Here is a 72,089-nt window from a genome sequence, read left to right as displayed (position 1 = left end):
TTTATTTTTATTTTACAGAGTTTTATATAGCGCCACTCTGCTCCCCCTACTCTGGCAAGCACGAGCAGTACTTGTTGCAGTTGGTGGCAGTGTGGGCCCTGTGTGCTGTGTACCGACTGAAGGTGTAGATTGCCCACTTCCTGTGTCTACCAACAGTGCTGACTCACCACCACTGTCTGAAGATGAGGACGATGGTGTCTCCACATGTGAGTCCTCAGGGGCAGTTCTGTCCCCCTCTCCGGGGCTGCTCTCTTCAGTCTCAGTCTCAGTCTGCGTGTGTGTGATCTCGGATCCGGATGCATTGCCACCACTGAGCTCCGTCATTTGTGGGTCAGTGCCCTCGGCCAAAGCTGAAAGAGAGAGAAAAGAAGTATACCTAAGTGCCACACTCACGTACAGAAAATTACAAAATCAAAACTTCTGCTGCTGACCAACATGTAGCACCCATCCTGCACACAAACCACCCCTACTAGACATCCTCATGTCAAAGAACCGGGGGTGCCTGTGAAACATGTACATCAAACAAACAGGGCAGCGGTGGGTGACCGGCTAGGGGCATCCATGCCAGGGTAACATCAATACACAGGGCGGTCAACCACCGCCCGCACCCAGCGGTGGGTGACCGCATGCACCCGGCGGTGGGTGACCGCCGCACCCGGCGGGCTGCGGTGGGTGCTGCTATGTGACTGAAAGGGGGATACCAACTGCCATTTCCACTTGCACATTCAAATGTATGTGTTAGCCTGCCCCGCCCCCGCGGAATGCGTGCTCCGCCATTGCGATGCCAGTGAGTGATAATTTTCAAAAGATGCACCGTCACGGTAGTGCGCACATGCGGTTGGCGGGGTGTGACTGTGATGGTCCTTGACCATGCAGCAAATGTTATGCACAATTGCAGTATCAAGGATCATCTTCTGTGTTGGGGGAAGGCATACCCGGATGGCATGTGTACACACACTGCATGTCTCCGCACACATGTAATGTTTATAGTTTTACATGTGTGTCAGGACATGTCCGGAATGCGTCAAGAATCATTCTGTCATGTCAATGGCCCGTGTACACGTGTCTCATTTATGTCCATTAGTTGCATGTGTGGTAATACTATTGACCTTGCCAGTGGTTAACAAAGGCCATTATTGTGAGCCCAAGTTGCGTCAGATATGCATGGCTATGTGTTGACGTCTTGGTTTTGAGGTCACACGTTTCTATTTGTACACATCTACACAGTACATCAAGGCTGTGTACCCACATTCTGAAGCTGTCGTGAGTGTGTGGTTTGTGTGTGCAAGTAGCAATGATGGGGGTATACATGCATTCTGTGTATGCGTATGTGTGTCACCTGTTGTATGCCCATGCCTGTCATGTGAGGATGCACAGCATTGTATGTGGAGTCATGGGTGCATGAAGACAAGGAGGGTGTGTTCCATGTTCGTGTTGTGTGTGCACACGTCCATGTGTCTCTGTGGGGACGCTAGTCCACACATGGGCCCTCAGTCATGTGATGTTGGCTGTTCTTTCGACATGTGTGCACGTACCACTGGACATGTTTGCACACAGGATGTTGTTGTGGGTGAAAATTGGGTGTGTAGTTAGCTGTAGTGCCTTATATTTCGGTCACGTCACACATACAATCAGTGTCTGCAACATGTATTATTTGTATTGTGGTGGTCAAGATGTGATAGTGTGGCACAGCTGTGCGGTGTTGGTCAATTGATTTCTGCTCCCATGTACTCCCACACAGAAGGGCTCTAAATGTGCATCGACCATACACTGTGCTGGAGGACATGGTTGACGAGGAGGTGATCTGCAAATTCCGGCTTGACCGACCGACATTGCAGGACGTAGTAGCCCAATTGGCACCTCATCAGGCCATATCCTGGAGCAATTACACCCACAGCAAAGGTGATGGCGGCACTTCACTTCTTCGCGACAGGCACTTTCCAGAACACAGTTGGTCATGCCGGGGGGATGTTCCAATCCATGTTCAGCATGGTACTGCGGGATGTGCTGCAAGCCATGATGCGTTACAAGGATGATTATATTCATTTCCCACGTTAGGCAGAGCTGGCTGCAGTGAAAGGTGACTTCTATGCCCTGGGCCCGATTCCACACGTAGTGGGTTCCATTGATGGCACAAATATTGGTCTGATTCCACTCCCACATCCTGCGGAGCAGCATTGTCCCCCAACTGATGGCTAATCTGCGTCAAGAAAGTGCGTGGCTTGTAGGTGAGTGTGCTGTGATGACTACTGTGTTGTATGTGTGCCATGCTGTTCCAACCAATCCTGGTAATGATGTATGTGACTGTCATCCCCCCACCTAGGCGACTCTGCGTACCCAAACCGCCCGTGGCTGCTAAGCCCCCTACGGAATCCTACTACCCCAGGTAAAATGCGCTATAATGAGGTCCATGGGAAGACACATCGGGTGGTGGAACATACATTTGGACTGCTCAAGTCTAGGTTTCGCTGCCTGGATAAAACCGGAGGGGCCCTGCCATACTCACCCAGCAAAGTATGCAAAATAGTGATTGCCTGCTGCATGCTCCACAACCTGGCCTTACGCAATAATATTGAACTGATCATGGACCCTGTAGACCAACAGGTTGTTCCGCCTCCCATCCCACCCATGTCCAGTGATGAGGATAGTGGGGAGGAAGAAGGTGTGGACCAGAGGCGTCAGCTCATTGCTCGCTACTTTCCTTGAATGTGAGTAACTACCTCTTGTGCTGCTGTTCAATGCGTGATGTATGTTTGCTGGTGATGTGTGGATGTGGTGTGTGAATGCTGCCTGTTCTGGTATGTTCTGTTCGCAAATGGGTGTAGGAGATGGTGTACATGCAATGCTCCATGATGTGAGTCCTGTGATCCGCTTAATTAGTGATGAGTGTGGTTTGATGGATGTTGCAGTACTGTGTGGTGTGATGGGTGTGATTCAGTTTCCTGACCTTTGCTTGTTGTTCTCTCATTATCCCTAGGTCACTCCCACAGAGCCATGATTCTCAAGAAAATTGATCCCTGCACCTGGTAATGACAATGACTAAGACAAACCTGTGTTTAAAACATGAAGGTCACACAGCATTGAGTGTTTCCGTGGTGTTTATTTACAGGGTGAGCATTACTGTTAGTGGATATTTACAAATAGGTGTTGGGGGAAGTGAGAGTTGAAGGTCATGTTAGATGAAAACACCGTGGGGACACCACATTGTGTGATGTACACCTAGTCCAACAGACGTGTGCCAATGCTTGGCATTGTGGGACAAGATAGTTCACAGAGTGAATGCCAGGCTCAAGGAAGGGTGAAGTCAGTGGCGGCCCCTCTTCGAGCGGGTGGATGGTGCATTGCCACTGCTCTCAGCTGGATCCAGCCTCAAACGGCCCCTCCGTCTTGGAGCCGGAGCGGAGCCAGCTGTGGGGGCAGGTTGTTCAGGGACGACCTCCCTGTCAGTGGCCTCAGGTGATGGTGGCGGAGGTGTTGGTGCCCTGTCCCGCTGGGCACTTGGGGGAGGGGGAGGTGGTATGGCGTGGGATAACCACCCCCTCCAAAGAGCTGTTTGCTGCCCCATGAGGTCAACAATTTGGCCCATGCGGGTGTACATGGACCGCAACAGCTGGCAGTTCTGTAGCGAGTCTTGGTGTGCCCGATCCGCCTGTACCTGCAACCGCTCATGGGAGGCTTGGACTCTGGCAATGGCATCCAGGGTCTTGGTCCCAGGATGGGCTGGGTCTTGTTCCCGACCTCGCCTTGCACCTGCACTCCTGTTTGTGAGCTGTGGCCTCACCTGTGTCCTCCCCCGTCCACTCTCCCTGCTAGCCTGAGATGTCGATGGCCCATCATCGGACGATGGGTCAGGCAGGGTGACACAGGCAGGAGTGGTGGTGGTGGTAGCTGCACAGCTCACAATGGCAGGTGTTGGTGTTGTGACACTGGCCAAGGTGGTGGAGGCAGGGATGTCTTGGGAGCGTGCTTGGGCCAGCATTGTCCTCTGCACCCGAGATGTCCATGGAATCTTCACCGGAGAGTCCTGGCTGTGAGGGGGGTGACTGGTGCTGGCGGTTGCTGGTTTCGCCTGTCAAGTTGTGATCACCTGAGGGACAAGAATTTAAAAATCAATGCTGTGGACATGACAGGTTTGTTGTTGTTACATTACAAATTACTAGGGAATCAGGACATGGTTGTTGGTGTCATCATGTTGGTGTGGTAGACAGTACTAACGGCTAGGGCGCTCGACCTCGGACCTGGGGATCTAGGTTCGAGTCTCGATAATGACGCCAAAACCTCCTGTGATTCTGGGCAAATCACTTAATCTCCCCGTGCCTAAAATGAAAGTGTGTCCTCATGTAACGTAACTGGAAAATATGTAAAAGCGCTCTGATACCTGATTCGGTTCGGGTCTAGTTCGCGCTATATAAAACTCTGCAACAAAAAAAAAAGTACTGGGCATTATGGTGGTGTGGAGGTGGGGAGACAATACTTGGATATGTGTGGTCCGGTCCTGCTATTGGATGGTGCCCCCGTGAAGATGGCTACCTACCTGTAGGTTTGAAGGAGGAGATGTACTGGTCAGCAAATGGTGGGCGGACTCCATCTTGCTCTGGGATGGGACATGGGGGCCTGTTGGGAGTTGTAGTGCTGGACTCTCACCCACCCACCCTCACCCTCCCTGTGGACATGGGGGCCTGTTGGGAGTTGTAGTGCTGGACACACACCCCCCACCACCACCATCCCTGTGGACATGGGGGCCTGTTGGGAGTTGTAGTGCTGGACCCACCCCCCCACCATCACCATCCCTGTGAACATGGGGGCCTGTTGGGAGTTGTAGTGCTGGACCCACCCCCACCCTCCCTGTAGACATGGGGGCCTGTTGGGAGTTGTAGTGCTGGACCCACCCCCACCCTCCGTGTAGACATGGGGGCCTCTTGGGAGTTGTAGTGCTGGTCCCGCCCCCACCACCATCCCTGTGGACATGGGGGCCTGTTGGGATTTGTAGTGCTGGACCCACCCCCCACCACCATCCCTGTGGACATGGGGGCATGTTGGGAGTTGTAGTGCTGGACTCTCACCCACCCACCCCCACCCTCCCTGTAGACATGGGGGCCTGTTGGGAGTTGTAGTGCTGGACTCTCACCCACCCACCCCCACCCTCCCTGTAGACATGGGGGCCTGTTGGGAGTTGTAGTGCTGGACTCTCACCCACCCACCCCCACCCTCCCTGTAGACATGGGGGCCTGTTGGGAGTTGTAGTGCAGGACTCACCCCCCCCCCACCCACCACCACCATCCCTGTGGACATGGAGCCTGTTGGGAGTTGTGGTGTTGGCTGCTTTGACAACATGCAAGCCTGGGAACGTAGGAGGCAACATTTGTGGTTGGTCATGGTGGGTGCATTTGAGCCCACGAATTCACATTTGGGTGACTGTGTGGTCCACATGCATGGATTGGAGCCTGGGAGATGTGTCTTGGCAGTTGTGCAAGGCAGACCATGGCAGTGTGATAGTGGTCATTGGTTTGTACTTACCAGCCTCAAGTCCCTCTTCTATTCCTTCCAGGATCTCAGGGTGCAGTATGCCCAGCACCTTCTCCTCCCATTCGGCAAATGGTATAGTGCCGCCGCCAGTTTGTTGTGCCGCAGGTGGTTCTTGGCCCTGATGCCTTTCATCCTTGCCTTGAGGTCATGCCACCGCCTCTGGATCTCGTGTTTGGTGCGTGGCACGGTCCCTGAAGCATTCACTCTGGTCACTATCCTGTCCCACATGTTGGTTTTGGTTGCCAAGGTGATCTGCTGGACAAGGGTACCAAACAGATGTGGTTTGACACGGATGATTTCATCCACCATGACCTTCAACTCACTCTCTGTGAACTTGGGGTTTTTCTTGGGTGCCATGGTGTGTGATGTGCAAGGTGTTGGTGGGGTGGGGTGGGGTGTGCAGGTGTGTGGTATGTAGGGATGGGGTTGTGGGGGTTTGTGTGGTGGGTGTGTTGGTGTGCAGGTTGTATGTGTGTTTGTGTGTGTCTTCTGTTTGCGCTATTCTGCCTCTTTCTTCCAGCTGTGCTGTGATGCAAAGGATTGTGGTAATGGGAGGGATTCATTTTATACTCTGTGTGGTTGTTTTGTCCCAATGGTTGTTGCCAGTCAGGTGTTCTGTGGGTGTGGTGACTTGGGTGCTCTTGTTTCTGCTGGGGGGGTTGTCATTGGGGCGTGTAGTTGTTGGGGGTGGGTTTTTCAGGTGGGTGTGTGTCCTGTTTTGTGTGTTTTCTATTTACTTCCGTCCGCCATTTTTGAATCCGTTTGACGACAGGGGTGATGTTCGTTTGGTCCTTCCGCAGTCATGCTCCGTTTGTCGATGCTTTTTTTCTGCAGCGGTCGAGCAAGGTGGTGAGTTCTGTTGGGATGGCGGGGTTATCCTCATCGTGCGGCTGGACCCTCCGCAGGTCTGGCGGTGGTTGGGCCTTTTTCCGCGGTGAATGCGTCCGCGGCGGAGGGTGTTTCTGTGGTACCGTTCGCTTGCGGCGGTCTTTCATGTGTTCCGTCCGCCGCGGGCGGTGTTTAATGTGATCCGTCCGCCGCGGTCGGTGTTTGATGACAGAAATATCCTAATCGCTACCGCGGATTATCCGCGGTGCGGTCGGGAGTATTTTTGCCGTGACCATGGCGGACGGAACACGTTTCGGTCTGCCATCCTGATAGGCCTCCTAGTTATAAAGAAAGGAGAAAGACACTTGGCTTTCAGTTCTTCTGTAAGCATTTAACCATTTTCCCAACACGTTGATTCCCAAGGAAGTTCAAGGTTGGTATGATGGGATGTTTTTAGTAGGCTGTTTTTAGGTTTGGGCGTGCTGGTAGGTGAGTTTCCTTAGGTCATTCCTCTGCTGGTCCCTTGATTTCAGAAATCGTTTTTCTCATCTCTCCTCCTTAGTTTATTGCGTATACAGCTTTCATACCAGGGAAGAATTTCCTCGCGCAACTACTGGCAACATGTAACTAAAAATAGATCCTCAAGGGCCTATCGCAAACTTGTTTTGTTTTCTGGTGGCGTTTCACCAGTTCTACCTTAGGGTGCTTCTCATTGTCTTTCAGTGATGATGGAGGCTCGGACAATTGTCTACTCTTTTATGTTACTGTTGCTTTCTTAGGTGGGCAAATACCCTTGTTGGTTTTTTCATCCTTCAATCACTTTTTTCTCTCTCTGATAAATTCAAATTGGCTTCTACCTGCATGTTCCCTCTATTGTGAGCCTCAATGGGTTATTTCCTTGTATCCCATTCTGGGGATGTTCTTGGGGAGCACTTCCCAATGGATTTTTCCTGACAAACTTAGAAATTATGGTCTCCAGGTGTTTATGTTTCCCTGTTTAAAATATTCCAAGCAGAGCAGGGGAAGCAGAGTATTTCTGCTGTGGCAACTCATTGAATCCTGGCCTCCTAGTGCAGCTGGCTATTGACTTTGGAAACAAAATCACATTCAGTAGTTCCAATAATATTTTTTGTTTCTGGATTCCTCTGAGTTTTTTTTCTGGCATTCCTCTCATCAGGAATCTCTGCTTTGTTATATCCTCATGATATAAGCATTGAGCTAAAGAAGGTGGACAAGGAGGTATTGCCCAGATTACTTACCGGCAATCTCCATTACTCTGAGACCAAACCTTCCTTGTCACAATCCTAGACACCTGCCCTCACTGCGTGATTGGTTTGATCACTTGGGCGGCTGAGTTGTGTGTTATTACAGGACATATGATAGGTGCAATTCCTCTTTGTGACTCCAAGAGAGGAGGTGGAGCCTAAATTAGGGAGTGGCTATAAGAATTTGTTTTTCATTTTATTTTAAGAAAAAGGTAGGTAAATCTTGCTTTCTAATGAGGCAAACTTTTAGAAGCAAGGGCTGTGAGGAGAAAGACTGGGGCTCGGGGTATATACCAACACCTTTCAGGTTGTTACTTTTCACTTGTATAGGCGGATATGTGAGTATGTCACTAGCAGAAATGAAATAATTCTAAAAAGTAATATTTAACAACCCAAGCTCTTCATATTCCTAATAAAGGAAGCACCGATCCATACACAATACATTTTATATATGTTACTACCAGCAATTTCGGAACATATTGCATAGCTATGCACATTTCCATTACTTCATTACATTGTCTCATAGACAAAAAGTTATTAAAGTATAGCACCAGCCACCAGTCTGTGCGATAAATTCATAGTGTGAACACCATTATGTGCTAAACAAGTATCACTAAAATGCCACAGAATAAATGTGAATTGAAATGAATCACAACACTCACCATTGTGACAGATTACCATGATGTGGGTTTCAGTTATAAATATATACATCTGTTTGTTTTTGTATTAAATGCATTGAAACCTATATGTTCGAGGCTATTTTTGTATTAAATGTATTGAAACCTATATGTTCGAGGCACTAATGAAAGCGGTGTCGGTTGTCAAAGTATTCAAAGTATAAACTAGAAACAACAGGGAAAGTGTTTTTCATGCCGGTGAGTTCTTTTAAGCAAGTCACATTTTCTAATGAACACATTCACATGATTAAAATAAACATGGCGCCCTGCTGTGCTGCTGAGGCTATTTTACAGAGGTTTATTTTTTTTATTTAAAGTTTTACATTTCCTTTTTACCATATTATAAATGTGTACTGTAAATATGTACTGACAACTAAAAACTATTTTTATAAAGCAAATAGTAAAAGAAGTTAAGTATCGAAAATCTGAAGACACAGAACAAGGCATGCAATTCTGAGTACAAAAGCATTTGCATCATGGATTTATGAACAATTAAAATTGCCACTGAACAAAAGGGAAGTGCAAGGTGCCAAGGAATGCTATTGTAAAACTTCTCATTTGCATGATAAAGTCCTGCCATATGGCATGGCTAGGAATATCAACAAAGATGTTACCACCTCATCATAAACCGTTTGCCTTCGTAGTTATGTAGAAACATATCAAACATTATTGGCTGTTGGGTTTGTTTGGTGACACATTTCTTTTAAGTCAGGGTGATTTATTGCATGACATTGATGGTAAGGAAGTTGCTACAATGTCTGATTGGGGCATAGTTTTTCAAATGCATATTTGAAGTGAATGTTTTCGAAAAAGTACATTTCATCTAAAATAGTTCTATAATTGAAAATCGTTGGTGAAATCTCGGTCGTTCTTCCCATCAAATGTAGAATTATAGAGAAATATATATAAGTACATCATCACACAGACATTGTCAAAAGGTCTCAATAAAAGTAAATTTATATTTAATTTTTAGGCCAAGATTTACAAAGGTGTTTGGCGGGTTTGCGTTACTTTTTTAATGCAATCTCAATACAAAACCTTTTTGGGGATTTACAAACCAACGCAAAATAGTCTCTGTGTTGGCTTGTAAGAAAAAGTTATACAAGCCAGCGCAAAGCGCTGTTTTGTTTTACTTAGCATCAAGGGGGCGTAACATGGGTGGTGGATAGGAGTTCCCCTGCAACCACCCATGCTTTTTGATGAAAAATCCTATCTACTAACATTACTAAATAGGGTTTTGCATAAAAAATGTATGCCATTTAAAAGCAGGCGTGTAAAGAAGAAATGTTTTAATTTCTCCTTTCTTTTGCGACTTTGTATGTGTGCTGCACTGTACAGCACACATACAAAGTAGGGAAAGTTTCAAATGTTGCCTAGGCATAGTATTTTGCCCTGGAACTGAACCCTTCCGGTACAAAACCTATATTAGACTCATGCACACACCCTTGCACTATAACCCAAAGGTGTGTGCGTGGCGTCCTGCAGTAAAGTTCTGCGCCAGCGCTAGGTAGAGTGGAGGAAAGAGAGATATTTCTGTAGATATGGTGCGACCCTGTTCTCTCCTTCCCATGCAACGCACAGCAGCATTTTTGGATGTTGCACTGCATTGTGTGACAACTTAGAAAATCTAGCCCAAAGTGAGCTCTGCAAGGGCTAATTTAGGACACAGTCTGCTATAGTTTGAGTTTGACTGATGTCTTAAACAGTTGAATGGCTGCAGCAACACCGCTGTACCAGCTTATGGCTGTTTTGTCACAGGCTATTAAAGGGGGTATGTGCTGCTTTTGGTTACAAATGTAGCATTTACTGTCATATCTAGGTAAACAACAGAACATAACACGTAACATTGACAAAGTAATATACTAAGACAATTATAACGTAAGAGAGCACAACAATATAAACCAGTCAAAACAGAACGCAACACAACAATAATGCAATACAACTTTGCAATAATGCAGCACAAAAACACAGAAGCACAGGAAAAACAAAACAGATAACATCACCACCACACAAAATGCCATACAATTATTCAGAAATATTCCTGCCACATATTACCTCCTCTAGAAACCTGCTTTCATTTTACAGAGGCAAAAGGTGTTTATCCCCTTCGGCGCTCATGACAAGGTCCGCTCGTCATGGGCGTAACCTGCGCTACGCGGATGACGAGCTGACCTTGTCACGTAACACGGTATTTTTGAAATCGCAACGCGCAGCGGGAAAACCGCTAGCGTGCATGCGGTTAAACCGAGCACTGCCTTCAGTTACCTCAAAGGACATGAAATCGCGCCCGTCAAAAATGTTTTGTGACCCAGCAACGGGCTTATTTCCCCCTATTCTATTGCTCCTGACTTTGTAAACAATCTTTATTCATATCTTCTCTCAGTACTTGCACTCATTCTCAATGCACAGTGGATTGTTGCTCTTAGATACTCACAGGAATGCATGTATCATGTGATTTTTTTGAGTCCATTCATTACTCCAAGATGAATTATGAAACATTATTCTCACTGTGAGTAATATTGGGTTTCTGTTGTAAAAGTAGATATTGTTGTTTTAGGTCCAAAGCATGTTTGCTTCGCTATTATTTTAAGTATTCTTTATATTTCTAAAATTTACGTTTGCCATATTATTATAGGGGGAACGCCCTGCAACCATTTTGTCATTTATGTTTATTAGATGTATTATTACTATATATTTGTGTTTACTATTTATTTATGCAAGAATACTGCTGTGCCCACTCCTCTTAACCTTGCCAATTGGTTTCTGTACCAATACCCTCCCCTTTAGTTTTACTATTTTCTCAACCATCCTAATCCTCTACACTTAATTGGTTCCTTCCGGTTTTGTTATATCCATTTCCCCCCAATATATTTGTATTTTTTCTCCTGATCTTTTCTCCGATTTAAACAGATGTTATTTCATGTGGACAAACATACAAATATCTGCCTTTGCCAGATTTTTTGTGAAACAATCGTTATTTATTTGGTATATTTCTTTTTAGTATACCTCTTGTATAGCACTCATGCTGATTTCTAATAGCTTCAAAGCACTCATAGCGCGTCGGTGATAGTGGCAGTTTGTTCAGTGCGTGTCCCTGTGCCAAATATTCAGGACATACGAAAATCATGGGCAGCAGGCACCTTGGCGTAGATTAATTTATAAATATTAACAGACCCGTATTGTATGCGAGCTGGAGAGGATAAGCTTTCTTAAGGTTGAACCAAGGGTATGGAGGGAACTGTGGATGACCCATCTGTTTTCAGTCTTGACAGGTTTGCAAATTCAGGAGACCAAATATGTTTAATGATCTTACTTTAGCTGCTTTATATAGCTCAAACCAAACTCCAAAGATAACATCTTTTTTTACCACGGTGTTGAACACATGAACCAACGATAGTTACTTTGATAAAAGTTCCATTTATCACTTGTGATGACCGAGTCAATTTATAAGGTGGAGAAGGATGGCAACAATCTGAAAAATTAGTGCAAGCCAGAAATAAATGTTTCGGCAATAATGACTTTACCATGGCAAGGCCATAGCATTTCAAAAACGGAGAAGAACTCAGTGCATGGAAGGTTGTGTTTAACCAGCTCACACACGTTTTTGATAAAATGTTAGCAGTTAAACACAGTGCTTAATTTGTAAAATATTGAGTGCAGGTGTTCACATTTTTTAGGAGGCCACACCCACCTCCCCGGCTCCACCTACTTCCTCCACTGGCCCCACCCACCTCCTTTAATGGCTCCACCCACATCCGCAAGCATCAACACGTCAGAGCCAACTCCTCACTTCTTGAGTTCTTCAAGAAGCTGAAGACCTGGATCTTCATAAAAGTACCTCTGGGACCTCACACCTACACACCTGCCCAAGCACCTGAATACCCTCTTAGACGATTAGTGCACTATCTACCTCAAAAGTGAACTCAAGTTAGAGAATGTGTGTATGTCTCAAAATGCAGCTTTTGGAAAGGTCATTGGAGGACCTGAGGGAAGTTTGCAAACTAAAGAAAATGTGCTTGTACTGTGCTGTTTAAGAGAAAGGAAGTGTTGAAGGAAGGAATACATTAAAGAAGGCAGAAACAAATGAAGGCAGGAAGAGGAGTAATGGAGTGAGGAAATTGTTATGGATTAAAAAAGGAAAAACTAAGAAAAGAATGTGTAAGGAAGAAATGAAGGGATAGAGGTAGAAAGGAAGTGAACGATGTGTGATGGATGAATTAAAAGGAGAAAGGAGGAAGAAAATCAGAAGGAAGGGTTGAGGTTATGAAATGAAGAAATTAAAGAAGGGATTAAAGAAGGAGCAGGAAAAAAGAAAGTAAGGAACGAATGAAGGAAGAAGGAAATAATGCACTAAGGAAGGAAGAATGGGGAAAGAATGAGGATGTAAGAAAGCAAGAATGTAAAGAAGAATGGAGGCCTGGCTAGAGGTGCTGAGGAAGAGAAAAAGGAAAGGAAAAAGATGATACGAAGGAAAGAAAGGAAGTCAGGGGAATGGATACGGGTATGAAAGGTACTGGGTCAAAGAAGGACAGAGGGAATAATGACAGTTTAATATTGCAAAGACTTTGATAAATAAAATATTAAAATACAATTCTGTGTCCTTACCTCACTATGTATGTTGTAAAGCACATATTCACCAGAGAGGGTCTTGACACCACATTAAAAATATTGTTAACCAACTCAATGGCACTAATTTTAGGGACCTCAGAAAGATGAAAGACTGGGTGGCCACTCCGAGATTAAGATTTATGACCCTGAGCTCAAAGTAGAGTTACAAAGGCCTATCTTGAGCACACATGGTAAGCACTCTAACACCTGTCTTTTAAATGTATTGCTCTCCAACCCTCCTTTATCCTGCATTGCTCTTTGACCCCATATCCAACGTGTGCTGGTCTCCCATCCTTTAGAACCCTTCAGTGGTCTCGCCCCTCCACTGTCTTAGGCCAGGCACTGTCCGCTATTTGCCTTCATATCCAGTGCTGCCCCACCCCTCTGGACAATGCATTATTCTCTCCCCTCCACCACCCTAGCTAGACCTGGCAGTGTTCTCTATCCCCTTTAGAGTCTGTGCTGATCTTTGCAGCATGCTAGTGTCTGCCCTCTGAGCTCTCTTGGCACCCTGGGGCTTTCTGCCTCTCCCTACTCCCCGCTGCCTTCTTTGCTTCTCTCTGCCGCCCTCTGCTCCTGTTTACTTCTCTCTGCCCCTCTGCGCTGCTCTCTGCTTCTCTCTGTCACTCTCTGCTCCGCTCTGCCCCTCATTTCTCTCTGCCCTCTGTGTCACCCTCTCTGCTCTTTTCTACCACTCACTACCCTCTCTGCTCCTCTCCTGTGCTGCATGTTTGAGCCTGAGCTGCTTCACCTTTCATCTCCTTTGGACCCTGCGCAAGTCCGTCCTCCCCACACCCTGAACGGCTCCCAAGTCGACCCCACTCCAGACCCCAGTTCACACACTGAATGTGGCAGTGAATTACCCTTTGTATAGTGAGGAGATATTTAATAGGCTTTACTAACTGATAATTCAGCCATTCAATGGGCAGCATCAGTGGTGCTGCATTTTATGAAGAACAAAGGCATCTATTACTAACACCCATGTGCTGCTATCTGTATAAGCTGGCAATATAAAAAAGCCTACACTATTGGCAATACAATGTGAATTAATAGTACTTCTGAGGCTAGCCAGTTTCTAGCACTACAATCCTTGTTAGATATTAGATCACAGATACAGTGACACAGCTGACCAGGGCAGGAAAACATAATTTAATAAAGTTGGATCAAGAGCAAGCATTAGTTCCCAGGTTTGTTAACTCGTACCTTACTGTCGTCGGCCATTGGCCGACGGCAGCACTACCTCCCCAGTGCTGCCGTCGACCAATGGCCGCACTTCCGCAAAATTGCGGTCGCCGTTAAGGTGTTAATTGCAAACACACTGGCACTACTTTTTCTTTTACATAGCAATCAGTACCACAGTTGAGTGGCAGTGTAAATTATAGTTTTTTAAAATTATTATTCAACTGCCAAAATCACATTTATCGATCCTAGAAGCATGAAAGGCTGTGCTTCCACAACAAGATTCAAACGTGCGATCTTTCGGCTGTCCTCCTCAAGCAGTACAATGTGGTGCATAAATAAATCTGTAGATAACCAGCTCATCTGGTTAAAGTGCTCATTGCAGCAACTGGTTTGTATGAAGCAGGTCTTTGCTCTTCTGGTAAGATAGCTAGGGTGGCTAATGCCCTTCCTAATGCCCTTGCTGCATATTAGCAGTGAGTAAGAAAATGCCACGCACCATCATCCAAGTATCATAGTTTAACAAGTTCATGTTCTTGCTGCTGTGACTCATGCATAGCTTTTATGACACAAGACATACAGTTTAAACTTTGAGGTGCTACGTCAAGCTTTCATTGATTTCAATGTGAGTACTAGTGAGCTGGAAACCAAATACCACCATAAGTGGAAACAATAGTGTGGCCTGAACATCTACTTCTCCAGATGCAGAAATGTGTTCTACTGACCCTGACTAGTAATTAACGTAAACAAAGACAGAAAACTATTTTAGAATTATTAGAGATCTTTTTATATGAAGTTTTTCGTAAGAATGTAAATGTAGTTAAGCTTATATAGCGCACAGCTACCCACAGTGGGTTTCCCGGCGCTTGCTTAGGGAACCCTTCCTGGTATTCCCCTGTGAGATAGCAGGGTATCCACAAGGTGAAAGTCAGGCATCCCACCGCGAGGGGCCGTTGTGGAGATTAAGCAAGCTATTGCCCAGAGTCGCAGAGTGTGAACCCGTGAGTCGAGGAGGCACCGGGGCGAGAATTATCGAGTCTGTGGAATTTTTAGCCCAAGACCCGCCGAGGCAGGAATTGAACCCTGGTCCAGGACCAATCTCAGCTTCCGGGTCTGCTGCCTCTAACCCCTGAGCCACACTTCTCCACAAGAATCCTGTCCAGGCCCTTGCAGAATGTTAAAACATGAAGAGATCAGTACTTTTCTCTGATAAGGTTGGCAACGCAGAGTCGAGAAACATGAAATTAAAAAAATGAGGCCAGCAGGACGGAGTTGTCGCTACTTTGATTTACCTGATTTAAAAGCAGAAAGGCGGAACACAGGCTCTTGCAGCACTTCTGAGTGCACTGCCGATGGAAAGAGCACCTGAAGGTCAGGGCATATGCCTTACAAGCACAGCACAGCTCATCAGTTTGGAGTGGAGACTGGTACACAGAGCTGTACGTGAAACTAAGTTGTAGCTTGAGTTCATCCACACACTAGGGAGGCCAAGCCACATCCAATTCTGGAAAGAAAAGCCCGGGTCTCCTGCCTCACAAAATAGATGCATTTCAGTTCCTGAAAAAACAGGATCCAGCAAGAATGCAAATTGTATCATTTTACCATGCACAATACAGGCTGAGAGGGGCTCGGAGACATGCCGCCCCCTTCCCCGCACTGTGGGGCCTTATGTTGCAATGCTCTCTTCTCTCCCTCGCCAGTAAGCTCAGCCCAAATATGCTCAGTGCGGTGACCCGGGCAGCAGAACTTCTCTTTCCCTCTCAATCTCACTGAAAGTAACCACTCATGTTCCGCTTCCCTTCCAAGCCAGAGACAATACTGAGGAATGAAAGAGATTGAAAATGGACCATGAAACATACAGTGTACTTAAGCAGCCATCAAGCATTGGCAGTCACAACGTGTCCTTAGATTCAATAGACCCTGCCCTGTGACATAAGTGCCGGTGCTAAGCACAGGAAAGCACCGGCACAAATTAAGCACCGGTTAAACAGCTGATGGGCATTAAAGAAAGTTGTGTTGTCTGGATGTTGGTTCATTGTGTGCCTGATAACACCAAGTGTTCTGGTGCCTCACTGAACTGAGAAGACGAACAGAGACAGAGGTGTGCCATTGTCTCTGTTTGTGTTCCCGATATACAGAACACCAGGACATCCACAAGGCACTAGAGTTTGATGTTCATAACAAAATCAATGAGGTGATGGCTTGCTCATTCTCTCATTGGGCCACAATCCTGGCCACTACAGCCCAAACAAAAAATATATTTGGGGTGCTGGCTGGCCCATCCTGGCACTGGGACTTCATTTTCGAAATCTTTACAGCCATTAAGTGGCCATCTTTCAATGTCTGACCCAGATTTTGCCCGATCTTGCTTCTATTGCATAGGACTCCTCTTAATAGGGACAAAACCACAAAATCTATTGAGCAAGGCCTTTTGCAGGTTTTTCCGTTTATCTGTATATCTGGTCAATATTAGATGTAACAAAATGTAAGTCGAGTGTCAGGTTTTCATTTTTGTAGCTTAACAGAGGGTTGCTGGTTGCCCAACTAAGAGCACAAGACCTTTTAATTATAATAGAATGCTAATGTGGACTGCTTCGCCCAAGAAAGGACATTTGAAAACTGTTTAGGCCTATCAAGACATGTATAGACTAATGCTCCTCAGGGAGGTCTTGACTTGCATGTTGGTGTCTCATCAAAGAGGCAAAATATAGCATTGTACATTCCTACATCGTGTATTTACACATGACATATCTTGCTAGTGGCAACAAGGAAAAGGTTCTGGAACTTCGAAACCATTGCACAATGGTCCTACCTAAATTGTCACTGCTCTGTATGTGGTTATGGAAATAACAAATCTCTCTTTTATAAACACAAGGGCATATTCTCAAGGAGTTATCGCCATGTTAACAGCACTTTATCGCAGCCAAAGTCACGATAAATTCATTACCCCATTCACAAGCTGGTGCCCATAGCACCAATTTACCTACAATAGCAACCACAAAAAACATCGCCACAGATGACCTCCTCAACTATCGCTAATGATATGCAGAGTAGGCATTCCCATGAAAAAAGCTGCGACAACACCACTCCCCAACATTCTCAACGACCAGCCAGATCATTGATACGATCACAAATCATGCGATAAGGCGCATTAGCAGCAGGAAACTAACACCTACTCTGACCTGGTGTAAAGTCGGACCACAGCCGGCACCACAAGAAGGGAGCCCAGCACAGAGCCACACCTGAAGGGCAACAGATGCCATGGAGCCACTGAGCATGCAGGCTGGACACCCAAGAGGGCCACAACACCAACCACCACCACCCACAGGACCCCCCACCCCCCTCTCCAAACAAAGACATGCCGCATCAACTACACAGAATCATGGTCCAAATAATCTGCCTGATGTTGCACAATCACATCTCGTGACCTGCATGTGTCATCACAATAATGAGCATCACACATTCACCTTCGAATCAACAAATGAAAATGTATTCAAATAAACACAACAGAAATGAAGACACATGGCGGCTCCCATCGGGACAATCCGTAGGTCACAGCCTGCAAGACAAAAATCATGATCAGAAGGTGTGTCTTACGCACATCAAGGGACAGAGAGAGAGAGAAACAGAGGGAGCGAGAAACAGACGGACAGAGAGGGGGAGAGAGAGATAGACGGACAGAGAGGGGGAGAGAGAGATAGACGGACAGAGAGAGGGAGCGAGAGATAGACAGACAGAGAGGGGGAGAGAGAGACAGAGAAAAGATGAGATGGACAGGGAGAGAGAGTACCGACACTGCGCACCCAGGCCACACTGCCCACCTGCTGCCACCGGTATGTCTCCAACTACGTGCCGGTATGTAGTGCAGTTCACCAGGTCCCACATCTGAGACAGACCCGTCACTTGAAACAGGGACCAGATACATGAATGGCAGAGTACATACAATTGAACACGACATCTTCGTCTGCCCACCCCTGTGCACCCAGGCAGCTGCACCCCATCCTCTCCCACCGCCCAGCGGTGTATGCACACCCCCTGCGCAACCAGGCCTCACTCCTCATCTTCCGCCATCGGCATGTAGATAAGATGGCCCACCACGTGCCGCTGCAAGCCACAGGTCCGGGCCTGCGGACATGGCACCCTCCACATCATGCAGTCTCGCTCCGCAGGCCACCAGGTCTCACTTTTGGTACTGGGTCTTGATTTTGCCACGGCAGAGGACATACTGGTGCACCGGGCATCATTGCAGGCTGCACACCCGCTCAGCACTTTAGGTGCCACTAACTCTGTGGCCCGTGAGGCCATGCCAAGTGGCGGATAGGCCCCCGCTGTCCACTGGCTCAGGCCTACACTGCGGTCCAGCAGGGCACACAAAACCTGGGCATTCTGGACCGCCAGGACGGGTCATCATCGCAGGCTGCACAGTCGCTCATCACTTAAGATGCCCCTACCTCAGTGCACCGAAAGTCACCTTCCCGTGACGGTGTGCCTGTGCTGGGCACAGTGTATCTGGTGCCACCAAGTCTGTGCCCCGCAAGTCCTGGACCCTTTATGATTGGGTATCGTGGTGCGGATCCTATCATGTCACCTCTGGGCCGGAGGAATGTGATGCCGCAGGCCCCTGGGCCCCCATGCCTACATGCACACCACACAGATACACCCCGAGAGAGGTTAGTAATGGCGTTGAGACGTGCGCCTGGCCCATTTTATTGGCAGGGTCACATGTCCTGTGACGGGGGTGCTAGATGGGTGTGGTGTGAGGGAGTGGCTGTGGCATGCTGACAACTAGACCTGTGATCTGCAGATCAATACAGGGTAGACCTAGGACATGTAGCATTGTCGTCACCCCCTATGTGTGTAAGCATAGTAGGCTGGCCTGGCATATGCCAGTCCAGTGTAAGGGTTTGAACAATGACCCCGTGGCTCAAGGCGTTATTCCGTACGGGCTGGACAAGGAAGTAACAATTGCGTGTGTTGCTGTTGTTGCGTCGGTGCCACCCGGACAACATTCGTCAATGTGTCACCCTGTGACCCAAGTCCAACGATATGAGCCACTTGAAATTCACTGACCCTACACTTATCCATACTACCACACTTGAAAGACCAGAGACACAACGCACCTTTGTGATTTGGAATGTTTAATGTACATTCAGTGGAGTGTTGCATCAGGAGCAGTAGAGGGCCACGCAAACCCCACTTTACAATGTTGGCCCCTGAAGGGCCTGCCAGAGTCCTTCAGGGAATGACAAGTCCAAAGAAAGAGGAAGAGTTCAGTCCGCAGTCTGAGTGCTGTGTCATTGGCGATCAAACAGAATATGGCAGTCCATGTTGAGGTCCAGGGTGAGTGCCACAGAGTGCATCAGAGGACAGTGGAAGGTGGTGATGCAGAGGGCAGAACCAAGCTGAAACTGGCCATATGGCGGAGATGAATGCTACTGAGTCCTTTTTAACATGAGTGCGGTTTCATCCACATCTTCGGCCTCACGTGTGCGTGGTACTGGCCTTTCACCAGCACTGAGTGGCAGTGACACCTCAGGTGCCGGAGGTGGAATGTCTGCCGCACTGTGTGGCCCTGACACTTCAGGGGGCGGAGATGTGGATATAGTGGTAGTAGCAGCATTCATCAGCACCAGGCTTTGTGGCATCAATGCCATGAGGATGGTTTTAAGGTCACTGAGGAACTCAGCTACCACTCGCTGCTGTGCAGCTGTGGCAGCTGCTCTTTCCACATTGGCCCGCTCCATGGTCTCCATTAACCTGCGCATGTTTCCCAATTCCCATGTGACATCGCTAGAGCCACTCTGACTGGACAGTTGTTCTATTCTCTGAGAATTCTGTGCTTATATAGTGCTGAGAGGTTGCAAACTTGGGTACATTGGTCTCTTGGTGGGAGTTGGGGGCTGGGGCATGGTTTGTCCGCAGATGTGCTCACCTCAATTGTGCATGTGTGCCATTGTGTGCCATTGTGCCAATCTCCCCCAGTCCCTGGTTGTTACTCACCCTGCTGCTGTTGTGTCCGGTCATGTTGAGCAGTGTCCGGTACCCCGACTCCTGTCACCCTCTCCCTATTGATGACTGTGGACTCCATTTTCTCCATATCGTCCAGCTCCTCCTGTGGCGCAGGACTCCCACCTCCAGTCTGCCTTCGGGTTGTTGGCGAGTTTCAGCTTTGTTTTGCGCTTGACATCATTCCAGAACCTCTTGACCTCCTCCATTGTCCTCTTCAGCACTCCCACTGCATTCACCTTGTCCACGATGGACTGCCATAGTCCATTTTTTGTTGCCAATGACACAGTGGGGGTAATAAACAGTTGTTGATGGTGTTCGACCACCTCCGTTATCAGGATTCTGTTTTCCTGCGGACTGAAGCGCGTTTTCCTTCTCTTCTTCTTCTTGACCCTTCCCTGACCCCGAGGTCCCAGGCAGGTCCTCCGGGGGTCTTGTGGGGTTCTGGTTCTCCTTCTTACGTGCTCCAGCAACATCCATTGTGCTTGGCTGTTGTTTGGCATTTGTTTGTCAATTGTTTTTCTACTTTTATGGTAATTTTTCACGCCCGACACGTGTGAATTGCAGACCTGTAGCTGGTTTTCGCAGATTTTTGTATCGCCATTGGCCTAATCGCAGCTTTTTTTGCGTTCGCGTTTCGCATTTTTGCGGTGTTGTGTTGATTTTAATGCAGTCATTTGACGAGTTATCTGGAGCATATTGCATGGTGCTGCCGTATTGGGAATGCTTAGTTAACACAGCGTAATTTTCCCGCGATAGACTGCGATGTTGGAATTTGCGTTAAGTTATTTTTACAATGGTCATCACACGTTCTTGAGAATATGCCCCACAGTATCTTATAATATAGCTAAAATGTTTTTTAGGTGTGTAGATTATAGCTTGAAAGTCTGTACATACTTTTACTTCCAGGTGTGAAAAATCACTGATACAAACTGTGCAGTAGCTTGTGAAGTTTCTTAAAATAAAATATGTTGCATATGAATTTTTTGTCAGTCTGATTGATTGTGCACAATCTACTAACATCACAGGTGTTGGCATATTACCACATTTGTCTATAGGAATCAAAATTCACTCCTCTTTTATTATCTACTCCTTCGAGGTTTCAAGTGCGAGAACCACAAGTGGTCAAGTGCTCTTTGTGCCTTTAGGTGCTTTATTTACCTTAAATCTTTGGAACTGTGTATCTCCGGTTCTACTGATTGGATTTTTGTCATTTTGTTGTCAAATAATGTATTACATTTACACAATTTTGTTTCTAATTTGGTGTGGGATTTTTCTTGTGTTATGTTTTTACTTTGTTACTGTTACTGAGTGCTGCATAAATAATTTAAGTTGAGCTGGACTGCTTTTGTTCCAAGCTGACAGAAGGGTTAAGCACAGGTTAATTTAGTGACTTATGTGGTTCACAAAAAATGTAGCAGCGGACACTACGATGCCGCACCTAAAATCCAGTTCCAGACTGGTCTTTGTAGCTTTGTGCTGCCAACCCCAACGTCAGCTGCTGTTTGACGTTGCTGTGCTCTCCAGATCAAAAAGATACGTTGCTCGATTTTTTTATGGGGGCGCACCAAAAAGAAGTCCAATGAGATAATTACTTATGTATATAGAAAAGTTCTTTATTTATTTTTATCCATTCTTTTAAAATACAGGTCACCAGGCACTTTACAGAAAAGATCAGCCAACGCGTTTCACTCCCTTCCAGGGAGTTTCTTCAGGGCTGAAAACAAAGTAAATAAAAGAAAGCTACCATGAGTTTCATATGTCATAGTTCTTATCCCTAAAGTACGTTTTTTTCATATCTATTTCACATTTCATCTAAGTTAAAAAAGAAGACATATGACACATAGTAACTAACATTTCAAGAAGAGGCGCATTGTCCAGTTTTTGGAAAGACTCCTAGAACAGAGATACAAAAAGCAAAATACAAAATACAAAAAACATACAAAAAACACCAATTGAGACCTCCATAAAGGGTTTCACAGTCATAGTATATTAACTTTTCTTTGGCGGTGTTTTTACATGTACTAATCATACATTTCTCAAATAGGTTACACAGTGTCTTTGTAAGTTTCAAAGATCCATTGATCTTTCATGGTAGATACAGTTCAGACAGGCACATTAAAATTCCTGACTATCTCTGTTTCTAATTGGGCGGCCACGGAAGGGGGAAAACAAACAAGTTACGCGGCAACCCACGGAGAGGGAAAGTCAAGAAGGGAAAGGAAAAATAAGGGGCCCAACAAAATGGGTTTCAGTTGGCATGTGATATTATCACTATTAGCACCTTGTTGTCTTTCTTGTCCCCAGGCACTTTACAGTTTCATAACATAATATCTATGAATTTTTTACATGACAGGATTTTCCACCATAATACTGTCTCATTGTTTACAGATATCATAGTTATTGTCTATGAGAGGGCATTATCAATGCCAGAGTAATATGAGATTTGGAAAGAAAAAGGTAAAGATAGGAGTTAGGAAGACGAATAAAGAGAGAGTAGGAACAGAGTAGATGGGAGAAATCATTTGCAAGAGTTTAGGAGAGATACCATTATCATCATCAAGAGGTCTTTATTCGATTTGCATCATAAAAGACAAATACATAAGAAAACAATTCATACACTTTTACATATAAGATAATAAATACGTTACATTTTAAAACCATGTTAAGAAAAGTATTACATTTTAGACAATGATATACAAAAAGACCCCTTACTACATAAAAACAATGCTACGTTGGAACTAAAAGTCATAAAAACATATACAATGGGAACTTCATTTACCAAGTTTGTGAATACGGATTGACCAAGCCCAGCTCACGAATTTTGCTACACCAATGGCGATAGGGGGGGAAGTATCAGTTTTAAGAATCCTAGTCGCTGCAACAGCAGATCTAGTACCTAATAAGCGGCAGACTGGTAAAAGCCAAACTTTTCTGGGTAACAAATACATAGGGCAGCAGAAGAAAAAGTGTTCAATATTCTCTACTGCTGTTACACAAAAAGGACACTTATCGCTACCACCAGTTGACCAGGAGTGCGTAAACCCCCGCACGGGTAACAAGCCTACTCGTAATTGGTGATACAGTTTACGTTCATTTGGCTTAGTAATTAAGTCCCAGTAGGCTTCATATTTAGGGACATCCTTTACAACCAAAAATTCCAGTGACATGGTAGGACCAACAACCATAGTGGATCTCCTCTCAGCGATCCAATGCCAATAAATATCTTTAAGTGCCTTTTTTGATGGAAAGGTAGCACGTGCTGGATCAACCCATAACGCCTCCAGGCGCAGATTTTTTCAAAAGCAGCCTGAGATGAGAGAACCAGGGAACCCTATGGGACCCTTCAAGCCCCCTCACCTCAACGATGGCCTCAGCAAACAGGGTTAATTCAGGTGTAGTCCACAGACGACGCCAGAACGCCAGTGGTCTATAACGTACCACGTCCTCGATAGATTTAACACCTAAGTCAAGCTGCAGGGGTAAGCAAGGAGTTGATTGTGGGAGACCAGTTGCCATTCTGAGGAACCTATTCTGTGCCACCCTCAGAGTGGATAAATCACTATACCCCCACAGTTCTGCACTGTAGATAGTTGCAGGGATTATCTTGGAGCCATAAATTTTTACCAACGGTGCCAGGGGTTTGGTGAGAGATTTTGCGTGCTCCTTCAATAAGGCTCCCGCAAGTTGAGCATGTTTCAGGGTCATAAGATCCAATTGGGGTTTCCAGCTCAAGTTCTCACTCAATGTGACACCCAGGTATGTGAAAACCTCCGTTTGATCCAAAATGGCTCCGCTCATCGCCACCTTGGCCTTCACAGCCTTGGGGCCTCGCAGAACCATAAATTTGGTCTTGTTGACATTCACCTCTAACTCATGCTCGCTGCAGAAACACTCAAAACGGGCCAGTGCGGACTGAAGGCCCTGCCTCGTTTTAGAAATAATAAGAGTGTTGTCCGCGAACATGAGGAGGGGAATTTTCCTTCCAGCAAGGGAGGGGGCGTCCGTTGGATAGTTAGAAAAATACTTAGTCACCCCATTAATAAACAGGGAAAAAAGGGTGGGGGCCAACACACACCCTTGTCTAACCCCCTTGGCAACTTTGAAACTGTCAGTGACCTCCCCTGGACCACCCCATCTTACTTTGGCATAGGTGTTTAAGTGCAGATTGATCAGCAGCCCCACCAGCTCTTTGGGCATGCCCAAATCCAGCAAGACTTCCCAGAGCTTTGTCCTGGGCACTAGGTCGAAGGCAGACCTAAGGTCCACAAATGCCGCAAACAGCAAACCTCCCCCAAGATAGACCACCTTCCAATATAATAGCATAAATCTAAAAACTTGCTCTAAGGTCCCCATATGTTGCCGAAAACCCGCCTGGAGAGGACTTAAAACATCATAATCAGAGATCCAACTCTGGATCCTACCCAAAAGAAGGCGAGCCACAATCTTTTGTACAGCATCAATGAGGCTAAGAGGTCGATAATTAGCCGTTACTGAGCGATCACCCTTCTTATGAATAGGGAGGATCTCCACCCCCAGCCATGAGTCAGGGTCTTTCGCACCCTTTGCCAAAGCATTGGCTAAAAGAACAATGTATGGGACCCAGAGGTCCTGTTCCTGCTTAAACATATCAGCTGGTATGCAGTCAGGTCCTGGTGCTTTACCCCCCGGGATAACCCTTAACACTGCCCTCACTTCAGTTGGCGTAAACACCAAAGCTTCGTTGGGAGTAATAGGCAACAGAGTTGCAGAACTAGTGACATTCGCTTTGAATTGATTCCCATAGTATTCGACCCATTCCCTTGGCTCAACACAATTTGAGGGGGATCTATCCTGTGGACGATTGCCCCATTTAAGCTGCCGCCAGAATTTAATCATGTTATTACTCTGGCAAGCCTCTAACAGTTCCTTCCAACGGATCTCGTCCCAGTTCTTCTTGGCAGTGGCCTGCGCAGCTTTGTAGGTGGCCCTGCAACTGCGGATTAAGCTCTGATCTCTTGACTTTAAAGCCGCATGCAGCGCCTTTTGCGACTCCCTGCATGCACTGTCATACCAGGTTAGGGGCTTCAGCTTATTTCTTCTAGGGCCAGTAAATTTAATAAAAAGAGTATTAAGATTTAGAAAAAGATCCCTATGTAATGTAGTGATATTGTCCAGCAGGGCCGACTCTTGGCTGAACCCGCTGATTTGAATCATTGTATCCCTCAGCATGGTTCTAATCCTTGACAGAGCCTCCTCATCGAGGGCTATTTTAGGCCAGCTAACCCTTCTTTCATTATTGGATAGTAAGACCTGCGGCAGGGACGCCTCTGCCACCAAGGGCTCTGCAAAAGTACCTTCTTTGATCGAAAGAACCAGGGGATTGTGATCACTCTCGGCTCTATTTACTACCACCATATCCAGCAGACTGAGCCACATTTCCACATTCACCAGGATATAGTCAATGCGGGAGCCAGATCTGCCATTATCGTAGGTCATTACCCCCATCCTATCGGACTTCAATCGCCCATTGACTGCATGCATTCCCTGATTCAAACATAGACCCTTCAAAAATATGGCTGATTGGGACCATTTCTTAATAGGTTGTAATTCCAAACCCGGAATGCCCCATAAAGAATCCTCATCTTCGGTGAGCATACCATCGTCCAACCCCATGGGTTCAAAACAGGTATTGAAGTCCCCCAATACCACCCTATTTGTATTCACCGACAATGAACTTAAGAGACCCTCCAACACCAGTGCAACAGGGGAGCATGTTCCCCCTTGGATACCCCGCATATAAATATTTACAATCATCATATTCAGTCCCGAAGACGAATTTACCCGTATGGCCAACATATCGGGGTTGTCCAACGGGAGCTCCTCCACTGTTACTCCCACATGTTGGCGTACCCAAATAGCTAGACCACCCACTGGTCTGCCCCTTGCACCTTTCACAGCTGGTCTCGAATAGTTCAGAAAGCCAGCGTGAAAAATAGGCCGGGTAGCCCAGGTTTCCTGGAATGTCCAAATATCAGAATGGTCTATGAAAGTCCCCCAGTCAGGCAGATCAAGCTTTGATTCAACGCCAGCAATATTCCAGGAGCATATCCGTAACAACGGTAAACACTGGTCAGTTGCCGCCTTCCCAACTCCTGCCAAGCTAGATATGGCTGGACAAGATGGACAGAGAGTTGGGCTAGCATCAATACAAGAAGGTAGGGAACTTACAGGTAAGACTGAAAATAATGTTTCACCAAGGGTGGCTTTATCAACATTTAAACCAACAGATATCCCCTGTTCAGGTCCCACTAGAAATGAGCAGCAGTCAACAGAAGGGAGTACAGTTTTAGGCTCAGTGGTTTGTACAGATAAAGGACTCTCATATGCTGAATGTAATAAGAGGTCTGATGTTAGAGTCACCGTACCCAGTGAACTGCCAAAAAAGTACCCCGGCTGTCAATCACACCCATCGAAACAGGAGAAAATGTTAAATCTGTTAGATACTTCTAACGGGGTAAATGGAATCAAATGATCCATTCTCCTGTTCCCATGTAAGTGATTCAAACTCCCTGTAGGCATACTACAGCCTCTAACGGGTACTGTATTCTACCCAAGATCGTTCCTGATGGGCAAAGGTCTAAGAACTTGCCCCGTGTAACTATTATTGGATGGCATATACATGTTAGGCTGTGTATCAGCTAGTCCTCCCGGGTAGAAGGGGGGGGGTCACAAGGGATCTTGGATAAAAGTATGTTAAGTCATATGGAACTATGGCACTGCTCAAGTTCCCCGAGGACCCATTCAGTATAAGTCTGACTGCCTCTGGGTCTCTAAAGTTTATTACAATAAGGTCTCCCTTAAAAAAAAAATCCCTACTGCCCAACCAGGGGAGACGCCTGACGTGAACAATCTCTCCATTGACATAATATGGGAGTGGTCTGTTTAGTCCTAACCAGTGCAATGTTTTGTTTTTTAACTGGGAGTACCCCTCCCTTTTACCAACCTCTAGGGTAGGGACTCCTGTGAGCACGACCACAAAAGGCACAGCATCGGGAGGCAGTTCAACATTAGGGCCCTCCAATTTGTCATTAGTAGGTCCACTCAACCTTCCCCGTCCCACTCGCTTGTTCGGGGAGGCCGAATTATCCCCTCCCTTCTGAGATTCTCTAGCAGCCAGTGCAGCTGATTTTACTGTTTTCACCAGAGGGACCTGTTGGTGAGCTTGCTGAGTTACTGGTGCTCCAGAATGGGTATTTATAGGGGGTTTATTGACTTTATTAATGCCCTTAATGGGGCCCTTGGGGGCAGCCGGGGTCGGGACAGGAGCAATTAGAGCCTGAGTTGTAAACAACGATGGAGGGATTGGTTTTGCAGTAATCAAGGAAGGCCCTGCCCCGGCATTATCGGCAAACAATAACTCAAGGTTCCCCAGCCGTTGTTCCACCCTCTTCAGAATGTCTAGTATTGGGTGCATAAAGGACCTAAGTAGCTGCTCAATAGAATCACAAGGGGTGCCAGACAATAAGACTTTCTCTAGAGGGGGAGGGGCTGGCCTTATTTCGCATAATGGATCGATAACAGGCATTACATCAGTAGAGTCTAATACCACAGAAGCCGGTGGCACCAGCACCACAGGAGCCGGTGGCACTACAACAGAAATTTCTGAGGCCTTGACCATAGATACAGCTGATGCATTAGATTTTAGTGATTTGCCAAACTCAGAATGACTGAGCTTACACCTCTGGGGTACCCCCCCCCCTTCTCCGTTTGGATGGTGGAGGACCATGAGCTTTGGGTACATAGGGCAACTTGCTCTTCTTTTTAGGTAACTCCCTAGCTGGAAGAGAAGGCGCATTAATTACATCTAGTCCTGTACTAGGAATGCTTGGGGTCGCCACATTGGATGAAGGAGCAGTATTTACATCAACTTCAAGCGGCGAGGTGTCGCTAAGGAGTATGGGGAATTAGTCCAAAGACAGTGGGTCCTCACTGGAAAAGTCAAGGACTGAGTCCGGCAAAACGGATACAGGCGTCAAATCCAACAAAGGTCTATTTTTCAGGGATTCAATGGAGCGCCGTCGCTCAGTCCTGCGCTCTGCCATCACAAAATCCTTATCCAGATCCGTAGCAGACCTCGTAAAGTAGCTCTCTAGTGTTCCTTTACTGCCCCCCAAAGACACCGATTTATCACAGTTTGTAGACATAGTGAAAAGGTCCTACCCTCCCAACAGCCTAGGGGGCTTGTAAAGGCAAAAGAGGGGTGGCCCGTCCCGTCCTCCTCCGTCCCCGGACGGCCACAGACGGCCCGCCCTTTGCCCGGACTTCGCCCGGCCCTCTCGCGCAGCGAGCAACTGGCTCAGTTATATGGGAGTTCAGAAGTGATCAGGCGACCAGGGGGCGGGGCTTACAGGGGGCGCGACCCAGCTGGAAAAGGTCAGGCAGGGACTCCTGGGAGAGCGAGTCCCTGCAGCGCAGCACACCTGTGATGATACAAAGCCTCTCCGCCACAGCACACTCCTTGACACAGGGTAAGTTCTCCCGGCGGCGTCTCAACCCGCGCAGCGGCACCCGCGAAGCGGGTGCGGCCAGTCGTGACAGCGGGACTCGAGACTCGAGTGGATGACAGGCAAAGTCTCACGTTGGTCTCCTTAAATGATTAGCATAGGTTCCCGCTTGCACCAAGGAGGAGGGTCGTTTTTAAGCCAGGTGTGTCGTCCAGGGGGCGGGGCTAACAGGGGTCGCGACCCAGCTGGAAGAGGCCAGGCTTGGACTCCTGGGAGAGCGAGTCCCTGCAGCGCAGCACACCAGTGATGATACAAAGCCTCTCCGCCCCAGCACACTCCTTGACACAGGGTAAGCTCTCCCGGCGGCGTCTCAACCCGCGCAGCGGCACCTGCGCAGCAGCACCCGCGAAGCGGGTGCGGCCAGTCGTGACAGCGGGACTCGGGACTCGAGTGGATGACAGGCAAAGTCTCACGTTGGTCTCCTTAAATGATTAGCAAAGGTTCCCGCTTGCACCAAGGAGGAGGGTTGTTTTTAAGCGAGGTGTGTCGTCCAGGGGGCGGGGCTAACAGGGGGCGCGACCCAGCTGGAAGAGGTCAGGCAGGGACTCCTGGGAGAGCGAGTCCCTGCAGCGCAGCACACCTGTGATGATACAAAGCCTCTCCGCCCCAGCACACTCCTTGACACAGGGTAAGTTCTCCCGGCGGCGTCTCAACCCGCGCAGTGGCACCCGCGCAGCGGCACCCGCGAAGCGGGTGCGGCCAGTCGTGACAGCGGGACTCGGGACTCGAGTGGATGACAGGCAAAGTCTCACGTTGGTCTCCTTAAATGATTAGCAAAGGTTCCCAATAAAAATGATCGACCACAGATGTTATACCCCCCTTTTATGGAGGCGATCAGAAATAACATCTATGGATCGCTCTATTTGACGTTACAAATTGATTTCTCCGTAAGAGGATTTTAGAAAGTACAATCGAACGGCATATTTTATACAACTCTTTTTGATAGACTTAGCGAAAAACAAGTGGGTCAACTTTCTAAATAGATCGTAAATAATGTATTCGTTCTTTTTATATATTATCTTCATGACATCCTGTACATTATCGATTCAGAAAAGGGGGTGGTGATGAACAGAGTGTCTGAATTAAGCAGACCACTCTTACCCAGTCCAAAGATCAGGGCTTGATCCATCACCGTTATTTATCTCACTGCCCCATCCCAGCTCAGAACCTGGCTATATGCAAATTAGTCTGTCCCTGGCCCAGTGCATCATGGGAACAGGGCAGACCAAACTACCAAGCCAATTCTTCACCAGAAAGGAGACAAGCTACCGGGGACCGGTTTCTGGCATTTCAGCCTCTTCGGCCCGGCTTGCTTGAATCCTGATGGAGCAGTGAGAAAGGGACTCATGTCTGAGTATACCCTGCCACACCTATAGTGGCCAAAAACGATTCAGAAAAGGGGGTGGTGATGAACAGAGTATTCTGCTTAATTCAGAGACTCTGTCCATCACCACCCCTTGTTGTAAATATTTTTGTCCACCCTCAGCGTGGAAGGGTATACTCAGATGTGAGTCCCTTGCTCATTGCACCATCAGGATTCAAGCAAGCCGGGCCGAAGACGGCTGTAATGCCAGAAACCGGTCCCCGGAAGCTTGTTTCCTTCCCAGTGTAAGAATTGGCTTTTGTAGTCTGGTCTGCCCTGTTCCCATGATGCACTGGGCCAGGGACAGACTAATTTGCATACAGCCAGGTTCTGAAACTGGGATGGTGCAATGAGCTAAAAAACGGTGTTGGATCTAGCCCTGATCTCTTGACTGGGTGAGAGTATTCTGCTTAATTCAGAGACTCTGTCCATCACCACCCCTTGTTGTAAATATTTTTGTCCACCCTTAGCGTGGAAGGGTATACTCAGATGTGAGTCCCTTGCTCATTGCACCATCAGGATTCAAGCAAGCCGGGCCGAAGACGGCTGTAATGCCAGAAACCGGTCCCCGGAAGCTTGTTTCCTTCCCAGTGTAAGAATTGGCTTTTGTAGTCTGGTCTGCCCTGTTCCCATGATGCACTGGGCCAGGGACAGACTAATTTGCATACAGCCAGGTTCTGAAACTGGGATGGTGCAATGAGCTAAAAAACGGTGTTGGATCTAGCCCTGATCTCTTGACTGGGTGAGAGTATTCTGCTTAATTCAGAGACTCTGTCCATCACCACCCCTTGTTGTAAATAATCCTGTACATTATCACCTTACTATTAATAGTGAATAACACCACTCCAAAATGGCGTCAACCTATAGAACTCTTTTACGGCCCCCAATGTTAAGTGTGTAGGACTCTAAAAAAGTCTCCTTCATTGATAACGAAATTTAAGATAGCGGGGAGTTAATCTAACCTATCCCCAAACTGATAACACAGTGATATGCTTTTAATATTATTTACGTGATAATTTGCAAATTCCAATATGGCGCCCATTGTAGAACACATACTACGTAAAACCTGACCGCCCAACTTCCGGGGGGAGGTTTGCGATCTAGTTAGTGCCCAGTGCATTCGAATATAAGGTGCTTACGGACATGGCGGTCCCAGCTTGGGACCATCCATGCCACTACAGTGAAACGACCACAGCAAGTCGTGCAGGTGAGGAGCCGGACAGGGTCTACGCCCCGGGTTAATGGGAACCAATATTTCGCTTTAAACTAACTGGCAGGTTACGCATTAGATTTTAAGTTTTCAAACAAAGTGTTCTGCATAGACAGGTCAAGCGGCGCTATCAATGTATAGATACTTATGTAAAATCTTTCGTTTTAAAATAATTGGCAGGTTAGGTATCAGTTTTTAAGCTCTCAAACTGAGTGCTTTGCATAGACATGTCAAGCGGCGCTATCAACGCATAGATACTTATGTAAGGATAAGACGATACGGTTTCAAGAAATGCCCGGATATAACCCCTCTCTCCCACTACCTTACGTTGACAGTCACGATAGCAATGCCGAATGCTACGGGTTTATAACTAGGCAGCATTTTAAATTTATAATCTTTGATAATGCCGCGTTGTGCCATAAGAACACCGCAGTATTTTTTAGGATATTGCTGTGACAGCTTGGCAAAAGTAAATATCGCTATGAAACATTTGGACAGAAATCCCTTCGATCACCAGACGACAATACTCGTAATTGAAATGCCTAACGGTATGGGGCTAGTGCCTGTTAGTGCTATCTTCTCCGAAATTACTTTCTTCGAGAACATAATATCAATGTACTTGAGTATGGCAATAACTTGTTGGTTATGATGGTGATCTGTTAAGCCAATTAGGCAAATATGTCTGCCGCGCACGAGGCATGCTGGGGTTTGTAGTTTAGTGTAGAACCTGAGAACATGGTTTAAGGCTTAAAGCCAGGAGATTACCTTTTGTCTAAATAAATTTTAATTATTCGGGGACTGTTTAAATTGGTACTGTTGTTCTCTCATATTAGGCTCACGCCGACTGAACCTTTACATACGGTCAGGAAGAGGAAGTGACTTGACTTCCATGGCTAAAAAACTTTCAAGACACCGGAAATGTCAGATACAAGTGGGGGAGGCTACACTGCCCCTCACACCAGGTATGCATGAGAACATATAAACAATCTATGTACGTTTGAAAATGTATTTTGAGGGACATAACAGTACCCTCTCTTTTTGTACAGACTAACTAAAGATCCACTTAATGAAAAGAAATACTAACCCAGAACTAATATTTGAAGGACCCTAACTACGGTTCCGGTGTATTTTATTTGGTAGGAACAGTTATTCATATAATACTATACCATAAAAATATAACCTAGATACGTAGAGGCATACTGTGGGCCAATGTTGTGGGTCGTCTTTGTTAAAAGTGTATCAATCACGACACCAACCCGCGGTTTTGATAATGGTATCTCTCCTAAACTCTTGCAGATGATTTCTCCCATCTACTCTGTTCCTACTCTCTCTTTATTCGTCTTCCTAACTCCTACCTTTACCTTTTTCTTTCCAAATCTCATATCACTCTGGCATTGATAATGCCCTCTCATAGACAATAACTATGATATCTGTAAACAATGAGACAGTATTATGGTGGAAAATCCTGTCATGTAAAAAATTCATAGATATTATGTTATGAAACTGTAAGGTGCCTGGCGACAAGAAAGACAACAAGGTGCTAATAGTGATAATATCACATGCCAACTGAAACCCATTTTTTTAGGCCCCTTATTTTTCCTTTGCCTTCTTGACTTTCCCTCTCCGTGGGTTGCCGCGTAACTTGTTTGATTTCCCCCTTCCGTGGCCGCCCAATTAGAAACAGAGATAGTCAGGAATTTTAATGTGCCTGTCTGAACTGTATATACCATGAAAGATCAATGGATCTTTGAAACTTACAAAGACACTGTGTAACCTATTTGAGAAATTTATGATTGGTACATGTAAAAACACCGCCAAAGAAAAGTTAATATACTATGACTGTGAAACCCTTTATGGAGGTCTCAATTGCTTGTTTTTTGTATGTTTTTTGTATTTTGCTTTTTGTATCTCTGTTCTAGGAGTCTTTCCAAAAACTGGACAATGCGCCTCTTCTTGAAATGTTAGTTACTATGTGTCATATGTCTTCTTTTTTAACTTCGATGAAATGTGAAATAGATATGAAAAAAACTTATTTTAGGGCTAATAACTATGACATATGAAACTCATGGTAGCTTTCTTTTATTTACTTTGGTTTCAGCCCTGAAGAAACTCCCTGGAAGGGAGTGAAACGCGTTGGCTGATCTTTTCTGTAAAGTGCCTGGTGACCTGTATTTTAAAAGAATGGATAAAAATAAATAAAGAACTTTTCTATATACATAAGTAATTATCTCATTGGACTTCTTTTTGGTGCGCCCCCAAAAAAAATCGAGCAACGTGACCTATGTGGTTCACCCTGACAAAGATTGTGGCTGTTGCTTAAGAAGATCTAAGACCTCCCACCCGCAATCGTCAATCCAATTTTTCACACCAGACATCTTGGACATGGAAAGTAGGGGTGGGAAGAACTCGCATGTTTCACTCCAAGGAATTTCGCAGAGTTGCTTATAAACTCATAGACATTCCGAAGAGTTCTGCGAGCGCCGAAGTCTGGTACATCGCACTGCTCGTGCTTTTTTTTTACCACTGGGAGCCAGTCCCGCACTGTAAAATCAGCATGATCGGCACCACTCGCCACACCAGAAGGTGCTGCTTCTTCTGCCATCTAAGTACATTTTCCACTTGAGCGACAGCATTCTCAATGCGAGCCATAGTGACCTGCCACAACCACCCGCATTGAGAAATCATGCCTGGAAGTGGTCTAGTGCTCAATTTGCTCACTCGCCAACTTAACATTGGTGAGCCGTGCCCGAGAACAAAAACTGTCATGCCGCGGTTGGCGGACTTTTACCGTAAGTCTATGCTCCAAGCAGAACATGTAGTGGCAACAAAGCTCTGCATACTCCTATGATAGAGCAGAGTTTACCGCCCACCCCTAATGGGAAGCAATCCTTGCAGCCACCCACATGCAATTCATCTGAGTAATGTGCATGCAGTTTCCATATGTTTTTTCCGTAAAAAACAACTTTTCCTGTAGTTGGTAATAGCTGACATGGTACATGACATACTGCGAACTATTACTCAATGATACCAAACACCCCCATGGTGAAGTCTCTCTCTCTATCCCAGAACTGTGATTATTGGAGCTGCCTGTTTGTCCTGTGTATTTGTGTGATATACCTCCTCCTCCACTACACTTACTTTCAATGATTGCAGTAAAACAGATCACAGTCCATGACATCCATCAGACCATTATACAATCTTTTAATAAACTGCCCCCAATGCATCATTTATATCAAGTTTTATACTTCGATCTGACAAAAAGCATCTTCCCTTCATCGTATAGTAATTCACCATGACAGAAACAAGCTGCTGCTTTTTGACAAATGGCTTGATTATTCCTCTGAACTCCACATTAAGGTCCTAATGCTGAGTGGCGGCAAATGTTCTTGACAAAAAATAACACAGAAGTTCAGAAGTGGGCTTGCTGCAACCTACTGTAATGCCTTATCCATCTCTAATGTCAGCCTTCTTCAGAACACCTTCTTTGGTGCTGTAGTCTTCAAATTACACCTTTGACTATCTCCAAAACATATTTGGCTCTTGTTAGGATCCCTTATCTAAACAAACACATTTTGGAATTCATCTCCATGCTTCCAAAACTTCCATTCTTTCCAAGGGCTCAATGGGAAAGAAGAAAACCCTCTGCTCCTACTCCTTTCTTTATATCCTACCTCTAACTTTAATCACATGATATGGTCTGATCCCGATAATGTCGATATCCAAGTTCCTTTCAACTCGCCTGCAATCTAAATCATGATAAAATGAGTCAGAAAGCTAATATAAGAGCACATAGATTTAAAAGTGATTGCAACTAATTTAAAGCCCACTAACAAAACAAGTGTTCAAATACAATTACCCCCTTACTTTAATGTCCTCCATTCTGAACTTTCTTACACCCTAAACCCTACTGCACCTCTTAAGATGACTTACCTTCAAGTAGCATACAACAGAAGAAAGTTTGTTCATAAAACGCTGCTTCTTAAGTCATGCATATCAGACAAGAAAGGAAATGGAGGAAATTGTATCCAACGGCCATGTGGGCTACAGAACCCTAATAATTGAACATGACATGGACTTCAACTATGTGAAATACAGAAGTCTCATCATAAAATAACATAGCATGCAATTGACCTAGAGGAGTATTTATGGTAATTATAAGTTTCCTATGTTCCCTTTACCTTTCATAGAACCTCTCCCCTCAAGACTCTCCCCTTTTTCATCAACTAAGTGAAAAACACACATCTCATTATAAAAGAAAACCGCATCCAACAGACCTACAGAAGTAAGCAGGTTGATCATAGGTTTCTTTTCTCTCCTTTAAAAGACTATTCCCCTTGAAGACATTGGTGTCCAAAATCAAACCCTTACCCTCAAATACTTGCATATACCTCTCAGTTTTTAATGGTCCAATGTTAATCGATGCAAAGGACCATCCACCTGGATTGAAACAGACCGCACAACGGAGCATATTAGCTTCCACTGGCAGTAAAGTGAAAGGACCTGCTCTAGTGGAGTGAAGCAGAAGTACAGACACATATAGGAAAGATGACAGAAAGTGGAGAATACTGAGGGTTTTAAGATTTGAACCAGGAACCTATACTGCTGGTATACCCTTAAACAGAAGCAGTGTACAATTGTATGAGGGGCACTACAACGGACGCACAATAGGAACTATAGCGAGAGAGCCAAAGGGTGATGGAGACTGAAGAGACACTGGAGAAGCTGATAGGCAATGTACCCAATCCAGTCTCTGCACACAACATAGCTAAATATTTGGTAGTTATATATGAAATGGAAGGTGCTGGGACTGAAAAGTCCTCTGAATGGTTAAAAACGTGTACCCCTGCCCTGAGGCCCATCTGTACTGTTGTATGGTTTCCTAATGCTGATTTTTGTTGTCATGGGCAAATACAGATCATGTGTGTGCACCATGACATAGGCCTGTCTCATGGATTGAGGTCTTGAGATCTTGTTGGACTGGGAGGGGTGTCCAAAGTGATGTATGTGCCTGGGGAGGGTACAGTGCTAGGTAGAGCATTGCCTTGCATTACACACATAGTTAGTGCATGCATTGAGTGTATGTATGCCTGTGAGAAATACATTACATGAGAGATGTAGAGCTGTGCAGTGCGTGCACAGTGGAAGCATGTGCTCTGTGTATGTGTGTTTGAGAAGTACAATACATAAAGTGTTGTGCACCACTCGCATGGTGAGTGTGTGTGCTGGCAGTGTGTGAGTTTTTAAATAGCACACCAAGGCACAGTACAGAAAGAATACAGTACTGCGCAGTGCACACACAGTGATTGTGTGTGCTGGATGTATGTGTGCCTGGAGTGGCACAATACATGGAGGTGATAGTGCTGAACAGTATGTGCACTGTCTATGCTCACTGAGTGCAAATGTGCCTGGAATGACACATTATATGAGGGACCCTGTCGTCCATTTTGGGAAGCCCAGGCCTGCCTGGTAAAGACATGAGGAGCCCCCCTGACAGATTTGCTGTCAGACACAAGAGAAACGTTTCACAAGTTGTTTGACTAACCTGTGCTTTTCCGGGCCCAGGAGGAGCGATGTATGAAGACGGGCCTTCGACTCCACAGAATGATTGTTCTTTGTGTCACTTTACTTCACACTAGTCCTTGTTGGCGCTGAGGGATGGGGGAAGAAACAAGGGTAGGAGGGAGAAGACATCACTGTTGTCTTTGGCTTAACTGCTGTACATGTATGTTGGTGAGATGTCCCTTTTTCATTGGATACGGGCTTCTTTGTTTTGCTTTACTCTACTCTCGCATGTGCAATGACACAAGATTATCTACTGAAGAGACCCAGGCCCTGGCTAGCAAAGTGAAATAGTTTAGTTTAGTTTAGTTTTAAATTTAGAATGTGCAACAGCTACCCAAAAAGGGTTTTTCCGGCTCAGAAGCAGGTCAAGGTGTGATAGACAGAGGGCGTTCTATTTATCAAACAACCAGGTTTTTAGCGACTTGCAGAAATTGATACAGTTTGGCTCATCATGGAGAACGATGGGAAGAGAATTCCAAAGTGAGGGCCCTAGGTGTGAGAAGGATTTGCCACCAATCCAGGCTAATTTACATTTCGGGATGACAAACCTTCCTTGAGTGGCTGATCGAAGATTGCGAGAAGGAATGTATGGCTCAGCCAGGGCAAGCAGGTAGCAGGGAGCACTGCTAGATTTAATTTTGCACATATAGGTAAGAGCCTTGAATTTTATTCGACTCTCGATTTTCAGCCAATGTAATTTGCATTGATAAGTTGAGATAGAAATGGTTTTAGGGACTCCACATAGGAGCCTACCTGCGGCATTCTGAGCCATCTGCAGTCTGTGAATTACCGATTTGTTTGATCCCACATAGAGCACACTTCCGTAGTCAAGCATTGATGTAATTAAGGGATTGACTACGGTTTTTCTGGTCGCTTCTGGTAGCATCCAACAAACTTTCCGCAGCCATTTACTAATGGTGAAGCAGGTGGCTGCGACTTTGACTGATTGGGGATGCATACTAAGGGCCTCATCAATTATGATACCTAAGTTACGCACTTGTGATGATGGAGATGGAAGATCACCCATTTTGCACGGCCAATGATGCTGGTGCCAGAGGTCTTTCTGTTTTCCTAACACTAGTACCTCTGTTTTCTCTCCATTTCATTTCAGAAAATTATTTTGCATCCATAATGCTATGTTATTTAAGCCAGTTTTTATAGTAGAGTGGGTGGCTGTGTTGTGTGCAGATAGGGAAAAATAATTTGAGAATCATCGGCATAGGAACATGGATAATCCGGATTTCTCAGCCATCTCAGCCAGTGGTCTTACATAAAGATTAAACAGTAAAGGGCTGAGGATGGATCCCTGTGGCACCCCATGGGCAAAAGAGTGGACTTTAGAGCAGGCAGTTTGAGAGAAGACTTGGAAAGTGCAGTTGGAAAGGAAGGCAGTGAACCATTTAGGGCAGACCCTCCAATACCCTGTGATTTGAGTCTGTTTAAAGCACTGTATGGGATACCGTATCAAAAGCGGCGGTCAAATCCAAAAGAATGAGCGCCACTGTGTCTCCGTTGTCTAGATGGTGACGAATTCCTTCCATAACCCCAAATAAGGTTAGTTTCAGTAGAAAAGGCCGCTCTGAAGCCTGATTGAGAGGAATGGGGAAGGTGGTGTGTTGTGGCATACTGAGTTAAGTGAGCATGAATGTGTTTTTCAAAAATGTTGGACAATACAGGGAGCAATGATATAGGACAGTAGTTGCTGGACAACTCTGGGTTCGCGTTCGCTTTTTTAGGAAGGGGATGTATCATCGGATGTTTCCTTGTTGACGGGATGTTGGATTCCTCTATTGAAGCATTTAAGAGATGGGTTATCAAAGATAGTGCTCAGGTGTTTAACTGTTTTAGTATAGATACGGGTATTGGATCTTTCGGAGATCCAGATTTAATATTCTTTAAGAGTAAAGTTACACTATCTGTTGTGTAGAGGCCATGCCCTTAGAGAGTGATCTGTCTCATTGAATGTATCCGCTTGATTAGAGGGAAAATGTGACATATCGAGAGGGGGTGGTGAAGGATGGGTTAGGGTAGGATGTGCTTTCTGTTCCGATACAATATCTTGATACATTTTATCATCTTTATGGATAAAAAAGGAAGCTAACTCCTCACATTTAGACTGAGTCAGTGCAGGAGGCTGCATTGAGGTTTTAGATCCGGCTAATTCTTTTACCGTGTTAAAAAGGGTTTTAGAGCAATTTGCTGCTTTGGAAATGGTTGCAGTAACAAAGTTTGCTTGTGCCTGTTTACAGAGTTTATGATATTTGTTCAAAGCAATTTTGTAGACCTGTTTGGGCGCAGAGGCGTAATCCCTTCTCCATTTTCTTTCTAGGATCTTACAATTCGTTTTTACAGTTTTAAGTGACTCATCATACCATAGCGCCGATGGACGATGGTTGTTAATTTTTTGATTAGTCAGAGGAAGACAGGTATCTATGGCATCAGTGAGCCAACTTTGCACTGAGGTTGAGAAGTGATCTACACTTTGCTCAAAGGATGGCTTTTTGGCATCTAAGAGATCATTGAGACTGTTTATATCTAGTTTGTTCCAATTTCTTTTCAGTTTCAGTGCATCCCGTAAGCTGACAGTGGTGCCTTTGTCTATTGGCAGTGTGAGGACAAATTTGATCAGATAATGGTCTGACCAACTATTTGGAAGGGACGGTGACCAAGAAATTGCTGTTAGATTAGAAAAAATAGGATCCAAGAAATGCCCAGCGGCATGTGACGGACCTGAATTTAATACGTTTAGATTTAGGGAAGCCATATCAGAAATAAAATTGGCGCTATTTTTACAAGCTGTGTCTTCTAGATGTAAGTTTATATCTCCTAGAAGGGTGAAGTTGGCTGTTTTTATGACATATGGAGCAATAAGTTCAGTGAAAGTTAAAGACCAGGCTGAAGGGGAATCTGGGGGACGATAAACAAGTATACCTGAAAACGTAAAATTAGGAGAAAGAGTCAGCTTGAATAAGGCAGCTTTACATATTGGGATGGATAGATGTTCAAAGTCGCATTTGAATATATTCTTAAAAATAATCGCTATCTCTCCACCTATTTTTGTATTGCGATCCTTCCTTACTATGGCATAATTAGTGGGTAGAGCTGCTGCGATGTCTGGGCCTGAGCTCTCATGGAGCCAGCTCTCTGTAAGAAAGACTGCATCAGGTTGGTCATCAAATAATAAATCGAAGATGTCAGACTTGTGTTTCGGCAGTGAGTGACAATTAAAGCTAATAAAGGTGAGGGATTTATTATAACGAGTTTGTGGATTTGGTTTAAGAGATGAATTAATGATCCTGGCTTCTAGATTGGGAGTAAAGCTAAAACCGCAATTTGCACATGCTTTGAACTCTATATTGGAGTGGGCTCTAGTACAATTAGGCGTCAACGGTATCTGGAGAGCCTTCAATTTTTCAGCGGGGTAAATATAATCACGTCTTTATCGCCAGATTTGGGTTGTGAGAAACACCTACCTGCGCTTCCTCATTGTGTCGTACATTTGAGCCTGGGCCCCGCCGCTGACTCCTACCCCTCTTGACTGATTAGCTAAGGCCTAGGGGTGTTGTCTGGAGCGTCGGAGTGATGACGAGCAATTTAGTTAAATTTTAAAATTAGTGAGTGATGAATTCTAACACACAAAGCTCAACAGTGACAATTTTTTAGAAAACAGAGAGCGCTGGCAGCACCGATCTTGCGCAATGATAACAAGCCTAAAGTCGCCTGCTCTCACGCTACGGCGTGCTTTTGAGCCTGGGCCCCGCCTCTGACTCCTCCCCATTCAACCCTGCTTTACCTTTCATACTAGATCAGGCAATGTAAGCTATTCTTCCTCTGCAGTGCCAACTGCTGAGTCTTTTACCACCAATCAAGTTCCCTCGCAATGTAAACATGCAACTGTGATTCCACTTTTAAAAAAGCCCACTATGGATTCATCTAAGCCAGAGAACTTCAGACCTATCTCTCTTCCTTCTTTTGTCGCAAATATCAGAAAAACATGTCAATCAGCAGCTGATGAGGTGTATCGAGATAAATGGCTTGCTACACAAAACCCAGTTGGGATTTAGACCTAAATTTAGTACGGAATCAGCCATACTACTGACCTCAGAATCACTAAGACTTGTTGCGGGTTTGTGTAAGACGGCTGGCCTGGTCATCCCTGATCTGAATGCGGCTTTTGACACTGTGTCCCAGGGTCTTTTAACGGAACAACTATGGCAGCATGATGTGGTGTCAGGAGTCAGGCAATCAAATGGCTCTCCAGATCCGAACTTTCCAGGTATCACTGCTGACCTATACCTCCAAGACTCTCCCACCACAGCAAGGAATACCGCAAGGTTCTGCCATAAGTCCAACCCCATTAAATCTTTTTATGCACCCACTAGCTGATATGATCGAGGGTTATGGTGCGAAGATCATCTCGTATGTGGGCGACACTCAGCTAATCATCACTCTGGCACAGGACAAAGGCATTGCTGCAGATAGTTTCAGAGCATGTCTGTTGGATCTAGCCAAATAGATGGACCCCAGCTTCCTGAAACTAAATGTTAATAAGACTGAAGTCTTGGTTGTGGGGAAACAACCATCGATTTGGTCCTTGGCATGGTGGCCAGAAAATCTCGGTCCTACACCTATGCCTAAAGTAAAAGATATGGGCTTTGTATTTGACCGTACCTTCTCTTGGGACAGCCAGATAAAGGCTTTGACTGGAACATGCTTTGGCATTCTAAACCACTTCAAAAATTCCTAGGGCTCCTTCCTGAACCAGCAAAGAAGACGTTGGTCTCGTCCTTTTGGTCTCCATAGTGGATTATTGCAATGCCTTTTATCATGAGGCAAATGCAGGACAGACTGAAGAGACTTCAGTGGGTTCAGAATGCAGCCGCTTGGCTGCTGCAAAATATCCCTAATTACTCCCCCTTGGGTGATGCCCTTTCTAAACTCCAATGACTCCCTATAAGGGAACGAGCCTCTTTCAAAGCTCTTTGCTTCGGGCATACATTTCTGCACCAGAGATGTCCTTACTACCTCTCTTCCTGATTAAATGGTACCAGCTAAATAGACGTCTGAAGTCCTCAGGGGCAGCACTGACAGTGATCTTCAAAATAAAACAATCCTGGCTGGGTAGCCGCTGCTTCAGTTATTTGGCAGCAAAACTGTGGAACTCCCTCCCTTCTGAATTGAGATTAGAATGCTCTGAAACCATCTTCTGAAAAAAACGTGACATTTATTTTTTTAGACGACAATACATGTCTTACTTCAATGCAGAACCTGGTGGCCTTGAAGCTTAGAACAGGGACCGAATGGAGTAACCAAGCGCTGTACAAAACCCTTAATATAACATAACATTAATACCAACCCTCTGTCTTGACTCTACATTCTCAAAATGTACTGCACAGTTTGTTAAAACACCTGGGGGTGATTATGATGGCGGGCGGATCACCACCGATAGGCCGGCGGTGGCGATCCACCCGCCATCGCAACCTGATTTCCCCTCGCCATATTACTAAGGTGGAGGGTATCGAAGCAGACGCAAATTGCCTCTGCCACTTTTCCACCACTCTGCAATCGTTACGATTGCCGGCCGTGCAGAGCTGGGGCACAATATGGTGGCTGTGCCTAGAATGCACCACCATCCATATTATGATGCATGTTCCCAAAGGCCTTTCCATGGCGGCGATGACGCCATGGAAAGGCTGGAGGGGATGTGCTTTGGGGGCTGGTTGTGGGCCCCCAGGGTAGGTGGGGGGATGGGGGTGCACTTGGGGGTACCCATGGTACCCTCCTCCTTTAACATGCACAAGGTGGCAGGCACCGTACAGTGCCTGCCACATTGTGCATGGGAATGCACAACATGTATATTTGGCATTGCGGCTAGGGCTGCTGTAAGCAGAACTCACCGCAATGTCAAATATACCCTAATTGGCAGTGCGGGACTGCTGCATGCCTGGCAGCCTGTCCCAGCACCGCTAGGGTGGCGGGCAGACTAAAGTCCGCCAGCCATCCTAATAACCCCCTAATTGTTCTTACTTTCTTTTAGCTTTAGACTCGGTTTCTACTTGAATGCCAAATCTCACAAATTACTGTTTCATATGTTCAAGATTTCTTAGACTTGCATGTTTGTCTAGCACCTAACACATCTTCATGTCTCTCAGGCGCGTGTACAAATGGTCCAAGAACTTATGATACTTGCTCTGGAGCCTGAAATAATAGCACTCTTAGTTATTGTTGTTATTGTCGTTATTAGCTATCTACATGTACTACTCATCTGTTACTGTATGCATTGATCAAGTCTCTTTTCTTTGTCTTTTCAGGTGCAGCATATAAAGGGTTGAATGGGACTGTCAGCTCTTGGGATTGATTAGGAGTGGCTTCTGCAGTCCTCGGAAGAGACAATGGTGGTGCAGACTCAGGTAAGTGCTGGAAACTTGAAGTGGAGAGGCCAGCAGTTATTTCCTCCCAGGATCTGTCAATTTCCAAGCAGGGCAGAGCCAAAAGGGTGTGCCTTAAATAGTTTCTGGAATATTCTAGAACTTTCTGGAATATTCTGGAACATTCTGGAATATATCAAAACATTCTACTGGGACCAACTTGACCATAGATCATATAGATCCTGCTGGCATGTGACCAAGTCCTGGAATATTCTAGATTTGAGGCAAATATGATCATAGTAAACAATAGAGCTGAACCACTCCTGAATGTCCCTATACAGTTTGTTCCACATGTTGTCTTGGCTTTCATACTGTACACGTGCAGGTATCAATCTTATCTACATCTTTCTCCCACCTGAATGTCTTCTCTAAGCACTTACTGCATCTGAGACTGTTTCCTGGTGACTCTGGCTAGGAAAAGGGTTCAGGGTGACTAAAGGGTTTGCAGAAGGTGTAGTGGAGGTTATACATTTGTTAATTGCCTGATTCCTGTGAGCTGGGTGAGACACACTGGAGGAACAGAGAGAGAGAGAAAAACTCCCCCTGTACACTTCAAATGGGTGCTCATCGATTCAGTGAGCGATCACAAGGAAGGGACCTGGCCACATCTCAGAAAGCAGATGAGACTGACAAGGGAATTAAAAAGCCATGATACAAATATCACTGTGGCTGACAACCAGGCATTAACTTTAATCACTACCATGGCCAGTGTTGAGTCTCTATCAACTTCACAGACTTTGCTGCTGTAACAGACGACCTTTCAAGAGGAAAGAAGAGAAAGAAGAGTGTGCTTCAAAAGAAGCAGAACCCCACCTTAAAACTTCAAAGAGCCAGACCCTAAAGCACATTTGGGGTCTGGAAATGGACTATAAGAAGGAGAGGTTCAAACCCCAGAAATTTTCATCTGCCAGGCAGCCAGATGGGCTGTGTGAGATGGGGAGGATCTGCAAGACGTCTGCCTGTGACCAGATCTGGGAGCCAAGGCTTCCTAATCTCACTGCTGGGTAAGGGGACATCACCCAGGGAAACCAAGACCACCTGCTCTGGAGCGCCAGCGCCTACCTGCTTACCAAGAGCAGTGTGCCCTGTGAGGAAGAGGAGAGCGTTGGAGAAAGCAAGGTCCAGTAGGGAGCCCTGCCAAGAGGACTCCCAGTGCGAGGTGTGAGGAGATGTATGTGCACCAAACAAGCATTGCTCTGTGCAGGAGTGATTTGGCATGCCCCGTATGAATGAAGAGGGTCACCGTAGACTGAGACAAGCTTGTACTGCCTTGTTGCAGTGACTGTATTCCAGAAGGGGCTACCATAGATGTGACTGTCTGACAAAGCGCCAAGACATGTGTAAGCATTGATGGTGAATTCATATGAGAGATGGGACCGTTGTGATATCAGCAATCGCATCAGAGAAGTCTATGTTTTGCCTCAAATACAGCGACAACCTCCTGGGCCTAGTGGGGCTCCCCATTTTGCCAAAGATCAGGCCATTGCCCAAGATCATTGAAGCTGCAACCTGCCATTGACATCTCCCCCTTATCAACCCTGAGGAAGCCAGAGGATGCTGTGAGAACTTTTCTCCGTTGCTGGGCTCCAGTTAGCAGCAAGATCAACTCCCTCCCCAAAATTTAACTTACTGCACCAGAGCAAGATGGGAGTACCTCCGATCACTTTTGAGGCTGGCAGTATCGCTCTAGAGAGGGCCTGACCCTGCTGGGTGCTGCCATATACACATAAGCAGACTGACTCCTCTGAACAGGACCAGAGCTACAAGTGCATGTTGTCGGGCTACCCGCTGAAGCACTGAACATTTACGTGCTGCTGGAATAAGACTGGAACTGGGCCTGTCAGGCCTCAGGGGACTTGAGGCTGAAGGTGCTGTGGCACCATTCCTAAAGACTCAAAGAGGACACTTGAGTAAGGCCTACTAGTGAGCATTCCCTGGATGCTGCCACCAGTGAATAAGGAATAAACCAGATCACATTACAAGGATAAGGGTGGGACAGGGATTTGACAGATACACACTAGATCCCCAACTTCAAAGGGATTGTGTTGTGTGAGAAAGTGCGTTGTTTGTAGAGTGAGGTGAAAACTCTGTTCAAGCAACAGCCACAATCCCAGTCAGGGTGACCACTAAAGTCACTAAATTACCTTGTGCTTAACTCTCTAGTACCTTGGCACAAAAACTGTCAAGCTTAACTTAGAGGCAATATGTAAAGTACTTATGCAGCACACCAATATTAATAAAGTGAAAATACAACACAAGAAAAATCCCACGTCAATTTTATTACATTATTTGACACCAAAATGACAAAAAGCCAATCAGTAGAACAGGAGTTATGACTGTATAAAGTTTAGGGTGAAAATAAGCACCTAAAAGATCAAACCACCAACCATAGACATCCAGTCATGCTAGACTGGGGCAAGGTTGAAATCTATGGCCATCCGGATGTAGCATGGGTCGGATACAAGAAGTGGATTGGGCTTGGTCTGCTCGTTCCATTGGTCTTAGAAGAAATTCTGTTGAAAAATATCTGAGAAGGTAAAGTTTAGTGGGGCAAGGCTGCAGGCAGTGTCTGAGGATGAGGTGTCAGAATTGCTAGAGGGGTCAGGGGGCACTGGACAAAGTCACGGTGAAGATATCTACGTTCAGAAGCAGAAAATCTCCAGCGGGACAAAGCTGCATTACCGTTTGGGTAATTTTTTTTATGTTAGTGGCATTTCTGGTAGATTTTGTACCCAAGCAGACCATTTGGGTAGCTTTTGAGAATGAAACCTCAAATCTGAATTCATGCGGCAGTGTTTGAACATGCAGCAATTCCTTTAACATGGGTGAACAAAAAATATTTAAAGATATATTTTTATACCCGAATGGACTGTTCAGGTAATTTTTGAGAGGAAAACTTCCAATTGGAACGTGAGCGGAAGAAATTTGAACGCAAGCAACCTAAAATCAAATCAGATTCACATTTTCAAGTTTAATTTGTACCCAAACTGACCATTTAGGTGATACTTTTGAGAGTGAGATGCATTTCACATACTTGCATGCTATTTTTTGATAATTTTGCATAATTATACTTTAGTAAATTAAGTGAGTTTCACACACCCTTAATGGAAACAAAATTTCTCATCTTCCATGCAATTCCAAGGCAGTCAAATCCCCATCCTGCAAGGCTTAGCACAGGCCACACTATTGCAAAATGGTCTAAAAACACATACTAGTTTTCTTGAAACATTTGGTGTATTGTATTTTTGTGGATATTTGTAAGCAGCGCTTATGCCTCCTAAGGTTAAGGAGTGCTAAAGAAAATTAGAAATGAATAACTAAATACAAATCTCCAAAGTCCTCAGTAAGAAAAACATGGAATTCCAATGGACCTACTACTGACTCCTAAAATTGTAACTAAGTAGAGTAATGTTTGTTTTTTTGTCTCTTGCTGTGGAACTACAATTAGAGATTATTGACAATCCTGATGAAACTAAGAATAAAACTTTCTAACTCAAGCAGGACCACATCTAATCCACCCTTAATGTACTCTGCCAGCACTCTGTGCGTATCAAGCTGTAGGAGCCATGAACTCCACCCAGCATAATGAGACTGAAGCCTTGAATGTATGACCATCATATCTACCCATTTTTATCAAAGAGAATACAACACTAGTGAATATCTGTGGGCTTTCAAGAAGCTAGACTCTAGAATCTCCTCCACCTGAGTCTTAAATCTAAACCAAAGTACATGCAATTCTGAAAGTATTTGAAGACTGGCCTATTCTGACTTGCCTTTAATTGGAATAAACACTTCTCTGTGGTTGTAATTCGAAGGATTTATGGATATGGCTATTCACCCACCTGTCTTGGTTCCAACCTCCCCACCTTACCACACTGATGTATTGTTTACACGGTTAAGCACTCTGAAGTAGCCAAGTACTTTAAAAGAATTCTGATAAATTAGAACATGCCAAGACCTCCATGCACTACATACTTAGACCACCCCAGGTAAGGAACACATAATTCCTTGCCGGAAAGTACACTTCTTGAAGGACCAGCTTAGGGTATGGTTTGTGCAAAAACGAACATAGAAAATATGACCTAAAATGTAGTGGATTAACAAATGAGGCAGGTTCCCTCAAATGTCAGGAGGAATCATAGTCTTTTGATGCTACAAAAAGAATTGCTGATTGTACCAGAGATGAGAGTCCATAATGATCTCAACCTCAAAGTTAAGGAACATGTCAACAACCCCACAAGTTGGTGGAGGTGATGGTAGTGGTAGTGATAGTACCAGTTTAATGCAAGAAAAACAAGATGGATTTACTGATAGTGGAGTGGAGCCAATTTAACTGCACTCATGACTTCAGGATTAAGGGCCATATGTATCAAGCCAAATTGACTTCGCAAACGCCGAAATTTGCAGAATTTCGGTGTTTGCGAATGCAATTTGGACTAATGGTATGTATCAAGGAAATCTGCTTGAAAAATAAGGTATCGCAAATTTTGCGATTCCTTATCTTGCAATTGCATTTGAGGAATTGCAAATTTTGTGATTCCTTACATGCAATGTAAGAAGCCCAAAAAAATCGCAAATTGGCCTTAAGGAATCGCAAATTACCACCAACTTCTAGTTGGTGGTAAGTTGCGATTTCCTTTCAAAATGCATATTTTTTCATTTTTCAAAGTGCCATGTGACGCACATACATGCCCTTAGGGCATGTATGTGCGCCACATGTGCACCCATGTAGATTTCAGGGGTGCAACAGGGTGTCCTTTGGACACCCCTGCACCCTTAAAAATATTCTCAATTTGTGATTAGCAAATTGCGAATCGCAAATTTTCCCTCCTGGCCCATAGAAATGAATGGGAAATTATTCCTTAATTGCGATTAGCAATTTGCTAATCGCAATTAAGGAATTTTAAGAAATCGCTAAAAAAAAGCGAATTTCTACATACATACCATTTTGCGATTTCTAAATAGCGATTCCTTAAAAATCGCTATTTAGAAATCGCAAAAGGGAATGTTGATACATATGGACCTAAGTACCTTGAATGGACCCAAAAAACAAGAAGATAGAAACTGAGTAGAAATTCTGACCTATTCACCTGTCTTGCATGATGTTGCATCTGACCCATGATGATGATCAGCTACTTTTTATATTAGGCATTAGGCCTTAGAACTGAGGCAAGAGTCATCAAAGGTGTTGATACTAATGAAACCAAAGTGACCAGTGCTAATGATTTAAAAATTTTGGGTGGCAATCGTACACAGCCACGGCTAATGCAAGTAAGAGCGGTGGGGCTGGGTGGGGGGGGGGTTTGACAGACGACGACGAGGGACAATTTTTTATTTATTTAAATTTCCCCTCATGGTCGTCTGTCCAATCCCCCCTCAACCCGGCCCCACCGCCCTACCACTCTTACCTGCATGGCTGATCGTACATGCAATAAAGAAGAGAAACAACCAGAGCTCACTGCAAAGAATTGTCATATTCCAATTCTAATATCATAATACACTTGTAACAATAGTCTTGATGATTCATAGTGTAACATATCTTGTATTGTTCTAAGATCTAATTCAGTTTCTGCACCTGACCATCTATCTGAGGATGGTAGCTGGAAGATTTGTGATTTACTGTGCCAAGTTTCTTCAATAATATTTTTCATAAGAGTGCAATATTTAGGGCCCTCAGTCTGTTATGATGGTATCTGGGAGACTTTGCAATCTGACAATATCTTTTAAGATTGTCCTTGTTAGGGATGGAGCTGAAAGTGTCCTGGGCATGAAAAAGGCACACTTATTGATGATGACTAAAAGCCGGATTTACAGTTTTGCCGACAGGTTATTCTGTCACTAATGTGACTGATATCCTGTCCGCCTTTTTACAAGTGCACTATAGCCTATAGCACTTGCAGTAAGGCAGACGGGATATCCATCATGTCTGTGATAGACCAACAGGTCCATCAAATTCTAAATCAGACCCTAAGATTGTAGTGTGCCCAAACAATGAAGACAACCCTATAATAAAGTCCTTAGAAAAAGACTAGCAATGTCAGCGGGATGTAAGCAAAAGATTCAGTATCCTAGAGGGTTTCTGGTGATCTAATTTTATTCAATCACAGTTGACATAGCCCTTGACATAAAGTTATACATCCTTTCCTTATAACAGCTACCAAAACTGTCCGAAGTTCTCTGCTGCTGGCTTCAGGTCTGTAGTGACATTGGGTTGGGTGGTGCTGAGGGCGTTGGTTCATTGGCGCTGAGTGATCTTGGTCCAGCTGCAGGAGGGGGTGCTGTGCTGGTTGGGATAGTGAGGGGAGGTATGGTGATGATGAACTGTACGATGGAGTGGCCCATCCAGGTATGTTCCTTGGTGTGGAGTTACCTGATTCTGTTACTGGATGTGAAGATGGAGTCCAGTGTTTGTCCTGCTTTGTGCGCGGGGTCTGTGACCAGCTGCTTGAGGCCGGTGTGGTCCACTCCTTCGATGAGGTCTGTGGAGGTGGTGTCAGTGGGGTCATCCAGGTGTAAGTTTAGGTCTCCCAGCAATATGTGGTGTTTGGATTCAATGGCGAGCGGGGTGATGAATTCAGTGATGGCGTTGCTGAGGACAAGTCGAGGTCCTGGGGGTCTGTATGCGAGGGTGCCTTTGATAGTGGTTTTGTCATCGGGGCAGTGCTGGAACTTCATGTGTTCCTTGATCGTCATGGTCTTGGCATCAGTGGTGGTGCAGATGATTGATTCTTTGTGTACGATGGCGATGCCGCCTCTGTGCCTGTTGGCACAGTTGCAATGTTTCATCTTGTAGCCGTTGGGTGTTGTGGTGCGGATGTCCACGGTTGAAGCAGGGTGAGCTAGGTCTCTGTACTGAAGGTCACATCGGGGTGAGCATGAAGATGATGTCCCAAATTTGAGTGGCATGATTGCATAGCAATCTGGTGTACAGCTGAGTTGTTCCGGGAAGGTCTCAGTCAACGGGGATGGCATGGGGTTGGTTGCTGCAATGGCGGTTGAGCCTAGGGTTGAGGTGAATGGCATTGGATGCATGGGAAGGGTCCTGCTGTGGAGCTAGGGGAAGGAAGGCAACAGTTGGTGTTTTGTCCGGGGTCCGGGTCATGGAGATCTGTGGCAGAGTATCCGGGTGAGTACAGAGGGCTAGGATTAGGCACTGTTCAATCACAGATGAGTGCAGACGGATTGCCTTTGGCGCACCTTTGGCACAGCGAAGGTGTGGCCATGCTGCTACCTTGTTTAAATATGTCTAAGTGAGAGGGCAGTGGCGCTGGGGAGGCGGCAGAGCAGGAAAAATAGTGCAGTGAACGGTGAGGTCCCCTGGGGCACAGGAAGCCTGGGGCACTGGAGGCCTGAAGAAGTCTGCTTGGTGGCGGGGCTGGCTCCCGAGGACAGGAGCATTTTGACAGACAGCTGACATTGACTGGCAGCAAGGGGGGAGCTGGCAACACATGCTCACAAGTGTCGCATTGGGGCCCTCATTAAATAGGTCTAAGGAAGGGGCACTGGGGAGGTGGGCAGAGTGGGAAAAATGATAGAGTGAATAGATAGGCACCCAGGGGCACAGGAAGCCTGGGCTCTGGAATCCTGGGGCACTGGAGGCCTGGAGAAATCTGCTTGTTGGCGGTGCTAGCTACCATGGGAAGGAGCAGCCCAGCAATCAGCTGCCATTGACTGGAAAGGGTGGGGGAGATGGCAAGACCTTTTCACAAGGGCAGTGCTGAAGCCTTCATCAAATAGTGAGAAACTCTGGGGAGGCTGGCAGAGTGGAAAAACAGTGTGGTGAACAGTGAGGCACCTTGAGGCACAGGAAACCAGAGCACTGGAAGCCTGGGGTACTGGAGGCCTGAGAAGTCTGCTTGTTGGTGAGGCAGGCAGTCCAGCAGTCTTTTGAAGGTGACTGGCAGCGAGGGGGCGTTGGCAAGACTGATCCAGTGGAAGATCTGGCCAATGTTTGTTATAAATAATAGGTATTTCAGCCCAAATCAACATTTCAATTTCAACAGAACTTTTTCTGAATAACCTTTGTTCCCATTCCTTTGCAAAATAGGAATCCCTCTCCATAAGAACACCATTTAAGATGACAACCTTTTTCAAAACAAACTAGCTCTTCAATAGGTACCAAATAATTCAGAAGCATTCTGGAAAGTTGCCCAATCAAAGTTCATACTACAGTTCTGGCTGACAGTGACATGCTTTTGTCCGCACAAGGAACTGTGTTCAAACCTGGCATGACACAACAACCTTAACTCCTCTGCATCATCAAGGAGGTTTTTAACATCAATAGATACTACTGCATCCACATTCACCGGAGGTATCAACAATACTTACATTTTGTGCTGGAAAACAAGCACTTGCAGCTTCAGGCACTTCCTTTCTGACTTTCGTCAAATCCTATTGTATTTACTATTGATCCCTTCAATTGCAATCTTGCATTCATGTTTTCCTTACCTGGATGATTGGTTTATTGTGGCTTCCTCACTTTCACAGCAATGGAAAATGGCCAGAAGGTTTGCCAGCCTGCTCAAGAACATGGGCTTCTTATTGAGTCTAGAGAAATCATATATCTTCAGCCTTCTCAGAACTGAACCTTCAGAGGCTCAGAAATCACGGTCGGCATTGGAATGATGAGCCTCACCAAGAAGAGAAAATGTCAGGTTTCTTTAAAGAAGAAATATGCCTTAATTGAAGAATTGCTCAGATTTCAGGGTGTATGGAAACTTCAGGGTTTTAATCCCATGGGCCTGTCATCCTTTGATGCCTCTTACAAACCAAATTCTATAGAGTTTGTCACTGCCTTTAGGAATAATGAAATAACAATTCAGATGACTCCTCTTTTTCAAGATTCAATGAGCTGGTGATTACAGAAAGTGAACCTCCAGCTAGGTATTTCCCTGACTCCTTTGATTTACAAGACCAACAATGGACCCAGGCCTGAGAAATTGAGAGCTACCCTGGACGATCTGCAGGTCCAGGGTATTTGGCCCTCACTGCAGAGTCAGTAATCTTCCAATTCGCGGAAAGTCTATGCTGTCAATCAATCAATCAATCAAAGCATTTGTATAGCGCGCTACTCACCCGGAGGGTCTCAAGGCGCTTGGGGAGGGGGGGTCCGCTACTGCTCGAACAGCCAGGTCTTGAGCTGCTTCCTGAAGGCGAGGTGGTCCTGGGTCAGGCGGAGGTGGGTCGGGAGGGAGTTCCAGGTCTTGCAGAAGACCTAACAATAGTCTTTTCCTCAAACAACTAAACAACATGTTCTACTCTGCACAGATAATACGCTATTCAGGAGTTTTATAAATAGGCAAGGACAGCCATAAAGCCCTATCTAACCTAGACTGTTAAGCAAAGATTTCACGGGGCAGAGAGTTGTTTCCTTTCTCTGGCTGCAGTATATCTTTCAGGAAGAGAGAATTTGCTTGCATATCATTTCAGATACTATCTTTAGCCCATTACTGCTTCAGTCGGACTGTGTTCCAGCAGATCCCTTCCGAATAGGGAGTACCAATAATAAATCCCTTTTCCTTCCACAGGATAGCACTTCTTACATGTTTTCGAACATTGGTCCCTATGTCCTAGACCTACGCTCAGAATGTTCTCAGCAGTTGTAGGCCACTAGGCCTATTTTATGCAATCCCATGAATCCCGCTAAATCTTCAAGTTTTATTGAAGATACATCAATGAAGAGCAGAGGTAGTGTTTATTGCTCCAGTGTGGCGTTGCCCAACTTCTTCCTCGGTTAGTTTGCATCTCTCCTTGGATATAGGCTCTGTACCCATCTCCACTGAGATTCCCTCATGTTACGATCAAAGTATTGAGGTGTCGTCAGCTAGAAGTTTGGAGAATGAGTAAATCGCTGTTAAGCAGTGAGGATGTTCTAGAGAGTTTGCTGTAATATTATAACAGGATAGATGCCTCTCCACCTTCAAATCCTATGTAAATCACTGGACATAATACACAGCTTGGTGTTCATCAAGAAACATTAATCGTAAAACTTTTCATCCATTAAAAATGTTTGACTTTTTAAAATATGTTTTTATTAAAATCGGCTGTATCAACGCTGAGTGTCTAATGTGCAGCTATTTGAACTTTTAAGAGCTATTACTCAGATCTAACCTCAGTCTCCTCTTTTGAAGCTCATCTCTATATAGCTTTTCTAACTTACGCTTCATAGTACATTCTCCTATACCTTCTTACTTGGCCTACCATTAGTATTAAAAGCTCTGCAAAATGCGCCTTTTGAACTTCGGGCTCTACTATGCCGAACCCCATATGTACAATTTTATGATGATAAGGTAGTCCTAAAAATTACGCTGTATTTGCAACCAAAGATAGCTTCTGATTTTCAAAAGCAGCAAAAAGTAGTTCCTCCAGTCCCATGCCCTAACCGCTCCTCTCCTGAGGGGGTGGATCTACATAACATAGATGTTGACAGAGCTTTGTCTATTTACAGAGAAAAAGCTTCATCTTTTTGCAAAACAGGCTTTCTGTTACGTTTGGCTTCTCTAGAAAGGCAAGAAACCCACAGTGAGTACACTAAGTCTCTGCGGAAAGCTTGCAATTGTTGCAAGATATCTTGCCGCAGGGTTAGGTGTACCTGAACACATTGAGAGAAGGTCCACTAGCGGTATGGTTACCTCCTGGGAAGAGGATACTAGTGGAATGTGTACCTCCTTGGCGGAAGATAAAGGGGTTGGAATTCTAGAGCTGTGCATGCTGCAACTTAGTCGGTCCCTGATCCATTCATAAAAACACTATCGACTACAAGTAAGTAGGGAACAAACTTTATTTGGTGATGCTGGGTCCTATTCAGAAAGGTAACGTAAGTGTAGTTACGAGTGCAGAGTCTCCGAACTCGTGGGAGAATCCCACCACAGTGCACTCTCTGCAGTACACCATGCACCCTGAATGTGGAGATTCTGCCGCCAGTGCGGAGAGTTCGCACTCACAACTTTACTGTATGCAAGTTACCTTTGTGAATCCGGCCCTCTATTTTTATCATTGATAATCATGAAAGAGTCACTGTTTTTTTTATTTTGATCATGTAATCAAGAATATCAACGTTTGACATTCATCTATTGCATTGCCTGCTGTTTTTTAGGACTGGCTTAGTACATCTCCAAATTTTTAGAATGGAGGCAAGGAAGCTGGCATAGAGATGATGTTGAATTGCTTGCAAGTAACTTTCAATATCCGGAGACCTGGCCTCCTCATCCCAGTCTTCCATTTTCCTTTCCTCCAGAACTTGCTTCCTTTTTAGTATTCACAAGAATAGTTGTACTTCCAGGAACGACATTGTCTAAGGTCTGAAGCTATGAGGAAGAACGGGTAAAAAGGTGGGGAAGCTGGCCCCCAGGGAAGGACCAACTCTCAACCAATAATACTTAGGATTGAGGAGAGGAAGCCAAGAATCAGAGTAATGAAGATTACCATTAAGTAATAGAACATGATCCTACATTCCAAGGTACAGAACTCTGAGTATTGAGGTAATACAGCATCCAGCAAATACTGCATTCATCACTATCAGTATTTACCAGGTTTGGTATTAAAGCACAAAAAAAGTTGGACTCAAAGTGAATGGAGATGATTTCTGTTCAAAGCCTTACACATCTAGAACCCATCCAGTGATACTGAATCACATTTCCCAATATAAATATGACGCACTCCACCACTTACATGTAGGCACACTACCCAACTGTGGAACACATGCTGAATCTACAACATAAAGTGGCTGCTGTTTGCCTCCTTAGACATGGTAAATTAACATGATTTGTGTCTAGTTCCAACCATCAAGGTCTCACATGCAGCTGGTTTTTATTTTTTAGGGAATTATAGGGACTATGACTGACATAATAAGGAGTATAAAAAACTTGTCACACAAGTGTACTGCAAATAGAAAGCAGATCACATATGGATTAGCTGAGAACTTATTGCAGATACAACCTGAATTTAAAAAAGGGGACAAGAATTTCCTTATTGATGAATGGAAAGTGTGGATGCACCCAATGCCTATCTGGGGATGCCTTAAGCATCGCTGAGACACTTGTGTCCCTCTCCCAAAGAGTGCCATCTGCTGGCTAACCTCCAATGCACCTCTCAACATCCTGCTTGTACCTGCACCTGCTTCTGTAATATGGTGCTGGCACAATGGCATGGCCATTGCCTCATATTGTAGGAGACAGGACCCATGCAGTGCTGTAACAGAGGCCACTGTAGCCCCTGTAGCTCAAGAGGGTATACTTTAAGAGGGCCCCAACCCTTCAGGTGCCCCTGTTCAGCCTAGGGCCAATACATATTGTGAGTCATGGGAGACTCAGGGGACCCTCATCGCATTCTCCAGGGGAGCCCCATCATTTTCCGTTACGCCACTGGACCCATGTGATGACAGGTTCTAATGCCCGTAAGGCATACTGTGAGATTCATAACTCAAAACAACAAATTTAGAAAAAAAAACAGAATGCAAACTTTAGGATCTAATCTGCTTCGGAAAAGTCATTATTAGAATAATGGAGATTCCTTTCACCATAGGTGACAGAAGCCTGGCAACACCCCACACGTTATCTTTGACCACTGACTACTGCGCTTCTCTTTTCTTAAACACCTGAGGCGGAAGCCGGGTGACTGCTCACTTTTGTGATTTTAATTATATCACTGTTAAATTGTTTATATTTTGCGGCGTATTTTGTGTTTTAAACCTGTCATTGTTTGAAACTCTTACCTGCACTGTCTGCGCGCGTTCTCCGTGCTCACAGACGATTAAGCTCTGTGGCAGGAGACGCGTCAGTAGCCCCCGCTCGCTCTCCTGGTCTAAAGACTACAAGTCCCAGCGCCCTTGCGCGCTCAGAGAGACTACATAGGGAGATGGCTACATCTTCGCGCAGTGAACGCGATTAGCGAATGCACCAATGCCGCGCCGGAGTCGCACCAGAGTCCAGCCCATCCGCGTCTTGGAGGCGGACGGTGCGGCGTGAGGGGCTGAACCCAGGCTGTGTTATACGTCCTTCGATCTTCATCTGTTGAGATGCAGGAAGAATGCATGTCATGTGGTTTTTCCCGGTCGCTGTCGAGGTAAAAGACGTTGTCAGGGATGTGGATGGCTACCAGGTAACCGTCCGGGACCTGGGCTCCCCAGCACTAAGACCAATGATAACTATAGATGTCTCCTACTCAATACTCGCTCTTTAAGCAAGCATGCTCTTGATATCTTCGAGCTGCTAACGGTCGAAAAACCTGCCTGTCTTATGCTTACAGAAACATGGCTAGGAGATTCCTCTAACCCTGATATTTCAACTGCTATCCCCCTGAATATGCGATTTTTAGACATGATAGACAAATTGGGAGGGGCGGAGGGGTGGCGATCGTGGTACGGAGATCTGCCACTTGTGTGGTTATCCCTATGGAACCCATTTCTGGTTGTGAATCCCTGGCTTTCTCAATAGCTCTATCCCCTCATCAATCCTTTTCCGGGCTCTTGGTCTACAGACCACCGGGTCAGTTGGGGTCCTTTTTTGAGGAGCTGCAGATATTAATTTCATTACTGTGTCTAAAAACAGAGCACTGTATTATGCTGGGGGATTTTAACATTCATATGGATGCCGGGTTGGATGGGGACACAATTAAATTCAATGATGTTACCGCCCCTTTGGGCCTTATTCCCCACCTATCTGTCCCAGCACACAATAAGGGCCACACCCTGGACCAGGTGTTTTCCACCATTCCATTGGATATGGCTAGCCCCGTACCTGTGCTTTGGTCGGACCATTTTCTGATTAGTTTTCAGTTCTTGGGTATCAGTAAACCTTCGGGAACAAAACCATGCCGCCCTAGGCAGACTAGCCGAGCATACCACCGAGTCACTCCTGAACTTTTGGCCCAGGCCTGTGTGGATCACCCCTGCTCTTTCTCAGGTGAGCTTGAGCGGGATCTTGATTCATTACAAAAGTGGCTGGTAGAGCGATTAGATGAATTAGCCCCGCTGACCGCTCCTCGGGTAACCGCCAGGCAGGCCTCAGCCCCTTGGTTCACGGAGACTCTCGCGCTGTCTCGGCGCAACTGCAAGGTTGCAGAGAGGCGCTGGCGCCAGAAGTATGACCCCGAGGATAAGACTACCTGCAGGGCTTTGATCAAGGTCTTTCATGCGGACATTATGACCGAAAAGAAGAATTATTTTTCTGCACGAATTGAGACTGCTTCAAGTTCCTGCAGGGAAATTTTCACTATTGTAAAGGAGTTTATTGCTTCTAAGGCTAATGCATCGCAATATGAGTTCACTGAGCCTTGGGTGATCTCGATGGCGAGTTTTTTCACCACTAAGATCAAGTTGATTCAAGCCTCTTTCTCTCCCCTTGGCACTAGATGTGTTACCACCTCGAGGGATCTGTTGAATAGGACTACTGATTTGGGACCCTCTCTCTCGGAGTTTCCATCTATTTCCATCTACGCCTCCCAGGACTTCCTAGCTAAGCTCAAGTCTGGCTCACCTTCTGACCCTTGCCCTGCTAAATTTTTAGCTAGGGTATCGGAGTCTATCAATCCTTTGATAAATCCTATTCTTAATATGTCTCTGACTAGTGGCGTGGTCCCGGCGGCTTGGAAACAAGCGATGGTGGTACCACTCCTTAAAAAAACTGGCCTTGACCCCGAGATCCATGCCAATTATAGGCCAACTTCCCTCTTGCCCGCCCTCGCTAAAATGGCAGAAAAACATGTACATGCTTTCCACCTATCTCGAAACCCATAGTCTGCTGCACTCCACCCAGTCGGGCTTCCGATCCAATCTTAGTACCGAGACAACACTCCTGGAGGTCAATGAGGCCATCAAAGAAGTGTTGGACGCAGGAGGAAGGGCTATGTTGGTCATGTTGGACCTGTCGGCGGCTTTCGACACCGTCCCTCATGAGGCTCTTCTCAGCAGACTTTACGAGATCGGTCTGAGAGGGACGGTGTTGAGCTGGTTTCAATCCTATCTAGCAGGTCGCCGACAGGTGGTCTGGGCCCCCCCTTACTCAGCCGAAGTGCCGCCTCTGGAGGTCGGAGTCCCTCAGGGCTCGGTGTTGAGCCCGACTCTTTTTAATATCTTTATGACCCCTCTGGCGGTACTGGCTGAGTCTTTTGGGGCTCAGATCATATCCTACGCCGATAATACCCAGCTCCTTTTCACTTGTCATAAGGGGGCAGAGTTTGACGGAGAAAGCATTCTGAGCTGCCTTGGGGCTGTCTTCGAATGGTTTCAACGAAATAGCCTCAAATGCAACCCTGATAAGTCAGAAGTGCTTTTCTTTGGATGTCAGGCTGACCCGAATTGGCAGGATTGGTGGCCTATAAACATGTTTCCTCCTGCGTCTTCCTCTCTAGTTGCTAAGAATCTGGGGGTCAAAATTGACAATGGCCTTTCGTTTAAGTCCCAGATTCTGGGTCTGACTGGCACTTGCTATGGCCTCCTCAAAATGCTACGCAAGTTTCTCCCCTTGCTCCCAATAGTGCATAAGAAAACAACTGTACAGTCTCTGATTTGTTCTAGGCTGGACTATTCCAATGTTCTATATTTGGGCCTCCCGGACTATTTACTCCAAAAACTTCAGGTGGTCCAAAACTCGGCGGCACAGGCGATTTTTTGCCTTCCCCGCCGAGCGAGAGCCTCGGCCCTGTTAAACTCTTTACATTGGTTGCCTATCCGCAAGCGATTGTTTTTAAAGCACTGACGCTGGCACATAAGGCACTGAATGCTATGGAAGCGGAGTACATCCAGAAACGTCTTGCCTTTTACAAACCTACTAGATCCCTTAGGTCAGAATCCCTTGGCCTTGCTACTGTCCCCTCTGTAAGGAAGGCTAGGATCGGGGGACGTTCCTTCAAACGCCTGGCGCCCCAGCTATGGAACAGCCTTCCTCTGTCACTCCGCTGTACCTCAAGTCTGCTAGCCTTCAGAAAGGGCTTGAAGACATGGCTGTATGAACAGTAACCTGCTTATTCCCTTCTCCTTTTTTGCCTTTCTCTGTAGTCTGTTGTGGGTTGGGAAAAGCGCCGGGACACTCCATGGAGTAGCCGAGCGCTATATAAGACACCCATAACAATACATGTATTGATTTCATAAGATCCTTTAGAGCCTCGCAATCTTACAAATGTTTACACATTTCTTGCATTGAAGAATAATCCACTCCAAAATTAGATTAAGAAATGCATTTTATTTAAGTGAACAGCAAGCAGAGCAGCGCCATTTACCATCTGACAAACTTCAATTAACTGCCGCTCCTAGAACTGCGATCCCAACATTCTATGGTGGCATACACCACACATCTACCAACAACAATAATGCATAAACTAATGCAATTTTTAAAATTCTAACATCATATGATACAACCTACAATACTACTAAGAAACCTTTTGTTAGTGTCAGTAGATACCTGCTTGCTGTCAAGTTATTGAGGGGAAAAAAAGGTATGACATTTTAAAAAGACCCATAACTTTTTTTTATATATATTGCTTGCTTTTAATTAACACATGTACTTTTTTGCACTAGCACTTTATATCCGCCCTGCATTCAACACAAAACATTTTTATGTAGCTTCTTCAGATAAGTATTGTGCTGCGTCAAGTATCCATATGCACTATTATAGCATTTGCACTTTATTCTCCAACTATGTACTGTACTAATCATCTTTATGCGTTAGTGAGCAGCTGCACTTTATTTGTCAATTATAATCTATGCATGAAGCTCCAGTTTTACAAAACACTTTGGATGTAATAATGTTCTAATGAGAAAATTCAATGTTTCTATGTACTGGATTAGACCCACTGATTGCCTGATATCTTTATTATTCTAATTTAAGTATAAAGATCACTGTAAATATCCAAAGACGCAATTGAGACTGTCATCCATCTAAACTGGGTTTTTACAATGTGTTCTTTTATTGGTATGTTTGAACTGTTTTTATTTTGTATCTTTTATGGTTTTTTAACCCGTTGACCGCAACGCGAATTCCACCGCGCAGCGGGCGAAATAATGAGTGAGCGGGGTAAAGATGGTGCCCGGCCGTCCTCCACACACTCCCACTGTGATGTCGGATGGCCGGGGGCTGTCCGACGCATGGAACGGGTTAAACCAAATAAAGATTATTGAAATGAAAGGAAATACTAAGAAACCTTCATATAAAACATGACACTTTATGAATGAAGAATTAATAATATAATCAGTCTATTTTCTGAAAATTAAAAACACTCATTAGAATTCATCCAACTATATAACTTCCAAGGTAATCCGGTATATTCGTCCCTCTCTCACTTCTTCATAATACCTTTTCTTGGCTAACCAGGCTTTTATCCAAACATACATTGGTTTACTCCCAAGGAACATTCAACCCTCTATCAGGCTGCATATGGTTCTGACCAATGGGGTTTACCTTTGTCAATGACTTCTGGTCCCTAGACTCTAACATATTGACCTACTGCTACATTAGATAATCTCACCTTAATATTATGACGTGCTCCTGTTGACATCTGACAATATTTCACAATCTTCCTCATTTCACAATCAGATTCAACACCAATTTTCCTTACATTCTTCTCCATTAACCACTATGGAACTAATCAAGAAGACGGTTTCTTCCTTCTCAATAGTTCAAAAGGCATTTTCGTCCTTACAGAATGAAGTGTTATCGTATACGACAAGAGCATACGTTGTAACGATTTCTTCCCAGGAAACCCTAATTTCAATGGTGTTGGACTTGGCCCTTCTGGCGGGTTCACCCCTAATCTTTTTGCTTTTAGTATGTGATCTGTGTTAGTGATTTTTCGGTCTCTGCGCACTTTTACCCTGTGTCCCCGAGTAAAGTGTGTGTGTGTGTGTAGTGAGGCTGGCCTGCCCTCCCATAGGACTGCATGGGGAATGTGTGTGTCCATGTTACTTCCTGATGTGTGGGGAGTGCAGGCTCGAGTTTGGTATGTGCGAACTCGTGAGAGTGAATGCTGCACAATGGTATGTGCAGCATGTATGTGTCTAGTGGGGAAGTGACACTTCTAGACATTGATCTGTGTGTGCTGTGAGGGTGCTGGAGCATGATTGGCTGGAGCTGGCTGGCAAGCCTGGCTCCAGGAAGTCTGGATGATTCAGCCCAGGAGTGAGTGGAGAGATCAGCATGAGTGATGTGAGGGAGGGCTGCACCTGGTTCCTGAATGGGGCTGGGCTTTCCCCACACAATGCTGGCTCCGCCCCCTGTGGTGCGTCTAACGACCCTAGCCTCCTTAGTGAATGAAAGGGGTGGTTGGGCCATCGAGGGTGCTCCAAAACCAGCTGCGACTGGTCTCCCCCCACCCTGCACCTACCAACAAAGGATTTTAGAGTATAAGAAGGGGCTGTGTCCCCAAGAAATGTGTTCTCTTCCAGGATCCTGCCAGAGGGGGTTGCTGCTGTTGCTGGGACCAGGAGGACCGCCACTTGGAGTACCTCCCTGCCTGGAGGCCCAGTGAGCTGGCTCTGGGCCCAGCCTTGCCCCCCTGCCTGCCTCCAGACCCTGCTGGAGCTTTGCTTTTGGCCTATAGCGCTGTGAGCGCTTTATTCTTGCCCCTGGTGCCTGGGAGCGCCTTGTTCTGCTGCTGGCGCTTAAAAGCGCGCTATTTTGCTTGTAGCGCTTGGGGAGCCCTTTATTTGTCAAAGCCGGTGCCCACCCGGCATTGGACTAGTTTTTGCCGATTGTGAAACCCCCTGGCAGGTGCCCACCCCGCCAGAGACCGTGCCGCTATTTTCTTGGATCCTGGTCGAGTTCTCACCCCACGGGCTATTTGAATTAACGAGGGAGCCTACCCCTCTTCAGTCCCGCATCACCGCCGCTGGCCCGGGAAGCTGCCCTTCTGCCGCCTCACAGCTTCCCTGACGTCAGGCACCCGCCGCGCTGGGATTGGTCCCAGCCGCGGGCGCTGCCTAGCAACCAAGGGACTCGTCCGGCGAAGAAGCAGGAAGCGAGGCTTCCCTGAGGAAGAGAGCCCCGTGTCCGGCAGCAGCTGTGGAGGCGAGGCGGAGGGGGGCCCGAGGCACATTTCCGGTGCCTGCCCCCACCGCGGTGAGAGGAGGCGCGTTGCTCTCCAGAGGCCGTTTAGGAGATCGCCCGAGTCCTGCCGACCGGTGAGTGGGGTCCGGTGTGGTGTTGTTGGCAGGGGGCATCAGGGCACAGTACTGGTGCCCGCCCCCTCTCCTTGTTAGTGCTATCTTCCCGAGCGGCCCCGTTTGGTCAGGGGGTCGCTCCCACAGGAGGCCCCTTTCCTCCCCGAGTCCCCCGAGCGGGACGCCACCATAGCGGGAGCATTTCTAGAGAGCCCACGAGGCTCGAGGGGGGCCTTTGCGATACCGAGTCCCCCGAAGAGGGACTCCAATGTTCCGCCCACATCTGTGACGAGCCCCGAGAGGCTCAGGGCACATCTACTTTCGAGTCCACGAGGGACTCCAACGATGCCCCAGTTGTTTGTTGAGCCCAAGAGGCTCCCTGCCCGCATTTCTTCGGAGCCCGAGAGGCTCAAGGGCACAGTTGGTTTATTTAGAGCCTGAGGCTCAAGGCGCTCTATTTTGTTTCCAGAGCCCCGAGAGGCTCAGAAGCGCCACATTTGTTTACGAGCCTGCAAGGCTCAGAGGGGCATTTCACTGTTCTTGAACCCACGAGGCTCCATATTGCCCCACCATTGTCTGCACCAGTTGCCCAGCACTTTGTGGGCAACTGCCACGTTTAGGCTTGTGACATTGGAACTAAGGGCGTCCTAGCCCTAGAGATACTAAGGTCCTAGTTCCCTGCGTGATTTTCCTAGAGTGGTTAGGGTTACACAGGAGGTATTTACCCTTTACCAGGAAGTCCTGGTTGTGTGATATATGTGCTATTTTGATGCTGCAGTCACTATATGCTTTATGTGCTGAGTATTATTCCTACAAAGTATTATTTCTACAAGTACTAGTTCTAAAAGTGTATACCCCTGACAGTGGCCCAGGTGGCCCTGTCCTGTACATAATCCCTTGTAAATTCTGCCCGTGCCTGTTGGCACATTGTAACAGTATGTGTTTTATCTAATGTGTTTTAATTATAATACAAAGGCTATTTTTATACAACCTTGTGTGGAGTTTCCTTTGTGGTGGGCCTTGGGTGTTGTTGCTGGGGGTGCTCGCTCAAACACTTAACTCACATCGCCTCCGAGTTTAGCCTTGCTGATCGCGCCACGTTACCTAGAGGGTGAGTGGGGGTTATCTTGGCATGTAACTCCCTTGCCTGACTTAGGAGTGGTGGTCTCTGACTGACTTTGGCGCAAGCCCTGGCCAGCCGGGGATCCCATTTCTAACAAATGGCAATTATATCTCTTCCTTAATAACTTCGGAATCTCTCAACTTGACCATTTGCTTCAGGATCATACATAATGCCACCCCCGAATGCTTAATGTCATGCTTCTTTAAAAACAACTTAATTTTCTCAGATGTGAGTTGCACACATTATCCGAGACTAATACTTCAGGAACTCCTTCCATCGAAAACACATCCTCCAAAAATTCCATCACAACATCTGTAGTAATGCTTCTTACCATATGAACGTCTGGTGATTTTGAAAAATAATAAATTAAAACAATAACATAACATTCTTTAGTAGGCAACATAGAAAATTGTCTCATAAATTCTACAACAAGTTCTGCCATGACCTATCCGGTAGCACCACAGTCATTATGGGCACCTTAAACAGCTTAGCGCTCTTGTCACTACCCGCACACACACTACAATTCCTTACCCAATGATCCAACATGCTGTCAGTTTCTCTTAAGACTTTCTTTTTGTGCTAGACATACCTTCATGATCGTCTTGACTCGTTTTAACTATAATTTTGTGAACATCATTGGGAGGAACAATGTTGTCACCTCTTAACCCAATGTCATTAAATAAAGACAATTCCTCCTTTACTTTCCAATATGCAGAACCATCAACCTTCATGAACCACTCACTCAGCCAATCATTAGTAATTTAAGTTTTGATCATTCTCATTTCTCCATCTTTATCCATTTCTTGCAACTATATTTCCTCAGATAACACCTCACCTTGATCCATAATACTATTCTTACCCAATAGTACATCCTCATATGTGAATGCCACATCACATTCAGAAACATTACTCTCAACTTCAGCGGCGGTAACTCCTACAAGAAGACGTGATAACCCATCAGCAACCATATTTTTTCCTACCATGAACATACTCGATTTCAAAATAATACATTTGTAATTTAGAAGCCAACTGTGCCAATCTAGGTGATAAATTCCTCCCACCACCAGGTTTTAAAATATTCAGCAGAGTAAACCATAGTCTATGCAGATTTTAAACTTCCTTTCCCACATATATAGTCTAAACCACTCTCCAGTCCAAGCAGCGGCTAATAAATCATTTCCAACTGAATTACTTCTCTCTGCATGAACCTGAACACATAAACATCTGGTTCTGCATTGGGATCTAACTTGATTCCCAACTCATTAATGTGGGGCCAACCCAATATCAACTCTCCCTTCTCCAGAGCATACAATTTAATTAAACATTTCCTATTGTCAAATTCAATTTGTACCCATGCAAATCCAACCATTGGTATTTTATGTCCCGTGTAACTTCCAGGGCTTATATTCGATGTGTGTAATTTCCTTCCTGTCCACAACCTGTAAAACATACTTCTGTTCATTATTGTATACCTGGAATGAGTCTACCATAGCATTCACAGGACAACTATCAATTAATAGTTTGCAACTAGGCATTCTTATAGGCATTTCCCCCCCATTTTCATTACCTTCCTGTACATTCAACACCATCAAATGCATACTTCCATGGTCTCCATCATTATTCTCTGATACATCATTTAAATTTTTTCTTACACTTTGACAAACCATACTGAAATGTCCTTTCTTTTTACACCTACTATATACTTTCCTCACAGGAGGACACAATTTCGAATTTGCCAGATTTTCACTCAATCCACAATTATAACACAAATTAGTACTAGTCTTCCTTGTTTCATGTTTTCCACTTCTCACTCCCGTCCTTACCATTCGTTGTTGTTACAGCATTAATAATTACAGCATTAACATTACTATTCTCCTCCCTCACAGTTTGAATCCATTTCTGAGACACCTCAATGCTCCTTGTGACATCCAAGGCTGCCTTCAAACTTAACTCACCACAAGACCACAATTTCTCCTATATGTTCTCGGACTTATGTTCCATTAACACCTGATCTCTTAACACCTGGTTGTAAGATATAAGTTCAAGATTACTGGTAATTACCAATCCTCTTAAATCTTAATGTTGCAACAAATTGACCAATGGAGTCATCTTCTTGCTGAACTCTAGGACATTTTCCAATACTACATTTATTTTCCTTTCATATCGCTTATGTAATTGCTTTATTGCAATTTGATACCCATCAACATTACCTGGATTCTCCAGTGGTGGGAGACATTTATGCCTCCCGGTCTATGTTTCAACAAGGATAAATAGCTCTCTGGTGAGCAAGCTCCCTCTTCCAAAACTTCCACATAAGTTTCAAACAAGTCGGGGAGCTAGAGGGCGCGCACGCAGTATGGCCGCGCTTCGGTGAGGCTCCTGCCGCCTGGATACTTTATCCTTCAATTATCCTGTCAAACTGGCATATAATCTCGCTATGGACACTCTATGACATGTGTAAAGGTTAACTCCAGCCTCGGTAAAAGTTTGAAGAAGATCCGATGTGGCAATAAAAACTGGCGCGACCCGAAAGTAACCGCCGAGACCCAGCTGGGATTGGGAGACGCGAGGAGAGAGACGCCCTGCAGCTACGATAGCCCGCGGCTCACCACGAGGAAGGTAGGCCGCACCGGAACCGGCCGGAAGACTATATATGGGCCCCTGAGCTGCTGCGACGCGGCTTCCCAGTGGCGAACTACACTACATTGAACACTGTTCAAGACCTCCTACAGCCGCCGCTTTTTTGGGCAAGGGAGGCGCATGCCTCCCCATACAGTACGGTGCAAAGGCGGCCTGCGACGCATGGCACTAGAAGCTTCGCGCCACGCGCCATCATCCCCCCCCCCTATTGTGTGAGTCTTGCTTGGATATCTGAGGTGGGGGCACCCGCGGAACGAGGGCAGAGCGAAAGAGCCTGAGAAGCGGAGAGGGGACTGAAGCCAAACGACGTGCAGCACCCCAGGACCGCCGTGTCCGGCCCAGGCGAGGGCAGAGCGGCCCACCACACCTGCGAGGCAGACGAGGAAACGCCTGTTACGCGGTGATGAGACATGGCTGGATGGCTAATACCACCGCTGGCGAGCAGCGCTAATTACCTGGGCCACATACGCGATTTGGGGGGCATCTCCTCACCGCCAATTGACGGCGCTAAGCACCGGTGTTGCGGGAGGCCCAAACCTCAGAGAAGACAGGCAGTACCTGCTCAGTCTATGGTGCGGTGGTCATGATGCAATAAGACCAGTTGGCTGGTAGGTGCGGACACTACCACAAAGGGAGGCTCTGAATGCCCATGAGCCCTGCAGAGTGCACGCATTAGGACACAAACGCCCCTTGGGAAGGTCGCAACACAAATACCTTTCTACAATAGCGCCAGCTCGGCGTCAAGGAAACAAAAAGACGTGTATGTTACTTCGAGGGCCATAAAGGGATTATAACACCAACGCTGTGAGGGAGAGCATCCATACTGCACACACCACACGCTGAATCTGGCTGTGATAAAAAGCACCGCACGCTCACGCTATGCCCCTCGAACGCGGCCACCAGAGATGCTATGGGTAAACCGGACCCCCGCCAACCAAAACTTAACTTTGACGTTGCAGGAAAAAAAGGCCCGAAGCCGGCATCGGGCACTGTCGGCCCAAGCAGAGCGGAAGTGGCAGGGGATGGACCAGCGACAACTGACATGGATATGCAGCAGATACTATTGGAGATGCGACAGGGGTTCGCCACGGTCGTGGATAAGGTAGACCGTATGTCTTCCAGAATGGACGCCATTGCTCACAAGCTCCATATCCATGACGAATGGATCAAGGAAGCCGAAAGGCGTATCTCTGACAATGATGACACTACAGCATCTCACACGACGCAGCTTGCGAGAATTGATAACCTTCTGAGAGTGATCGCAGCTAAGAGCGAAGACTTAGAAGCCCGTAGTCGACGCAACAACAGACGCGTGACGGGTGTACCAGAGTCCACAAATACTGGGCGCATGGAGGACTATATAGAAAAACTACTCCTAAATGCTGTTGGCCCAGAAGCCTTCTCCCCACAGTTCATCGTTGACCCCACCATGGCCCATTATTGCACAGCTGTTAAACTATCAGGACCGAGATGTAGCTTTGAGGGTAGCGTGCTCCAAGAAGACCTTGTCATATGAAGGAGTCTCCTTCTCGATATATCCTGATTTCACCCCAATGGTACAAGAAGAGCGGCGCAAGTTCATTGCAGTGAAAAAGAAGCTACGTGCAGCACAAATTGATTATGCGCTGTTGTACCCTGCACGACTCTGGGTGACACACCAAAGTAAAAAGCGCTTTTTCACTAATCCACAGCAAATAGACGACTACCTACACTCTATGAGAAGAGCGCAACAAGGTGCTGATGGACGGGACCCTGCGCAACATGATGACGCACGAGAAACAGACAAAGAGTCCAGATACTCGGATGTTATGATTTTTTTCCATGGATTGTCACATACGACTCATTAGGCAGAGGCCTCCTTTTGGGATCTCTGCTGAGGCTGGGGACACTGGATGACCGAAACACACAAGATGTTTACTACGCTGCCGGTGGTAATGTATTCTAGGCCCCGCTTGCCCTCCTTGGACCAGGCCCAGAGGTCACCCAGGTCGTAGGGCTTGAGGAGTGGGAAGTGACGGTGTAGCTCCCTTTAGCTGTACTCCTACGGGTGTTCCTCCATGTTGATTTGTGGTACTTGGGAGTTAATAGGGATGTTACAGGGTTTTGAGGGACATGGGTGGATAGAACATGCTGGCGAGTTGGGGAAGCTTCAGTGGGCGGATGGAGGGGCACAGGGGCGAACAGGAGACGAAAGTTGTTGTACTACGCGGTTTCAGTTCAGTTCAAATTGTTTTGTTCGATTTTTGTTTAAAATCATAAAAGCGTACAGTTAAAAATAAAATTACAATCATGATTAAAAAGAAACATACATATGAAGTCACAAATTATCTCGGAGTTAGAAAAGTTAAAATCACTTGCTCACCCTGTAAATATGACTATCTTGATAATTACATACTTTACAGGATTCGTAATAACAATTCTTACAATACAAAAAAGAGAGTTAATAGGGGTTACAGTACTTAGATTGTTATACGTTAGATCAAAACTGTTAAGCGCGGGGATACTACGGTAGTGCGGTACACAAACTCCTCTGCCCATCCTGGTTTTATCCTCAGCCGTTGGTCTGGGGGCTGGGATATATGAAGTGCTTGGGTATAAATCGTGAAGGTCCCAGATAGATATGGGGCCATCACCTTCTCTGGGTGTCCAGGTTTGGAGGTATGGAACAATATGTCTACTCCTAAATCTTATTAGTACCAAGTCACCAGTGATGTCTTTTGGGAGGGGACCTAACCAACCCACTCTCCTCGCACTCATGATCCTTCCGTCAAGATCACGGGGCAGGGGTCTATTTTTTGTTAGCCAAAACTTGACCTTATTTAACAGGTCATGTTGTCTCTCTGTTTTCCCCTGTTTGAGTTGTGGGACTCCCGAGAGGACGCACACAAATGGAGCGGCCTCTGGTGGTAGATGAATTTGAGAAACCCTATTACGGTCTACTCTAGTACCAATATTGTGCACTATAGTCGGTTTAAGAGGGGCTTTAGGAACATTTGGCGGCAAAGAGGAGGGAGCTATTACTTGGGTTTGAGCAGCTTGAGTTCGTATAGTAGGTTTAGGTCCATACTCGGGGGTAATTGACAAGGGATGACTAGATGTTGCAACTTTGGTAGAAGGAAACAAATTAAGTTTAATTGTTTCCTCAATCCCTGTCAGTCTATCCCCCAAGGTGTTAGGTTTGTCAATCAGGGGGTATATGATAGATTTGATCGATTGTTCGATCATAGACAGTAAAGCCGTCTGAGAAATGAGTGCTAGGTCGTCTGAATTAATAGCCACCTCTGGATTTGGGGGGGAATTGGTAGGAAACAAAGTAGGACTGGAGGGCCCATTTTGTAATTTTAGCATTTTAGATTGACTCTCATTATAATTGTCCCCATCATGTTTCCTTTTGGCAGGTGTAGCCCGAACGGGTTCTATATTGGCTTTTGTGAAAGTAGAGAAGGGTTCTAGCACACTCTCATTAGAGGTTGACGGGTTAATGTTATGTGGCGGGGAGGGAAATCCTGCAGGGGCTACCTAGTCTTACATAGACTGTTTAGTTCCTCCAACAATGAGAGGCTACACCCTGTACTGATTATCTCTGGATAGGATTGATTACTGGTTAGGCTGTCTATAGTCTGATTGGAATTTTTTTTCAACATCTCTGCGCGTAGGTAACAGTGTACTAATTGAATTCATGTCTTTCATCCTAGGGCAAGAATCTGACCAAAGAGCAGTTTTAGTAGTAACCCCCTTGCGGGTCATAGTATGGAATGGAGGTAATAGGGTTCATAAATGTTATAAGGCTGGTGCTACTGTTCAGTACATAAAAAGTCAATCGGTAGATTTACCTCCTCATAAAATGCCAAGGGGGGTGGCCCGTCCCGTCTTCCTTGGGCCTCTGAGGGCCACAGAGGGCCCGCCCTTTGCCCGGGCTTAGCCCGGCGCGTCCCGCGCGCGTCCTAGCGGGACGAAGGAGCTGGCGAGTCTTTATGCACCTCCTGGCGCGTGGGGAATGCGCGATGTGCCCCTGTGGCTCCTGGGGCTTGCAGTCAGTCAGGCAGTGTGATCCTGGGCGCTGGACCGGCGGAGCAAAGCCCGGCCGGTCGGTGAGGGCGGGGGGCGGAGCTAAGCCCGGCCGCGAGGGAAGGAAACAGCACAACAACGAACCCCAGAGGACTCTGCAGCAGGCGAGTCTTTATGCGCCTCCTGGCGCGTGGGAAATGCGCGATGTGGCCCTGTGGCTCCTGGGGCTTGCAGTCAGTCAGGCAGTGTGATCCTGGGCGCTGGACCGGCGGAGCAAAGCCCGGCCGGTCGGTGAGGGCGGGGGGCGGAGCTAAGCCCGGCCACGAGGGAAGGAAACAGCACAACAACGAACCCCAGAGGACTCTGCAGCAGGCGAGTCTTTATGCGACACCTGGCGCGTGGGAAATGCGCGATGTGCCCCTGTGGCTCCTGGGGCTTGCAGTCAGTCAGGCAGTGTGATCCTGGGCGCTGCACCGGCGGAGCAAAGCCCGGCTGGTCGGTGAGGGCGGGGGCGGAGCTAAGCCCGGCCACAAGGGAAGGAAACAGCACAACAACGAACCCCAGAGGACTCTGCAGCGGGCGAGTCTTTATGCGCCTCCTGGCGCGTGGGAAATGCGCGATGTGCCTCTGTGGCTCCTGGGGCTTGCATTCAGTCAGGCAGTGTGATCCTGGGTGCTGGACCGGCGGGACAAAGCCCGGCCGGTCGGTGAGGGTGGGGGGCGGAGCTAAGCCCGGCCGCGAGGTAAGGAAACAGCACAACAACGAACCCCACGCAGCTAAGAACGAAGACTTAGAAGCCCGTAGTCGACGCAACAACATACGAGTGACGGGTGTACCAGAGTCCACAAATACTGGGCCCATGGAGGACTATATAGAAAAACTACTCCAAAATGCTGTTGGCTCAGAAGCCTTCTCCCCACAGTTCATCGTTGAGAGGGCCCACCTATCCCTCGTGCCGCGACCAAAACCCGGGACCCCACCACGGCCCATTATTGCACGCCTGTTAAACTATCAGGACCGAGATGTAGCTTTGAGGGCAACGCGCACCAAGAAGACTTTGTCATATGAAGGAGTCTCCTTCTCGATATATCCTGATTTCACCCCAATGGTACAAGAAGAGCGTCGCAAGTTCATTGCAGTGAAAAAGAAGCTACGTGCAGCACAAATTGATTATGCGCTGTTGTATCCTGCACGACTCTGGGTGACACACCAAGGTAAACAGCGCTTTTTCACTAGTCCACAGCAAATAGACGACTACCTACACTCTATGAGAAGAGCGCAACAAGGTGCTGATGGACGGGACCCTGCGCAACATGATGACGCACGAGAAACAGACGAAGAGTCCAGATACTCGGATGTTATGATTTTTTGCCATGTATTGTCACATACGACTCATTAGGCAGAGGCCTCCTTTTGGGATCTCTGCTGAAGGTGGGGACACTGGATGACCGAAACACACAAGATGTTTACAACGCTGCTGGTGGTAATGTATTCCAGGCCCCGCTTGCCCTCCTTGGCCCAGGCCCAGAGGTCACCCAGGTCGTAGGGCTTGAGGAGTGGGAAGTGACGGTGCAGCTCCCTTTAGCTGTACTCCTACGGGTGTTCCTCCATGTTGATTTGTGGTACTTGAGAGTTAATAGGGATGTTACAGGGTTTTGAGGGACAGGGGTGGGTAGAACATGCTGGCGAGTTGGGGACGCTTCAGTGGGCGGAGGGAGGGGCACAGGGGCGAACAGGAGACAAAAGTTGTTGTACTACACGGTTTCACTTTGACACTATACTGCACAGTAAGCTTGTTGTCGACGTAGACACATACTGGCCGAAGGGAGGATCTGGAGGGGGAGGGGCGTGGGTTGTTATGGGGCAGTACGTTTGGAGATCACACAGCGGGTATGTCTGGGTCAGACAAATGTTATTGGAGTGCAGGCGGAGAGGCAGGATGTTGTACGCTTAATATTGCATGGCTCTAGTTCTGTGTTATGTAGAGGTGAGGATCAATTCCAGAATGTTCTATCATATAAGCAGTCTGG

Source organism: Lissotriton helveticus, chromosome 2_1 (genome assembly GCF_964261635.1).
Source record: "Lissotriton helveticus chromosome 2_1, aLisHel1.1, whole genome shotgun sequence".
Taxonomy (NCBI): Eukaryota; Metazoa; Chordata; class Amphibia; order Caudata; family Salamandridae; genus Lissotriton; species Lissotriton helveticus.
Note: the sequence above shows the minus strand (reverse complement) of the source record.